Source organism: Engystomops pustulosus, chromosome 6 (genome assembly GCF_040894005.1).
Source record: "Engystomops pustulosus chromosome 6, aEngPut4.maternal, whole genome shotgun sequence".
Taxonomy (NCBI): Eukaryota; Metazoa; Chordata; class Amphibia; order Anura; family Leptodactylidae; genus Engystomops; species Engystomops pustulosus.
This window is the reverse complement of record NC_092416.1, coordinates 121,728,538-121,800,446: the sequence shown is the minus strand read 5'-3', so window position 1 is coordinate 121,800,446 and position 71,909 is coordinate 121,728,538. Positions and strand designations below refer to the sequence as shown.

The following is a 71,909-nucleotide window of genomic DNA, read 5'->3' as shown; positions in this document are numbered from 1 at the left end:
GCTGCCATGAAAAGAGAGGCACTTCTACTTTACCCATGGCTACCTTCAGTTTGTTGCCATGTCTAATAGACATTTAAATCCTACAATATATGAAATGGGTAAAATGTGAAAATAAAAACATTCTTAACACTGCAAGCTTTATAAGATTTGGAGATCGGAATATTATGGTGCTATTGTTTTTTAAGCTGTTCCTTCTCTTTGTATGTTGCAGCAGAACCGTCTGGCAGTGCTTCCAGTTCTCGAGAATCACACGTTAGAGAAACCAGGTCGTTTGTTCAGGTCAGTATTAGGCTACATGCACACTGCCGTGTGCCCGCCGCACAGCACGGCGGGCACACAGCAGTGCGGGGAGTGGAGGAGGTGGTGAGCGCCGCTCACCCCCGCCCCTCTCCATAGGAACATATGGGCCACGGTGTTGTAATACGGGAAAAGATAGGACATGTCCTATCTTTTCCTGGGCTACGGAGCCGCACGTGTGCTGCCCCGTACCACTCCCGTACCATGCTGTGAGCTCATAGAAGTGTATGGGGGACTTATATCGGTGTGGAGATTGTGTAAGTGGGATAATCACAATTGTTGATGGTTCGCTAGAATTGAACTTATTCTGGGCCTCTATGCCCGTTGTCTGACATAAGAAGCTCTGATAAATGTCTCCCTTTGATTAGATGAATAAGCAGAAGAGAAGAAGTGGAGTACTCCTGCCTCGAGTTGTTCTTACACCTCTAAAAGTGAATGGGGCTCATCTTCCGTCTACTTCAGGTGAGGATTTGTCAAAAGTTGCTGAAGGTTGAAAGAATATCTCATTGTGACCTTCTGTTGGACTGGCAAGGCAGTAAGTTGCAGTAAACGGTACTTTATGATCTGTTCCTTACAGTGGTACCTTGTCAATTAATGAGAAGCCTGCAATTCATTCAAGGGAATCTCTTAGCACTATACAACACTGCAGAATGTTTTGGGTAACAGACCCGAAGGACTGTGTAATCCTAACCTTAAAACTATCTGCATCTTTGTATGGTCAATACTGCTTGTAGACCCCCTTCAACTTTGCGTGGCGACTTTTTTTTTTTTTTATTTTGTGCTCTACACCTTCAAAAATCTGACTTTTTAATTTGTATGTTTACAGAGCTGTTTGTGAGTGTATTTTCTGTATAACACATAGTACTTCTCGATGACAATATCTATCATTCCATGCCGTGTACTGGGATAATACTTCCCTGTGAGCCCTCTTATTGCATGCTTAACAGCTTTGTGCTGTTACAAGTGAGATTACGTTTTTTTTCATATGTATTAACATGCAAACTATGTACATGCTTGTGCAGCGCTGCGTAATCTGTGTGCGCTATATATATAAAGAATTATTATTATGTATATAAACCCATCTTATTCTAAAAAGCTTTATGCTATGTTTAAAAACTAAAACCTTTTGGAATTTCTAAATTTGAATCTGTCAGATAATGTTGGTGAATAATGTAATGATGCTGTGCATCATCTTTGCACACAAGCTGACTCTATTGTTTTGCCTCCAGGATTGTCAGTCCGTCGTGCCGAAAGTGAATCTTCCAGTAGTGCAGCTTTGAGGGGCAGCCTGGCATTTCACAGACGAACTGCTTTAAGCAGCAATTCTTCTCATCATCTTAGAAGCTTAAAGAATATCTCTACTCCAGGTTTGTTCTATGTATTGTGCTATTACTTATTCTCTATTTCTTCGCTACTTTCCAATAGACTTTGCAGTTTCTTACAACTTTCCAGATTTCTGATTTTGGCTGATAAATGTTTTAGGCAAGCTACACATCTACCTTATTCATGTGATAATGTGAGAAGTGATTAAGCATTAACCCTTTCCTTATTGGGCTCTTTGCCATTTTTTTATGACTCCACAAGTCATAATTTATTTTTTCAATTATTTTTCCATTTACAGAGAGGTATGAGGGCTTATTATCTGCAGGACAAATTGTACTATTAGCACCAATTTATATTTTGTTCAGTGTACAGGGGAACTGAAAAAAAAATCCAATAGTGGTAGAATTGCGCTCTGTTTTTACAATTTTTTTTCTTTGTGGTCAAAATGGCACCTCTTTTATTCCTTGGGTCGGTACAATCACAGCCATACCAGATTTGAACAGTTTTATCTTATTTTAATCCTAAATAGGGAATTTAAACTTTTTTGTCCCCCCAAAATTCTTAGCTTTTCCAGATACTGATGCCAACAATTTTTCCATAATTTAGTGTAGAGCTGTGTAAGGTGTAATTTTTCTTGCAGGACAAGTTATTTGGATCTTTTATTTTGATTGGGTGGATATTTTCAGACATGTTTATGATTTTACTTTTAATTTTTGAAATTTTATTATTTTTCCAAACTCCTTACTATCATTGGCATCACTGGGGGTGCCGACCGGCTTATAAAGATAATGACACACACAAGCAGACCTGATTGAGTGAATAGACATGGAAGATTGTTTTTCGTTAAACAATATCAATTATTTAACTAAAAGTGGATAAACCCTTCAGTTATATCCATATTGGGGTAGAGGACAAACTACTTTGTATATTACTATAAGACAGAAGGCGTGAAAATTTGTGATTAATTTTAGTCCAATATACCAAAGCTGTAAGTATTGGTTTTTATAGGGCAAGTGAAGAAAAAAGAGGAGGAGATTGACTTTGAAACTCCCGGCTCCATCCTGGTTAATACTAATCTTCGTGCCCTGATAAACGTACGGACGTTCAATGCTCTCCCACAACACCTCCAGCAGCAGCTTCTTCTACTCCTCCCAGATGTGGACAGACAGGTATGTAATGGAACTCTAGTAATGGTGAAAATACATTTAAGTTCGCCTGCCCTGTAGTCGGTCAAGATATTTTTAATAATTTTGCTATTTTTTTTATCAATCTCTCTCTTTTTGGTATTAATAATTGAGGCTCATTTTATAACCAGTGGCTGAGTAAATATTTTGCATCTGTTGGTTTGTTACAAAGTGCGCTGTTGGGACAGGAGAGAGATTTGTGCTGATTATTTGTTTAGGTACACTAGTAGGAAAACTGCACTGCCAGATTGTATCTTAATCTTTCTACGTTTAAAATTTATTAAAAAAGCTGTAAAAAGAAAACCGGCGGACAGACTTAAACCGCATTAGATTTATTAGTGTCTCTAATGCTGAACAATTAAGTGGTATTTTTTAAAGGGTTTTCCAGGAATCTTGTTATTGTGTCATGTTCTATGTTGCTGTAACTCTTTAAGGGCACCGATTTTCTGCAGTGGGTCATGTGACCACTGACATTTCCACCCCTGCCACCATTGGTGGAGAACCTAAGAATACTGCAATGCCAGAGCAGGATTAGAACACTAATTTGATTACAAACTTGTTTCAGGATTCTAGTCCAACTTTTCACCACTTATTTATTGGCGTGGTTTCATGGTTGGTAAGGTTTAAAATTGAAGCTGTTGGTCCAGCAGAAGGCAAAAAACCCTTGAAAATACCTTCCCGATACCAAATATAGAATAATTATTATAATTATGTAAAATAAATCCGAGTCTCCAAATGACAATGTTCAGAATCCCTGTCTATAGGAGAGCAGTCCTTTTGTATAGTCATTGATGACACAGGTTACATTTTTGTGTACAAGTTATGAAAGTGTCTAAAAAAAAATGTCCAGCACGCAGGGAAAGCTTTGAGATGCTTGTCAGGCCAGTCAATGGTCATTGGTTGTGTGGGCATCTTGGAGCTTTGCATGTGTCAGAAGAAACCATGTAATGGAACTTGGCAAGGAAGCAGGCAGCTTGTGGACCAAAGCATTAATGGATTGTGGAGAGGTGAGTAATCATTTTTGTAAAAAGTTCCTAGCGAGGACATATAGTTCTTCATTACCAGAAAAACAAATATTACATTACCTGTTTGTAGGTTAATCCCGATGGACAGTTGCGAATGAGCGGGAGCGCTCTAAATAATGAGTTTTTCGCTCATGCATGCCAGAGATGGCGGGAGAGGCTGTCAGAAGGTAGGCATCTATCACATCAATCCTGCTACTTTGTGTATACTGGGAGCCTCCTACATTATTCTTCTTCATTCTGTAGGTGAATTCACACCTGAGGCTCAGCTGCGAATGAGGCAGGAGTTGGGGAAGGAGAAGAAAGTAGAGGACTGGAAAGAAAAGTTCTTTGAAGATTTTTATGGACAGAAGTAAGGCACACTTTTGGTTTTTTTTGTTTGGGGGGGGGGGGGTTTGAGGAGGGTTGTTATCTGCTACAGTTTGAGCTATACTACTCCGAATGTGCTGCATTGTCCTGGCATGAAGCCATCTCACTAGGGGTTTTTACTGTGATAAAGTTACACCAATATTTACATACTTCCACTCCATACTATCTAAGACTTGTGTTGATGGTAGATGACCATACTTGTGAATATGTTCGTTGCCACCCCACTTACTGCTTGTTACAAATAAAAGCTCACCCTGAATTTGTGATGAATCTATGTATGTCTTGGCCCATCTGTAATGAGCAGGAACATGTTGTTCTGTATGTAAATAACCTGTGTTCAAATGGGATGGATTGAAGCTACTGGGGTGAAAGAAGAAGGCAATCTACACAATATAGTAGACGTGCATCTAAAAATTAAGTTTGTGGGAGTTTAAGAATACTGTCTCAATGTAGAAATCTTTCTTGCTATGCTTTCTTTTAGGCTTGGATATTCTGAGGAGCCCGGATCTGATCTTGAGGATAAGAGTCATGAGACAACATGCCTGCAACAAGAAAAGCCCAAAACAATTCCAGAACTTGCATGGAAAAAGGAAACTGTACCTGAGCTTCGCATTAGAACTCGGAGGAGCCTCTACAGAAATGCTGAGAAGATGAATCCTAATCTTCCAGCTGCTGCTGAAGTCAAAGTTGCTACCTTATCTTCCTCTCCTAAAGAGCTAATAGATCCTTTGGCTGGTGAGAACAGATTGTTTTCAGGGGATGACCTCAATCTCCCATCCACCTCTGAAAGAGTGCCTGATCTTCATCCCGAAAACGCCTCTGAACAGAAAAGGAAAAGCACAGATGCGGAGACCTCCAGCTCCTCCCTCGAAAAGAAGCCACGTATGGAACAGCGTCAGTCCTTTCGTAACACAATTCAGAGTGTTCACCCCGAAAAACCACAGCCCACCAAAGAAGAACCAAAAGTCCCACCAATCCGGGTATGATACAGCACTTACTGTAATTTTATGGGATATGATTATGCATTTATTGCCTTATACACAAATTGGTGCAAACTAGTCATCCCAAATACTTATTTACTTATTTATAGATGTTCAACTTGCATCTTCTATGTAGTATTGTTGACTGTTGGTAGTACCTGGGTATTACTTGTGTCCAATTGCATATGTAAAACTTATTCCCTGCGTTGTTTTCGGGTATTGCACGCAATATATAAGTTGCATCTATACGAAGACTTTTTTTTTTTTTTCCCCTTTACTTTCCCAAAAAGGGAAGAGGAGTGCTTTCTGTGTACAGTTTATGTACAAACTAGGCTAACAAGTAGGTGGTGCAAACTCTTCAGATATTCACATGGCACCTACACAGTGGTTGAGGTGTGGGTTTTTGCTTTGGATTTCTTTTCGTAACTATATTCAATAAACCTGATGGTTAGACACTGAAACATATTGCTTAGTCATAACTGCTGCATCCTGTGCTGTACAACTTTTTTTATATTCATTTTTAATAAGAAGTAATAGTAATAATTCTAGATTTCTCTCTTTCACTCCCTCTCCCTTTTCTCAGATACAGCTTTCTCGGATCAAACCTCCCTGGGTGGGTAAAGGTTTGCCAGCTTACCAGATCTACCCCCGGATCATCCCAAACCCTGATCCCTCTGGGGGCTGGCCTTCTTCCTGCTCGCCTACTGACAGTCAGACCAGTGACCATCAGTCCCAAAACTCCAGTGGTGAAGGCAGAGGCAACCATGGTCAGCACTGTTACCAGCCAGATAAAAGAAAAAGCCGATCCAGAGGCTTCAAAAGAAGCAGAAAGAGAAGATACCGAGAAAAATCAGCAAATAGCTGCAGAACACAATTATTGTCGCCCATTACTGTAACGCCAGAGAAACCAGAAGTCCCGCAAATGAAAACCGGCTGGGTATCAAGTGCTTCAGTCGAGTGCAATGGTGAGAATGACACAAATGACTCTGTTACCAAAGAACCGCACCCTGATAAAGTAGTTGATGGGGAGGACAACTCCAAGGATGGTAATAAGGAAATTGCTTTGGCAGAAGAGGAAAATATGTGCGTGGACCAGTGTAGCGAGGAGAGGATGTTGGCATATTCTATGGATGCCAATGCAGGACAAACCATTGAGGCTTTGCCCTGTGTTCTTAGTGATGTTTCCAACACTTTTCAGAACAGGTTCAAGCAGGTCACGTCTTGCTCAACTGAAAAGCATTCCTCTGAACAAAAAACAGATGCAGCACTAGAAGAATTTGCGGAGCATCAAGTACTACCTACATCCTCTCTGATGCAGCCACACTCGTCGGAAGCAAATAAAACCTTGCTTGCAGGACAGTTGCCAGTGCATACCAATGAACCCTCAACTTACAGCACTTCAGTGGACTCTACTGGTGACCCATGCTGCAATGGTCTTCATAAAAATGTCTGTCTCTCAGTTGACAACTCACAGGAGCCATATAAGTCTGACCCGGTTTGTAGTGCTATACAGTCAGATTTTGGACAGGAGCCATTGGTGACCCAACAGTTCCCTACTGCTGAGAATGTTAGTGAGCGTACGCTCTTGCCTGATTTTACAGATAATGGTTCTAAGGGAAATGTGGCAGCCTCTTTACCTTCTGATGTTGAATCGTGCTCAACAAATCTATTTCAGGAAAATGAAGTCTCTAAAACTGATGCTAAGACAGGCAATTTTTTGGCCAGCACTAATGAAGAGGCAAGACGGGGGTTGCCCTTTGGTTTGTCAACTGCAAATTTGAAGGGAGGAAAGTATGGGACCTCTAATGCCACCACTGAACCATCATTAAACCCTCGGCCCTCTAAGATGTCCCAAGGTTGCCAGGATGGATATGGAGACCATAAACAGAGACTGAATAGCACCGCTGAATTTGCTGGTAAAGTTCCCATATTATTATATATGCCGTTCAGCCAGTTCCCAAAGGAGGTTGGGGTCTGTGTCCAGCTGCCTGCAGACCTGGAGATGTCTTCTTCACACAAAATGAAGGATGCCTTTCTGGAGATGCTGTCCCAGGATGTGGCTTCCTACCATTACGCTGCGGGAGTGCGTCTGTCACCTGAAAATTATTCACTTACAGGCAGCGCCTCGTTGTCTGTTGAAGTTTTTGCAGAACAAGGTGACGGAGGGGAAGAGCAAGTGTCACTGAGATGTTCATGCAGCTTCAAAGCCATGACCATGTGTGAGGGCTGTGGGGCATTTTGTCACATCGACTGCATCGGACCTTCCAAACTGTGTGTTTCGTGCCTTGTCATAAGATAATATACTGATGTTCAATGGATTGGTCTTCTAGTTTAGCAAAGAGCGCCCCCTTCTAAGCAATGGTGGGGACTACATCTAGTATGGCCAGAGATGCTGAGGGTGGAAAGTGAGTTGGTGACCCCTGATTTTAGTGTTGTATTTTTCCTAATATCCCGAGCTCTAAGGTGTTCATATTGTATTAAGCTTAATTTTGTTAGTCCTTAAAAAACATGCTGATGTATTACTCAGCTCTTATTGTGATTTATAACCCTAGTAAAGGGGTAGTTATGGCCACAGGAGGGCACTGTGAGGATACCAGTCCTCTTGGTGTGTTGAACCTGTTTGATAGGATTGTTTACACCCAGCCCCCTCTTAATAAGTAAATGATCAGTATAAGATTTCAGTTTAAAGGGGGGTTCTATGTAACTAAAGCTTATAACCTCATAAAGTTCCACTGTATTGGTTCTTTTCAGTGCTTTGGTTCCTTTTTGCTTGCTGTGAATAATTGGGAGCAAGCTCACCCACCTTGGTGGTAGTTGGCGTGAAACCACTTTTATAGACTCGGTTTAGGATTTGTTACACTTGGACCTTGACAGTGTATTTCATACTGATACATTTCACAGCAAACCAGACAAAAGGTCTACCCTCTTCTTTGAGAAGTATTTGAGTCCAAAGGAGTTTTCTGATCTCTGATTTAAAGAAGGATATTCCCATTTGCTGACCACAAATGGAGATCTTGGAAGTGATTTAAAAAAAAAATTAGTGTTTCTATAATGGGAGGCAAAAGTAATGTGTAAAGTTCTCCCAACAGATCAGTATCCTAATATCTCTATAGTTCTAGCGATTGTGTTAGGAGAGAACACTGCATCTCCTACAGTGCAGTACAGCCAAGCATATACAAGTACAAGTTTCTTTAACATTTCAAATCATAGTTGTTGTAAATTACTGGCAGTAAAATGATGTATCCCACTTTCTAGGGTTACAACGGATTTTCACTTTTTTTTTTTTAATAACCATGTCACGTGTGGACAGTTGCAGTAGTACTGCCCCTTAAACTGTGATTGCAGTGGCTGGGTGTTCACAGTATTGGTACCCATTGTGTTCTGTCGATTTGTACATTACTGCCCCATTTAGGCTCACATGTTCTTGGATAAGAGGTGAGCATGGTGGGTGGGGGGGCTCCACTGCCTTGTCTATGGTATGGGCTGCATGGCAGGGCTATGGTCAGTGTTTGGGGAGGGGGGCTGGTTGGGGGGGAGGTTTGGGTAAATGGGTTGTCCATCTTTTGTAATGCATGGGCAGTATATCTGGAAGCAGTAAGCATTGGTGTGACTTATGGATGGATTGTAAATACAGGAGAAGATTTGGCTTCTGCATTCCAGTGTTTTATCCCTGTACTTATTATGGTGTACACATTTCTTGCCTATAATATAAATGTATATTCTGTATAGATGGCTGTGTCTGTCTCATTTCATTTTCTATACATAACTCAAGGGTGTGGATGCAAGTGAGAGGCATTGTTAGGCTGAGTGTAATGTAAACTGTGAATATATCATGTATTTTACAGACTGCCACAAAAATATAGCCTATGTGCTTAGATCCTCAAAATCCTGGGAATGGATGAGGCTGGTAATACTTGCAAATTTGTACGAGTACAAGAATTGGATCTGGTCCCAAGTAATAGATGCTGATAGATCTAGGCACTGTGACTGTGGTAATCTTCTTATTTATTGTCCATGGCTTTCTACTTTCTAAAATCCACTTCTATAATTCTGTTAACGAGTCTGAAGGGCTCTAGGGGCACCACCACAGCCCCTCAGTGCTGCAAATTCATGGGCTGTTACAATGAGCAGACCATGTCTTGCCCTCTCCCTTATCCCTCCACCTGTGTAATCTAGCAGCAGCAGGGGAGACTCCTCTGCTCCTTGTAACAGCCTGTGATGCTACAGCACTGAGGGGACATAACAAATGTAAGATGATTATCATCAGGGCTGTGGAGTCGGTAAGCCAAACCTCCAACTCCTCAATTTCCTGAACTTTGACTCCTGACTCCAGCTCTGCCACAATGGTTCCAACCTCGTGACTCTGACTCTACATTCCTGTTGTCCTGGTCACTCTAGCAGTGCTTGAGATAAATTCCTTCCTCTGCCTTATTCCTCTAATCTATGCAAGAGGAGCTTTACTCCTGAGCTTGTACATAAAGTGCAGCACACATTCATCTAACTGAAAGGGGTATCTGGGTGCACAAGCCATGCTGACAGGTTACATGCAGTCTGTCAAGCCATGAGTTGTGGTTTAACCCTGCTGATAGTCCAATGAGTTCTCCCATAACTGATGCAGATCATTGCAGCTGCACTCACCGCTACCAGCCTCCTGCACCAAAGTTCGTGCTGTGTCCTGACTCCTGACATTGTGTTTGTGTGTGTCTAGGTCAGGATCCAGGAGTGGTAAGTATTTGTCAGCTGTACTGTACTGTACTGCTCCTAGGTCCTTGCGCAGTTCTGCTCTGTATCCTGATGCTGCTGCATACAATCAGCACGAGCCAAACAACCTTCTGCAGTAAGATTACATCAGGTAGAGGGGGGAATTAAGTGCTGAGGGGAAGACGGTGAAACTGCAGCACAGAGGGGCTCTGACAACACCACCCAGACACCTTTTGACTCATTAACATTTTAAAAAGCTGATTTCAGAAGAAAAGAGGGTATGGAAAAACCAATATAAGATTACCACAGTCTTGGTACCTGGATTATCATCCTTGATTTTGATAGTAGATTTTCTTTAACTCCCACTGTTGCTGGCTATAGTTAATAAAATCTTAGTGTTTTTTTTTCTTTGCAGATCATGGGTTACATGTACAAATATAAGACATTACAGAGAAAATGCTTTCAAACTCAATAAAATGCATAAAGTCAAACACAAAGACGGTGATGGGTGAAGGTCTGAAAGTGTTCAAGCCCACTAGTACAAATTAATACAGGTATAAATTCTGTCCTTCTGGAGTAGTTACATATAAAACCAGTGAATAAAGCCATATACCAGAGATGATGGTATCAAAGTGGAGGATAGATACTGAGGGTAGGGATTGCGATATATAACAGAAGAAAGCCTATTTACCTACATGTAAACCAGTCAGGTGTGTTCACACAATGCACTTCTAAGGCATTTCAAAGGCTTCAGCCTTGATCAGATGCTAAGGTTACATTGCGTTTCCACTGCATCTGCTAAAACGCAATGTAACTTCAGTATGTGATCAAGGCTGAAGCCTTTGATATACGTGAAAAATGCATTGTGTGAACATACCCCTAAAGTCAATGTTTTTGTAGATGTGGGACCCTCTAAGACCAATGAGGATAAAACGCGTGACACAACCTTTGAAACCCATCCCTGTATTTAACATTTCTGTCCCAGCATTGCAAATATACTGTGTATTAGGTTAAGTGGAGGACTTCCCAGGTGACGAGTATAGTAACTTTATATTCAACTAGCCTTAGAAGTGGATGCACATCTGTGTCTAGGGAGCTTTAAATCTATCCTGGGATATTCTTTCGATCTATAAATCCACATGTCCGTGTTCTCAGTCCATATGTACACAACCTGTGCTGCCTTCTGGTCCGATATAATCCTGTTATTGACCAAGCTCATAGCTAATGAGAGCTGGTGGCAGTTGTACAAACTGCTGGTCTCTTTAGCTTTCAGGGTTGTGGGTGAGTGTTGTACTATGCAAGAGGCCATGTGGGAAACTATATAACGGAACCTGCATACCTCTATAGTGTGCAGAATCCCTCCCACCAGCAAATAATTATATATTAGGGGAAAATAGGTATTCAATACACTGCCAATTGTGGATTAAAATCATGCAGGACTTGCAAAATCTATCTCAATCGGCTCATGTCAGCACATGTCCAAGCCTGTTTGAAACTTGCTAATGACCATCTGGATGATCCAGAGAAGACATGGTAGAAGGTCGTGGGGTCAGATGAGAACACGATATAACTTTTTGGTATCAACTCCACTTGCTGTATTTGGAGGGAGAAGGATGAATTCAAGTATAGTAGATACTGTACACCAGTGATGGCAAACCTTTTAGCGGCTGAGTGCCCAAACTGCAGCCCAAACACCCCCTCCTGCAGCCCAAACAGATCGTGAGGTGCCAACCAAAGATTAAAGCAATAATTTATTGCTCCCTGTTCAACAACTTTCAATCATATTGGCCTCCTGAGGACAGAAACACAGTAGAAAGATGAAAATGTTCATAATTTTAGCTTCTTTCCAGTGTCCCTCTGTAGACAAAGAATCGTGGGGCCAGCAGGAGGTCCTCCAAAGATAATTCAGCCCTGTCTACTCATTCTTCCTCTTCCTACAGTAACGAAGTAAGTATCAAAATATTACTAAAAACAGCATCTTTTAAGTTGCTTGGAACTGCAGGAAGTTTCTTTGAGTCCTGTCTGATGTGCTTGGACAATGGTCCGGTTGCCCACAGAAAGGGCTCTGAGTGCTGCCTCTGGCACCCGTGCCATAGGTTCGCCACCACTGCTGTACACAATGTCCAACGTCTGATATGGTAAAACTTGTATGAGTTCTAAAGAACTATTTTTTATCCCCTCTATGAAGCTGTGGTGCCACCACATCCTGGTAACCATGTTTAGGCTCTGCCATCAACATATTTGGTTTTTACCATTCTTTTGATTGCCTTTGGCTTATAAATATAAAAGGGTTAAATGTGGCTCGGAAGAAAACCCTGGCTTACAGTGCTGACATGTAAGGACTTGTGGTCCTTTGCTATTTCCTCACTGGGTACTGAATCAGCACTCTAAACCTCCACATTGCTGAGCAAAAGCCCTCTGGTGTTCAGCCACAGACCCCAGCTGTCCAGAATATGGAAAGGTACCTGCTCCATTGTGGGCAGAAATCCACCTCCGCTCAGTGCTCAATAACTCGGGGCCTGTATATCAAAATGTCGCTGCCAGCAGCATCAGCCTCTACTGACCCGTCCTAACCATATCATGAGCCGGCGGCTGACATGTCTGACTCTCCTGCTGGACTAGAGCCAACTAGCACTGATGTCTCCAATATTGATTCCACCTGCCTCGCAGCTGACGTGGCAAACAATTGTGGCGCAAGCCCTTACCTCCTCACTATCAGCCATGTTACAGGCAACACTACAACAGCTAAAAGAAGATGTAGTTCAGCATGACTTTTGGCTTACAGAAGTGGAGAACCACATCTCAATTGTTGAAGCCTAAGAATAGGAAGTGCAGTCTTACCTGCAGAAACTAGTAATTTGGCTATTACTTGGCTTACGTTGCCCGGGAAAAGGACTGCCTACAGCGTGATATATACTGACCTAGTAATGTGGTCCTATGCAAACGTGCTGCCTTGTCAAGTGACTTCCGGGTCTGACTGCACAGAGTTAATTTATTTAGCTCACTCAATCTCACCTTTCATTTAGGTTACAAATTGAGCATAGATCTCACCCTGAGACAGTCCTCACCCAATCAATATCCACTCTTACCTATCAAGCTGTATCTCACCATCCTGTCATAAACTGCTAACAGCTTCAGAGAAGCTAATTGCCCCATAGTTAACTAAGCTGAGAGTATTTAATTTAATATTTCATCACATACGGGATGTCTGATTTAAAAGGCATATCTGTCAGTTCTTTGAGACACCCTGATGACACTCTTTAGGCACTGTAGACCCCAGAGATTTTGTTTGCTGTCAGGTTCTCATAGTGCAGATGATCGAAGTTCTCCTGCTTTTCCTGTAATTATTCAACACTTCCCTCAAGCTGTGATCTATGGAGGGAATCGCCATCAAGAATGGATCTCAAATAGGCCCAGGTCTCAATGTTCATGGCTCATCATCGGTGGAGGATAAAGCAGGAGTCTTCAGACTACAGACAGCTGGTTGACTGCTGAGCATGGCTGTGATTGGCCCGGTGGGACTTGTGACCCTACTGCAGGGTTACATATACCAATTCCATTACAGATAGGGAAAGAGTAGAGCTGTATGTAAAAATGTCACATTTGCCCTTTTGAGGGCACATAGAAATACTTGCCCTTTCAGGGCAGTCTGCAGAACTGCTACTCAAAGGATGCTATAGTGCAGGACCAGTCTAAGTAGTATTTGAATCATACAGTTCTACCTTACAGTAACAGTCTTGGTCATATAGTGTTACATAACTGGAGCAGTCTTGATAGTATTTGCATTCATAGCATCATACAGTACTATGTTACAGTACCAGTACCTATCTGCATGGAACTTTTAACTGCATCCATGTTTTCCTACATTGTAGTGTCAGTTTTAATTGCATCCTTTTATTTCTTATCTGCAGTGTTTGTTCACTAGATCCCTTCATTCCTAAAGTACAGTTCTAGTTACAATACTAATTACATCGATATCCTCATATGGTCAGGACAGAGCTAGTATAAAGATCTGCATATATATATACTGATATGGTGCTTTGATATAGGGCCAGTGACTGTACCAATTTCATCTGTATCCTCATGTGGTACTATAGTGCCTGCATCTCTACAGTACCTCCATCTCTATACTCATACCGTACAATAGAGCAGTGACAGTAGCTACATTTTTTTTATAGTGAAATATCCTTTCATTACATCCAAATCAAAATGTGCAAACCCTAAAATTTTCACTTTCTTTAAGGCATTTTAACTGTAAAGTCATAAAACCTGCAACCTTGGTTCCTACATCTTCCTGGATTGATTGTCCTTCATGGTTCCCCTGCTGCATTGTTGACTTCCTCCTCCTTGGCCTTATGCTGCCACTGAGCCCTGAGGGTGCGGTCACACGTTGCAGTTAAAACTGCATGGCAATCAGCTTTGAGGTGGTTTGAGGTGCAGTTTTGTCAATTGAACAGGTGAAAGACATGGACTGAGTGAATTTGATTTTTGAAGGGGAAAACTGCTCCAATGTCATTCACTTGTTCTGTTCATGTCTTTCACCTGTTCAATTGACAAAGCTGCACCTAAAACCACCTCAAAGCTGATTGCCATGCAGTTTTAACTGCAACGTGTGACCGCACCCTTACTGTGAGATGGAAACTCCCCCACTAGTGCATTCTCTAATTTTTTTTATCACGCGCTTCAGTGGCGGAATCAAAGATATTATTTTATTTTTGTAGTGTGGATCCAGCAGGATGGCAACCCAGTAACAGCACTGGTGACTACGGGAAAGACTAGGCCCTTCCTCTCACTGCCCTAACAGACACAATGGGGAAAAAACAGGCCCTTCCTCCCATTGCCATAAATGATGAAATAGGAAAAAACAAGCCCTTTCTCTCACTGCCATAAAAGACACCATGGGAAAAACAAGGCCCTTTCTTTGACTGCCATAAAAGATTTCATGGATATTGTTCTTCACTAAACACGGCAATTGCCCTGCGAAAAATGGGTGAACACACACAGCACCTCCAAGGCATAGAGGTGTAGCATCAGGTGGCTTATTACCTAAGTGCTAGGGGATTATTATGTGTGTCTGTATGCTAATGAGCCCTATGGCGACACTCAGGGTTTACCTTTTGGATTTTTGACCTTCCAGCTGCAGGTGATGTGAAAGGAAACATGAGTCAGGTGAAAGGTGGGATACTTTATTATGCAGTGTTTCTTATTAGTCAGCCTTATACATATAGTAAAAAGGAAGGATTCCACTTGGTGGCGAGTCAGTGCACTTAGCCTGGATAATAATAGGGGTGGGGATGGGGTGACTGTGTCATAGACAGCGCGGTGGTCTCTGTCCCTCATGGTGGGAACACATCACATCGTATGACAAATAAAAACATTCTACAAATCAGTAAAACCACACAAACTGTCAGGAACAATAAATAGCATTGTCTCATATATTATATATCATAGGTTTATTGAAATTTCTCATCTGCTTAAAAGAGCCAAGTAGGTGGGGGAAGGGCTGTTCAGAAGTGCAAAAGGAAAGATGGTTGTGCAAGGGGCCGAGCCTTCGGTGATTGATGGCCAACATGCAGGGCGTTGTGATGCAAATAAATAGTGAGTGTGTCTTTACCTGAGATCTAGGGAATGAAGCCTTACTGCATGCGTAGGTGCGTGGCTTTAGTAAGCAGAGGAGGAGCGCCCCATCATGGTGGTATAGCTCATCTATACCAGCTCTTCTGTACATGTAAACAGGACACTTGCTGAGTCCAGAAATAATATAAAAGCAACTCAAACACATACAAACACGTTGGCGTCAGGGAGAGATTACAGTTCTATAAGCACCACATAAAAGTCACAAAATAATTCACAAATACTTGTTCTGAAATAAGGGAGAAAAACGCATCTATACAGAAAATAAGACTCGTCCTACACTTTGGAATATGAAGTTAATCGGTGAGAAGCTTGGTGCTACATGGATGGTTTATGGAAAGCACAAAACCCACAGTGACCACAAAGTGCCCCCTCCCCTGCTAAGGATGGTCCTCAGACATTTCAAGAAAGTGCATGGAAAACATGAATGAGGAGGCGACTGCTGGAATGATTCAAAAGGCAGATAAAAAACATAATACAAAGAAATTAAAATGTAAGACATGGAGTGGAGAAGCTGAAATGACATGGACCTGGATGGAGATGAAGGGTTGGTCGGAGGGGCATGAGGTCAGCAGGAATCGGAAGTGCAGGTTCAGCTTTCAGATGCTTTTCTGCCTGAGTTTTGTGGATGAAAATAAAATACAGATACCAGATTTGCTATGTTCTGTGCAAGACTTTGGAAACCCATAGCAAAGCAGGAGAGGTCAGATGGTTAATCACAAGGTGCGCTCCTGGGAGGCCAAGTTACCTGAAAGGAAAGTCAATCATAGCAGCAGGAAGCTAGAAGTAGTGTAGTAATGGAACAGCTTCCCCAAGGAGATACAGTGTCATCTACCATGTGGTATGGTCCAAAGAAAAATAAGAGTAGCGGAATATTACGGCCCAGTGTAATCTGTGAGAGGAATGTTATTGTCCAATACAAAAATGTTAAGCATGGAAATGTATGCTCCATCGGGAGTAGAGAATGGGTATAGTGCATAGGAAAATCATGTGGGGAACGAAAGGTATGTTCCAAAGAGAAAATTAGAGTGCAGAGTGGTATAGTCCAAAGGCAAACCATGTACAGTAAGTGCATAATGTGGTAGTCCATATGAGTCTTTCCAGTAAAACAGCCCAAAGCATTACTTGTAATAATGCCACAGGAATAACCAAGAAATGGATTGTTTGTTTTTATAGGATACATGAAAATTTGAGATAAGTGGCGCAAATGCTAGGGACACAGGGTGGCATCTGGGCAGTGAACATCCACTCCAACATGATGGGCTTAGTGCAATGTTATGTATCTAAACACTACCATAGATAATGTGTATGGGTGCAAGATAGTATAGTCTAATATGACGCTACCTGTGTGCAGAATCGGTATGGTTAGGTAGGTCACAAAACCCAAGAGGCAATTGTTAGATGGAGTGTTTTTCTTTCTTTTGAGGTATGGTGCAATGTTGCATTGACCCACAACATAGAAAATGCTTTTGCCCCAGCCCCAGGCAGAAGTTGGAATAACCGTTCAGTGCTAAAGTTCTTTAAAACAGACCCGTCACCTGCACAGAAAAAAAGCAGCCATATTGGTTAAGCCAGTGTCGAGGACAAGGTAGCCTAGCAATTCCCTAGCACCTGGTGATGTCACTATGGCATGATGCACATGGTGCCCCATTCCTCAATCAGGACACCCATTTCAAGGGAAACAAAATGGCGCAGTACTGGTTCAGCCTATCACATGGCTCACCAATCGTGAAACAACAACTATTCCATATAAACAACAACAAAAAAAAAACATTTTCCAGAAAAAAATAAATTAATGAGAAAAAAAAAAGGAAATTCTGTTCTCAATAAATAGGAGAATGCAGCCCTCTGTGCTGGACATACAGGAGGGTGCCAGTAAAAGGAAATCTCTTGTGCAGAGACATGACTCCCCCTCCCCAGTATTTCCCAACAAAACAAAGTATATGGCTCCTGCTCCGGGAACAGGTTCAGTGTCTGCGACCATCTGAGGGGAAAAAGACATCAGTGTCTTATCTCAGTCTATACAGTAAGAGGTTGTGGTTGCAGATAGGCCCCTGGTGCCCCTTAGTTCTGCTGCAATATCAAGTTCTCCAATTCATCTGCGGATCGCAACAGGAATGCTGCAGACTCCCGGTACCCAGCAATCAGCTGTCGCACAGCTCCAATCTCAGTGGGGCTAAGCTGGGCACATGGCATTGCTCGATTGGTGGTGTTGGTGTGGCCGCTACTTGCCAGACCTTTCATGCTGAGGTCTGTAGGACCTAGTAAAAGAAAGAAGCGGCTGTTAGCCATGAGACCATTTACAATCAATTTTACGCTGTAAAAATCTGCAGCATATTTGTATGGTTTTCTGCCTGTTATCCTTCACTATTAAAGTCAGTACAAGAAAGCCGGGACTGCCCGAGCACTCTTAAGGATGATCAAGACGCAAGCTACATCCCTCTGCATCTTGAGAATCAGGAAACAAAGTCACATGACCCCAGTTGGCTCTTCTGGATGGTGAAGGGGGGTTCTCAGAGGGGGTGCCATTTGTCAACATTTTCTTGCCCCTCTTTAGATGTTTTTCATTTTCATCCCTCTGATTCTGCCAATTGAGAATAAATGTAAAATAAATCCCGTCTAAAGCATCTGTATCACACCCTTACTCACCGTTGCTGTGGTTTCCAGTTTGCAGTGAAGTCGTTGCAGGCAGGCTGCTTCCAATCGTGCCGTATCCACGGTAGGCGTAGTGGAGGCTGCCATTCATGTAGACAGGATCCTGGTTAAAGGTGCCTGTTGGCAGTGAGTACGAGGACTGGGCGAGTCCAGAGGGCTTATCTTGTGAGGTATTCTCTTCCTGCCCCCAAAAAAAGAATGACTAGTGATAAAAGTGCTCCAGGGAGGGGTTGTAATAGAGGTATAAAAGGGAAGCAGGAAATTCACAATATGCTGAATAGAATTGTATAGAGTGATCAGATCCCCTAAGGTAGAAGTCCCCCTTTGGAAGGTCATTTATTTTTTTCCTTTTCTAAGTTCAAAACCCCTCCAAACACATAAATTCAATTACCCCTTTCCAGAGAGGGCAAATTTAAATAAACAAATACCGTATACAGGCAGTCCCCGGGTTACATACAAGATAGGGTCCGGAGGTTTGTTCTTAAGTTGAATTTGTTTGTAAGTCGAAAATGTATAATTAATAATTGTAGATCCAGATAAAAAAAAAATTGGCCCAAGTGACAATTGGAGTTTAAACATTTTTTTTTGCTGTAATGGGACCAAGGATTATTAATAAAGCTTCATTACAGACACCTTACAGCTGATCATTGCAGTCTGGGACTATAGCAAAGCATTCAGAGACTTCACCCAAGGTCAGAGGGGTCTGTCTGTAACTATGGGTTGTCGGGTGTCCTTAAGTAGGGGACCGCCTGTATATTTAAATATAAAAACAATTATCAGTAAAACGCCCAATTGTACAAGTTGGTAAAAATTAGAAGAAAAAAACCATTGAAAGGTTGTGTTGTTCTTAAAGGGAAAAAAACACAACCCCTTTCCCATAAAAAAGAATTTTTTTTACATATTTCAGTGATGCATCTATCCATGGTATTTGAGCCCCCATGAGGGAGTTGAGAGATGCTACCTCTGTGAAATCCTAAAGGAAAGGTGAATGCAAGTGTTGAGAGGGATGATGGCTGCGTTTGACTCTGTAGAGAATTCCCGAAAGAGGGGTGATGAGTAAGATGATTACCCATGAGGAAGCCACATTGCGGCTGAACGTGCAGGGCGTTTAGCTCCTACCCCATCAGGACCTGGTGATATCCATTTCTTTCACTCTCTCTATGGACACAATTTAAGTCACTTGGTGCTGCTTCTATTACATGAGGCACTGACCATACACTTTATGCTTATTTTTTTGCACTGAGATCAGGCCACTGCATATGTATTTACTAGTTTACAGCTGGCATCTGCAATTAAGTGATATTTGTCTATGTCAGGGAGACTGAAGGGGGCAGGCAGCACCTGCATGGTATATTATTTTGGTTATCATGCATATAGATGTACACATGTGCTTTTAAATGTTTTTTAAGAATATGTGTGTATTTTGCTTATCTAATAAAAATTCTTATTTTTAGTATACATATCAGAGTTGACTAGCCTTCTATATACATACCCCCCCTTTTTTCCAAGTAAGATGATTTCTCTTCAGCGAGTCACGCATAGCCAGCTTCTCTTTTAAACCCAGCATTCACCTCTCCCTCAGGAATTCTCCTCAGTGAGCCAGCATCTCTCACCTCCCTCATTCCTGAGGCACAGCGGGTTAGTGGTGTCAGCTGCAGTTAGGAGTCCTGGTAGCTTGACTGTATACTGGAGCTCCCCTGCCTCCATATCTGGATCTTTAGTAACATAGGGCATCAATAGAGTCTTTCTAGGAGAATGGTGGCTCTAATCCCATGGAGAGGGACATCAGTGAAACATGTATGAAGACATCTAAAAAGTATTGTGTGTGGTTTGTGGGGAGAGGGGAGTATCTGGACAGGTTCTCTTTAACCTTGTATGAATAAAAACTTCAGCTGGTTATCACACCTTACACACACATATATATATATATATATATATATATATATATATATATTTTTTTTTTTTTTTTTTTTATTATACTGAGCCAAAAAATAAAGCAGAGGAGGAGCAAACTATGAAAACCAGTAAGAAAATGGTGCGTTTTGAACAATTCAACACATTTGAATTTCTCCAAAATTCTAGTACATAGTTGAATATATTAAATGATGAAACTAGGAAGCATAATTTGTCCTGTTACAAACCCTTATTTAGCTAAATGAAAACATAAAACTTAAAAAGAATGTTGGTGTAAAAGGATTAAATTACATGGATTCATGTAGGGCACTTTTAGAGGTTAAATGGGGAGTGTCACCTCAAATGCCCATATCTTGGGCTCTGTAGTACTTAGAAACATGCTTTTAGTGGTAAATTAAAAATAAGAATCTCAACTTTTTCACATCAGGCTTGTGGTTCTGTTAGCTACAGCACAAGATATACGGTTGGGATGCCCAAGAAATGGGTGGTCACCATTCATGATGATCAATTATTAAAGTGTTTCATTAGCAGCACCTGGCTTCTACTTATCCTCTTAGTTTCTATGTATACTTCATTTTTCATAGGGTGAGCCACACATGGCGTTTTTGGTCCTTTTTTAAGCACGCGCTTTCAGCCGTTTTTAAAACGCATCCGTTTTGACCGTTTTCCCAATTATCACGCTATGTGTGGCATCGCCCATTAGGTAAAAAGTTGAGAAAAGCGTCCACACCTCATCCTAGGAAAAGCACACCTGCAGCAAATTTCTGAGTGCACCAGTAGCTGCTGACTTCACAGGTTAGTGGAAAATTTAGGTTTTGAATTTACTTTGATTTTAAGATATCTCAGCTTTGTGTTGGCGTCATTTTAGAAGTGTCCTTTTGTTTTATTATGACGCTAGAAAGATCACAAATTGGACAGCATTCTCTCAAATTTTCAAGAAAATTTTAGAATAAATTATTTTAGATTATTTCATTTCTATAGGGGTTTTGGAAGTTCTGTTAATAACCCCCCCCCCCCAACATATCACCCCGTTCTATTAACTTCACCCCTCAAACTATTCAAGACAGCAGGTAGGAAGCTTGTTAACCCTTTATGTATTTTACAGAAATTCAAACAAAATGAAGGGTTGATTTGGAATTCACTAATATTTATCATTAATACATTAATTTAGCCGCAACATTTACCCAGATAAACTGAATACAGGCAGTCCCCGGGTTACATACAGGATAGGTTCCATAGGTTTGTTCTTAAGTTGAATTTGTATGTAAGTCGTTAAGTAGGGGACCGTCTGTATAAGTAGAAAATGCATCTAGGAATATTGTACCCTATATTATAGGGCAGGATAGGTTTCAGGTGCCATGTAGTTTTCACACGTGGCATTTTGGTTGCGTTGTGAAACACAATCCAAAGGCTCTACCTGCAATTGCATGTTGAGGTAAGATTGCGTTCAGTTAATGTGTTGGAAACACAGGGGGGGATTTAACAATGTGTCTCAGGTTCCGCCACTTTCTAGCTGGAAAACACTAGTCTTTTGCTGCACCAGATTTATCACTTTCATGATGAATTCTGGTGCAGTATAAGACTGTGGGTTCCTACTTTAGACGTACTTTTAGTTGGTCTAAACTATGCGTCAGAATTTTGGGCCACGGACGATTTCCTGCAAGCCACGCCTTTTTCTTGTGAGGCCATGCACATTTTATTGGTGGCCCCGCCCCGTATTCAGACAAGTCGGAAAGCTTCCGAAAAATGGTTTTAAAGCCTTGATAACTGTGGTGCAAGGCATTTTAGACAGTGTTTTAGGCGCAAAACCACCAGAATTGTGGCGCAAGTGCGTTAAAACATCAACCCATTGGGGGGAGATTTACTAGTTCTGGCACAAGCACCACTGTCGGCATCGGAGATCAGTCTCCGGAAACCAGAGCACGATGTTTTAAAGTGGCGCACGGCTGTAAGTAAATAATGGGTAGACAGTAATAATCAGTTGTGCGCCATACAAATGCCGACATCAATGAGATGTGCGCCAAAATCTGACATGGACTGTAAATTAATTTTAATTTTGCTCTATGACCAATTTTTTCCTGGTCTATTGTGCTCCAAAAATTGTGCCTAAAAATGCTGACAAAATACACATAAATGTGACGGATAATGTGGAAAATTTAGGCCCCACTTTTCCCAAAAAAAGACGGAAATGTCGGGATAGTAGGAAACATTTGTTCTTTCTGGTGCAAACACATTATAAATGATCCACAACAATTCTGCGCCCAAAAAAACGAAAGATCCCAGCATTTGTTAGGCGCAGATACGATAATACATGTCCCCCACAATGTTACCAAAATATGTGATCACTAACGGAGCCTTTGGATTGCGTTTCCAAACGCAACCAAAATGCCACGTGTGAACGTGGCCTCAGGACCACAAACCTTTATCCCAGAGAATTTGTAAACTTTTTAAGTTTAGGGGGGAATTTTAACCCCTTGCCACTAATGGGCTTTTTCCATTTTACTTTCTGTTTCTCCCTACTTTCAAATATCTTTTTAAATTTTTCTGTGTACACAACTGTATGAGGGCTTGTTTTCTGTGTAACAAATTTTACTTTCTAGTGGCGGTATCTTATATTACATGCCGTATACTGGGAAGTGGAAATACGATTCATAATGCAGTAAAATTGACAAGAAACTGCATTCGCGCCATTTTACTTGTGGGCTCTGTTTTTACTTCTTTCACTGTATATTCCAAATGGCATCTCTAATATATTCTACCAAAGTTATATAGGTTTTATTAAGTGCTAATAGATTTTACAAAAAATTAGTAACTTTTGCACTCAAAAAATTACTTTAACCATATTCTGACTCCAATAACTTTTTCATACTTAGGATTACGGAGTTGGCTAAGGTGTAATTTTTCCGGGATGAGCTGATGCATAGGCTGACAGACAGCTACCCGGTCCAGTCAGGGGTTGGACCAAGCAGGCAGATGCCAATGGCTGACCTGGGGAGCATGCGGGGTGTTGGCTGGAGAGGGAGCTCCTTCCCTGTACAGGCACGTAATCCATTAAATATCATGATACATGACACAGGGAGGCTATAGGCCAATCAGAAAAAACTTCCCTTACTCATTGCTAGATTCCAAATTCAAGACGCCATCATTTAAAAGACAATTAGCCTATAGCATTGCACCTGACGACACAGTCACGTCACATCGTGCACATAAAATTACTCTTTTAATGAAGCTGTCGGAATGCAAGTTTCATTTTTCATACACTGCTTCTGCATTTTGGTCTAGATTTTGGTAAATAAATAATGATTTTGTCATTTTTGCCTGGAATTTAGCTCATTTAAGGACCTCTCAACAACCAGATTTTTTCTGAATATTGAACATATGATATTCTTTCTTTTTCTCTTGAATGCACAAAGTATGCACTGGGGACATTTTTACTTGTATGCCAGTTTTTTGTTGTACAACTCCTGAATGAATGTCAGTAATTGAGATTATTTTCCCCTTTATGCCTTCTTCATGCCAAGTGGGCATGGAGGGAGCAGTTGGCAGCAGAGGTGGCCAGTGCAGGACGTTCCTGAGCATTCGCTAAAGCCTGCAAACATTTTTTGCAGGTTCTTAAGCAAAACTACGCCAGACTTTATGCCGAGTGGTGCAGTGGCACACCAAATACATCAGAAGGCCTAATCCTCGTGATGTATCCACCAGGGCAGGGGAGGCATGGCTGACGAACAAGTGCTGGCATATGAAACATTCCCCCCACTGTGTGTATCCATGGATATGTACGTATGATGCTATCCTTCATAGGAAGTAGGGCCAGGGTGTGAACACTCCCGCACTACTGTTCATAACAATACAAAGGTTACCTGAGCTGTCTGGTAAATCTCCAGTCTCATCCTTTTGGCGGCTTGCCGTGATTCACTCTCGCAGGCAGCAGCCAGGATATTTTCTGCCATAGCTGAGGTCAGGTGAGGAGGTGTTGGACGAGCCTAAAGTAAAATTAGAGGAGCACACATTATACCACTGATATCTAATATGATATAATATTGTCCAGTGAATGATATCCAGGCTCTGCAGTTCTGTCCAGTCTTCAATAATAACATTCATAATAAATTCATATTTAATTTGTATGTATGTTTTATATCCCTATCTTTTTCAGGATTACTGCTTTCAATTGATTAAAGGGAACATGTTTTTATACATATATCATTGGAAAGTACTGCCTTTGTGAGGAAGAATAAAACAAACACTATATTAAGTTTGTGGTTAAAAACTGTGCTCTACTATCCAAATATCCAAGTACAGACATTAAAGAGGATCCTGAAGTGTAGATTCTCTGTGCTTGTGTAGGGTAATTGGCTTCACTAGCTACCAATGCTCTATCCCTGTTACCTTCCCAGGCTACACTTAGTCCTCACTCTGCACTTATAACTCTGCTGGGAAATACATCAGTGTCCCTACTAAAATTTACACCTGACGTGTTTCTGCATCTTCTTATATGGTGGACAGATACTACACGTCTGTTGTGTGCGGATCCACACACCCTCTATCCAGCAATGATATGCAGCCGTAGGGTATGCCCAAACATGGCAGGGATTTAATGGCTGTGCCGCTGCTCCCTTTACCATCAGCTGAGTGCTTGTGTATTTCTCTGAAGTGGAGGGGTCAGACTGCCATGACCTAGTATACATCCAGGGGCTTAAACTTGCAAAGACCTAATACTTGCCACAGCTCGGGGTTTTAATAAATCTTTATCCAGTTTTTGCTTTAAATTTAGAAACTAATAATTTTGATCACTTTTTGGAACATTTTTGTGAATGAATTTTATGAAAAATTTACATTTTTGGCAAGTTTTTCGGATTTTTTTTTTCATAGCGTTCACCAAGCGGGTCCAATAATGTTACTGAGTTATTGTACGGATTGTTACGGACGCTCCGATACCAAATATGTGGGTTTTTTCATGATTTTGTGTTTTTTGTACTTTATTAGGTATTTAAAGGGAATGTTGGTATGAAGCGGACTTTCACTTTATTTAATTCTTTTTATTAAAAATGTTTTTATAAAGTGTTTTTATCTTTTTTTTTACTTTAACAGGTTGGCTTGAACAAGTGATGCTCTGATCGCTTGTTCATGCTCTTATTCCTATAACACAGTGTAATGCAGACCAGACTTGCCGCCCGTAACGTAGTAGTACGTCCAATGTTGGAAAGGGGTTAATATAGTCAATAAACAAAACTTACATTTATTTACAGTCCCATGTCACAACCTTTATCAGCAGTGAAAACTCATGGATAAAAGGGGAATCAGCAAGGACATGACAGAGTTATACAGCCATCTCAGTCTGCTCTATAAAGAGAGTTGTATGCTTGGTCTCCAACCACTTAGACCCAGTTGAGATCTCTGTTGGTTCTTCAGTTATTTGCATCAGTTTTTGTAAGCCAAAACCATGTGTGCTGAAAATCTTTCTGCGACTCTACAGAGGAAAGGTACCATGGAAAGTCTTGCACCTGTTCTGTGTGTTCGAACTCTCCTGGTTTTGGCTCACAATAACTGATGCAAATAACTGCTGACCTAACAGAGATGTGAATTGGGCTTTAAAGTGGCCCTAGACTTCAGCCATTAATAAAGAAAACCACATGGATTTAGTTGGTTTTAACCCAAACATACTTACACACTGGTGTATGCCCCCTGAAAAATCCTAGACTATTATAGGCATTATATTAATTATATTCGCGGTCTGAACTGTATATTTTTTAATCGTAAAAATGTTTTGCCCCAGTGACAACTGTATTTTCAAATATCTTTACAGTAATGTGAACAAGGATTCTTAATTTAGCTTCATTACAGACACCTTACAGCTGATCATTGCAGTCTGGGACTACAGTGAAGCATCCAGTGAGCTTCACCAGAGGTCACAGTGGGAAGAGTTGTTTGTCTGTAGCTAGGGGTCATCTGTAAATCTGGGTGTCCTTAAGTAGGGGACCGCCTGTATACCTCAGAATAATAATATACTAATATAATGTACAGGCCCATACTAACATGTTATATGGCCACACAATATCACATGCATTCAAGCTGGTAACTCACATAGACCCTGCAAGAATCCTGGTCGGTTCTCACCATCTCCATGCCGCTTTTCTTCATACGCCGGCAGGATTTCAGGTAGGTACGGATGCGCTTCCTTGCGCGCTCTTGGAATTCTGGGAACTGGCGGCTGCATGACTCAATAATGGCTTGTATCTTCTCCTTCGGCTGCTTGGAAATGGGAACCATGCGATCAAGGTTTTCATCCACAAAGAGACGGACAAACATCTGAAAAGGTATGAGCATGTCATATACAATATGGTGGGCAGATTTCCACATCCCCTACATTGGGAATACCTCCCACATCATATATATGTGCAGTTGCTGAGCACACATTTTCCAGTTCCCCCAGAGGCCACCTAAATACCCTGTAGCTCACATTAAAAGCCTTCAGACGTTCAGGGTCCAGCCCTTCTGTGTCTGTGATACGATCATTATCCTCATGGTCATCCTCATCGTCATCGTCCACTGCCACGGTCCGACTTACAGTCAGGTCCTCTGCCCCACCACTGACTTCTGTGACTTCAGTCTTGATGGAGTCATAACTTCCTGAGCTGTATGGAGGGGACTGGAAGCAAATGATATATACATTAATAGAAAATATCCTCCTCCACTAATATACCTGCAAGAGTTGTCACCCAAATTTCCTTTGAAGAGTAACTGTGAAGGTATTTTGTTTTCCGCAAATCAATAGCTCTTGGGATGTCAAACAACTTTGCCTATTATCTTTGTTGCCTATATATAGTAGTTTCCTTGATATAGCCCTCAGATTATCTCAGTGCTGCAGAAGCTGCTTCCTCAGATTCAGGACAGTTTCATGGGAAGGGAGGAGCTGCTGCTCTACGTGATGGAAGCTGCCAGGCTGGTCACCATATACATTCTGTATGTGCACTGTGCAGTGTTCAGTGGATTTACTTGTAGGAAACTTAACGGATTTAATGCTAAATTACTTTGAGAGAGAACACAAGGCATCATGGGATCTGTGGGCAAGCTAACAGGCCTCTGCTTGAGGGCACAGACAGACATTAGTCTCTGCCCACGTCACCTCTACTGAGAAAGATGTTTGTCAAAAACTTTCAGAACAGAAAAATGCCTTAACCTTGGATAGAAAAGGACAAGCAGCACAAAGCAGGCATCCTTCTTTTTGTTTTCAAAGGGGGAATCACATATAATAATTTGGTAAAATCACTATAACTTTACAGTTACACTTTATTCTGACAAGTTCTATGATAAAGATTACAGAAGGGAGTTTTTACCTTAAAGGGGTACCGTATATACTACAGTATAAGCCAACCAGAATATAAGCAGAGATACCTAATATTACCACAAAAAAAATAAGAAATCGACTCAAGTATAAGCTTAGAGTGGGAAAAGCATTGGTCACAGCCTCCGCCCAGTATATAGCTAGCCAGCCTGCCCGCCCATCCCCCAGTATATAGCCAGCCCTTGCCCCCAGTATACAGCCAGCCCTTGCCCCAGTATATCGCCAGCCAGCCCAAGCCCCGGTATATAGCCTTCCAACCCATGCTCCAGTATATAGCCATTCAGCCCCTGTCCCAGTATACAGCCTGTCAGCCCATGCCCCGGTATATAGCCTGCCAGCCCCCTGCCTTCTAGTATATAGCCATTCAGCCCATATTACATAGCCTGCCAGCCCATAGTATATAGCCAGTCAGCAAATAGTATATAGACAGTCTGCAAATAGTATATAGACAGTCAGCAAATAGTATCTAGCCAGCCAGCCCCCTGTACATAGCCAGCCAGCGCCCACCCAGGCCAGAAAAAAATAAACTCACTACTTACCTTTAGAACACCATGCAGGATTTCTTCCAGCGGCAGGTCTGTGCACTCTGGCAGTGCACAGACTATGACGTCAGTCGCCTGCTGACGCCACTGCCTGTGCTCCGTCAACATGCACGTACCTGCTGCTGTTAGAAAGATACCTGTGGGGGCGTCGGAAAGGTGAGTATTGTTTTTTTTTATAGACTTGAGTATAAATTTTTTGTGATGATAAACTTGGCTTAAACTTGAGTATATACAGTATTCTAGGAATAAGCATAGTTCATATTCAAATGAGTCATTAAAATATAAGATAATATGTAATTAGTTGTTATTTAAAATTTTGCTTCTCTTAGCAAAAAAATGCTGTGGACATAGACTATGATGGAGAGTTAAATACTACTGGCCATTTAGCAGGCCAATGATTTTCTCCCTGTGGAGGAGACTCAGGAAAGAAGATGGCTGCTGGTCACATGTCCACATTACATGTCCTGTACCTACCTGTCCTGAGAGCTGCACAGTCTGCAGCACAGACAAGTCACATGTTGTTTATTAAAATGCATGAAAACCAAAACCCAACCCCTGAGACTACACAGAGGATTCTGTCAGTGTGCAGGGTAAGTTATAAAACACAATTATGTTGTAATGCAAATACTTAGAGAAGGCAGAAAGACATCTTTGTAATGCAGGTGTGATGGGCTTCTGCAACCTGTCTTTAGTGAAAATGAGATCCTTAGTGATAGGTTACCTTTAAATCATCACTGGGAACAGGGCATAAGAGAGAGGAGATGTTTTAAAAAACTGAGGGATCATTGGAGTTGTAGTATCAGGTAGTGACCATCTGGAAATAACTCCACCTACTTTAGAAAGCCGATACAATTTTATCAATCATAAGAGCAAACTATTACCACAGTCACGGTGCCTGGATCTATGAGTATGTTGCCCCTGGTTTATCATGATGGATTTTGATGGTAGAAGGAAAGTTGTTAAGGGTCCCGGGAAAGCTAGGTGATAACCCTTATGAAATCGCCATACTAAGCAGTTTGGACAGATCGGTAAACTTTTATGCTTCATGTCCATCCTGTGATCACCTCACCTCAGATGTGGCTTTGAGGTTGTACTTTCCGTGGTTACGTAAAGCCTCTGTGGTACAAGCTTCAGTAGGATATTGGGGGACCCCTAGTGTGGGTCGTATCTTGTCACTGAGGTTAATAGGCTGCTCATCGGATGAAGCGCTGAGTTCCACAGCGGAGCCAGTGCTGTTTCCATTCATGTCTGGGAGGGAACGGCTTAGGGCAGTGCTGGCGGGAGTAGTGGATGGATTCAGCGCAGGAAAGACATTCCCATTACAGCTCTCAGAGGAGGAGTCATCTGAAAGAGAGAAAATTGACAACTCTGTACCCATGTTATGCCTTCATGCTACAATGCATTCATGTTTTATAAGCTCCACCTTTCAATTGTGTTAATATGTAAATATGTTATCTAATCTTTCCTAAACCAGGACCTAGTGTAAAACTGTCAGCATACAAAGCTACAGACAGTGTAAGGTACTGGGCCTGCATAGCTGTGTAACCATACATTTCATACATGTCATAAGTAGCAGCAGGACTGTGAAAAAAATATTTTGATTGTAGTTGGATTCAGAGTGCACTGCGGTGTGAGATCTTTTCACTGAACACAACAGAACCCTGAGGGTGAGGAGAAGTTTGAATAAAAGAACAAGACAATTTGACCAACACAAAGCTATATACACAGAACTCAGGACAATACCTTTTAGGGTCCAACTTTTTGGTAAACTCCCTTTAATGAAATTACTTTATTGATGGAATTTCATAAAAAGCTATTTTTCAGCAATGATGCCAAATTAACCCCTTGTGAAGCCAGTAGAATCAAGTCAGCTTTAGTGTACATAAGTAAAAAATCTGAGGCACCCGCAGCTCTCTGAGTTTTGTTGTCCACCACAAACATAGATGATGCTTTTATTACACGTCCCTGTCACTCCCTGGACTATTTCCAGGTGCTGAGCAAAAGAATATATGGTGTCATGGCACCATTATCTATTGACAGCCGATCACTTGATGTGTTGTCTCACATGGCAGAGCTTCCAGATGGCATCTCCCAGCAGGATAATGCACGGGTTGACCACGGATGTCTCCACCAGATACATAGATGCAATACTTCCTTGGTCTGCTCAATATCCAGATTTGACATCAATGCAACATTTAAGAGAGCAGCTGGGATACCAGTTTCGGCAACATACAATCTATAGACCAAGGCAAATGTGCTACAGGATACCATGATAAACCTACATTCCTCCATGATCAACTGTATGTTATGCTGCATCCATGTGCCCAGCGCACCAGTATAAAATCTGATGATGGGTATGAGGATTTTATCCCAGTACCCAACAGCAGTCAGGTGGCTTTTGGCCATCGCGTGGATGTTTGTGATCCCAGATCATTAGTGTTAACCTGCTTTTATCTGTGAAGAAAATGGGGTGACAAAGGCGAATCAAAGGAGCGGAGTTGATTCACTTCTACCACCTTGTCCGGCCATGTCCCCGTATTTCCTTCATGGTCTTGAGCCTGTGCTGGGAAACATATCAAACTTTCCTGAAACAACAGCAGTCATTCATAGCGGAAGTGGATTTAGAGAATTTGATGTACAAAAAGCTCTGTTATAGTGTCCATATCTGTGCCACTGGCTTATTTTCCAGAAGAATGAATGTACCATTCTTCATAAATGTGAAGCGTATTTGCCCATCCTGTACATTTCTATTCATGCGCTGTCTCTCTCTGCATAATACAATTGCTTCTTACTAGTGTCTGCCTCAAATGGTCACTGCCATTGGCCCAACTGTCATCACATAAAATATGGCAACTTAGCAACAGCTACAGTTAGTACGGAAGCTGAGTGAGACCAACCCATCAATAAAAGGGAAACTAAATAAGCTGCAAATGCTCAACTCTATCACAGCATCTATAACCTGGGAAAATAGGATAGCTGCCTTTCCTGACAACTAAGAGCTTACAAGAATCATACACAGTTACATTTCTACAGATCTGTAGCTCTCAGCTTCACTCCCTTGTTGTTTTCTCAGAAGTTATATGGCTGCCATCAGAGGTCACTCACTGAAGATAATGTGCTGGATATACATTAAGAGAAGAGGAACATATATAATAAATACCATATCTAATATGACATATGGTAACTATACACACACAAAAGAAAAGGATGAATAGAAATAGTGTGTGGAGCTGTGTGTACATCAAGTAATAAGAAAACCCTGACAACTGCACAAAGGAAGAGACAAGGAATGAAGAGCAGAGATCGGATTATTCGTGCCGGCCTCTCAGATCTTTGGTTTTGCTCCAAGGAGATTTAGCTAATTCTGGAATAGACGAAGGAACAGAGGATTATTTCCTGGACATGTGGAAGGGCCAAGGAAGGAAATGACGGGGGATGGGAAATCCTGGACATTGCAGCCCTCTTCTCCATTACAACAAGAGGACAGCACTGAGGACTACATTTGGGGCGATAGCAGAATGACATGCTAACACTTGGGTGGACAGGACAAAGGTATACTGACAAAGGGAAAGGGGGGGGGCAATGACAAGCGGACACACAGAGCCACCAGTAATAACACTGACAGCACCAGTTTGCTTTTCTGTATGTTTTTGGGACAAGCTCTATATTCCCTGCTGTCACATTAGTCACACAGTGTACAGCACAAAGCATAACACCTTCCCTCTGTGTACATTCTAGCATATGGGTTTACAACAACCAGTGTCTGGTGCTTCTTCCCTCCCCCACAGGCTTCTTCTAAAGACCCTCAATTTATCTTACAAGGATTAGGCAGTATTATCCCTCCAAGTCACCCAGCCCCCTCACTGCCAGATGACCTAAAACTAACAGGTCCACCCCATGTCGGGGTCCAAACACTGGAACGGGTCTAAATTCACAAAAGATCAGGAAAGAGAATACAGTGCACATCACTACTCCCATTCTCCGCTCACTGCAGATTCGCTGGAATCATCATCCTCTCCCTGCACATATGCCTGTGCTCTATTCTGTAAATATTCAAGAATGACTCTCCATAATTCATTAGAACACAAACAGCACTCCCTTCCACCTTGTCTCTGCACACAAGCAGAACTCCCTTCCACCCTGTCTCTGCACACAAGCAGCACTCCCTTCCACCCTGTCTCTGCACACAAGCAGCACTCCCTTCCACCCTGTCTCTGCACACAAGCAGCACTCCCTTCCACCCTGTCTCTGCACACAAGCAGCACTCCCTTCCACACTGTCTCTGCACACAAGCCGCGCTCCCTTCCACCCTGTCTCTGCACACAAGCAGCACTCCCTTCCACACTGTCTCTGCACACAAGCCGCGCTCCCTTCCACCCTGTCTCTGCACACAAGCAGCACTCCCTTCCACCCTGTCTCTGCACACAAGCAGCACTCCCTTCCACCCTGTCTCTGCACACAAGCCGCGCTCCCTTCCACCCTGTCTCTGCACACAAGCAGCACTCCCTTCCAGCCTGTCCCTCCACACAAGCAGCACTCCCTTCCACCCTGTCTCTGCACACAAGCAGAACTCCCTTCCACCCTGTCTCTGCACACAAGCCACGCTCCCTTCCTCCCTGTCTCTGCACACAAGCAGTACTCCCTTCCACCCTGTCCCTCCACACAAGCAGCACTCCCTTCCACCCTGTCTCTGCACACAAGCAGCACTCCCTTCCACCCTGTCTCTGCACACAAGCAGCACTCCCTTCCACCCTGTCTCTGCACACAAGCAGCACTCCCTTCCACCCTGTCTCTGCACACAAGCCGCACTCCCTTCCACCCTGTCTCTGCACACAAGCCGCGCTCCCTTCCACCCTGTCTTTGGACACAAGCAGTGCTCCCTTCCACCCTGTCTCTGCACACAAGCGTTGCTCCCTTCCACCCTGTCTCTGCACACGAGCAAAACTCCCTTCCACCTCGTCTCTAGCACTCCCTTCCACCCTGTCTCTGCATACAAGCGGTGCTCCATACCACCCTGTCTCTGCACGCGCAGCGTCCCTTCCACCCCATCTCTGCACACAAGTAGTGCTCCCGTCCACCTTGTCTCTGCACACAAGCAGAACTCCCTTCCACCCTGTCTCTGCACACAAGCAGCACTCCCTTCCACCCCGTCTCTGAACACAAGTAGTTCTCCCATCCACCCTGTCTCTGCACACAAGCAGCACTCCCTTCCACCCTGTCTCTGCACACAAGCAGCACTCCCTTCCACCCTGTCTCTGCACACAAGCAGCACTCCCTTCCACCCTGTCTCTGCACACAAGCAGAACTCCCTTCCACCCTGCCTCTGCACACAAGCAGCACTCCCTTCCACCCTGTCTCTGCACACAAGCCGCGCTCCTTTCCACCCTATCTCTGGACACAAGCAGCACTCCCTTCCACCCTTTCTCTGCACACTCTGCACACAAGCAGAACTCCCTTCCACCCAGCCTCTGCACACAAGCAGCACTCCCTTCCACCTTGTCTCTGCACACAAGCAGAACTCCCTTCCACCCTGTCTCTGCACACAAGCCGCGCTCCCTCCCACCCTGTCTCTGCACACAAGCAGCACTCCCTTCCACCCTGTCTCTGCACACAAGCAGCACTCCCTTCCACCCTGTCTCTGCACACAAGCCGCGCTCCCTTCCACCCCGTCTCTGCACACAAGTAGTGCTCCCGTCCACCCTGTCTCTGCACACAAGCAGAACCCCCTTCCACCCTGTCTCTGCACACAAGCAGCACTCCCTTCCACCCTGTCACTGCACACAAGCAGAACTCCCTTCCATCCTGTCACTGCACACAAACAGAACTCCCTTCCACCCTGTCTCTGCACACAAGCACACTCCCTTCCACCCTGTCTCTGCACACAAGCCGCGCTCCCTTCCACCCTGTCTCTGGACACAAGCAGAACTCCCTTCCACCCTTTCTCTGCACACTCTGCACACAAGCAGAACTCCCTTCCACCCTGCCTCTGCACACAAGCAGCACTCCCTTCCATCCTGTCCCTCTACACAAGCAGCACTCCCTTCCACCTTGTCTCTGCACACAAGCAGAACTCCCTTCCACCCTGTCTCTGCACACAAGCCGCGCTCCCTTCCACCCTGTCTCTGCACACAAGCAGCACTCCCTTCCACCCTGTCTCTGCACACAAGCAGCACTCCCTTCCACCCTGTCTCTGCACACAAGCAGCACTCCCTTCCACCCTGTCTCTGCACACAAGCCGCGCTCCCTTCCACCCTGTCTCTGCACACAAGCAGCACTCCCTTCCACCCTGTTTCTGCACACAAGCAGCACTCCTTTCCACCCTGTCTCTGCACACAAGCCGCGCTCCCTTCCACCCTGTCTTTGGACACAAGCAGTGCTCCCTTCCACCCTGTCTCTGCACACAAGCGGTGCTCCTTTCCACCCTGTCTCTGCACACAAGCAAAACTCCCTTCCACCTCGTCTCTAGCACTCCCTTCCACCCTGTCTCTGCACACAAGCGGTGCTCCATACCACTCTGTATCTGCACGCGCAGCGTCCCTTCCACCCCGTCTCTGAACACAAGTAGTTCTCCCATCCACCCTGTCTCTGCACACAAGCAGAACTCCCTTCCACCCTGTCTCTGCACACAAGCAGCACTCCCTTTCACCCTGTCTCTGCACACAAGGAGAACTCCCTTCCACCCTGTCTCTGCACACAAGCAGAACTCCCTTCCACCCTGTCTCTGCACACAAGCAGAACTCCCTTCCACCCTGTCTCTGCACACAAGCAGAACTCCCTTCCACCCTGTCTCTGCACACAAGCAGAACTCCCTTCCACCCTGTCTCTGCACACAAGCAGCACTCCCTTCCACCCTGTCTCTGCACACAAGCCGCGCTCCCTTCCACCCTGTCTCTGGACACAAGCAGAACTCCCTTCCACCCTTTCTCTGCACACTCTGCACACAAGCAGCTCTCCCTTCCACCCTGCCTCTGCACACAAGCAGCACTCCCTTCCATCCTGTCTCAGCACACAAGCAGCACTCCCTTCAACCCTGTCCCTCCACACAAGCAGCACTCCCTTCCACCCTGTCTCTGCACACAAGCAGAACTCCCTTCCACCCTGTCTCTGCACACAAGCAGAACTCCCTTCCACCCTGTCTCTGCACACAAGCAGAACTCCCTTCCACCCTGTCTCTGCACACTCTGCACACAAGCAGAACTCCCTTCCACCCTGTCTCTGTATGCAAGCAGAACTCCCTTCCACCCTGTCTCTGCACACAAGCAGAACTCCCTTCCACCCTGCCTCTGCACACAAGCAGAACTCCCTTCCACCCTGCCTCTGCACACAAGCAGCACTCCCTTCCATCCTGTCCCTCTACACAAGCAGCACTCCCTTCCACCTTGTCTCTGCACACAAGCAGAACTCCCTTCCACCCTGTCTCTGCACACAAGCCGCGCTCCCTTCCACCCTGTCTCTGCACACAAGCAGCACTCCCTTCCACCCTGTCTCTGCACACAAGCAGCACTCCCTTCCACCCTGTCTCTGCACACAAGCAGCACTCCCTTCCACCCTGTCTCTGCACACAAGCCGCGCTCCCTTCCACCCTGTCTCTGCACACAAGCAGCACTCCCTTCCACCCTGTTTCTGCACACAAGCAGCACTCCTTTCCACCCTGTCTCTGCACACAAGCCGCGCTCCCTTCCACCCTGTCTTTGGACACAAGCAGTGCTCCCTTCCACCCTGTCTCTGCACACAAGCGGTGCTCCTTTCCACCCTGTCTCTGCACACAAGCAAAACTCCCTTCCACCTCGTCTCTAGCACTCCCTTCCACCCTGTCTCTGCACACAAGCGGTGCTCCATACCACCCTGTATCTGCACGCGCAGCGTCCCTTCCACCCCGTCTCTGAACACAAGTAGTTCTCCCATCCACCCTGTCTCTGCACACAAGCAGAACTCCCTTCCACCCTGTCTCTGCACACAAGCAGCACTCCCTTTCACCCTGTCTCTGCACACAAGGAGAACTCCCTTCCACCCTGTCTCTGCACACAAGCAGAACTCCCTTCCACCCTGTCTCTGCACACAAGCAGAACTCCCTTCCACCCTGTCTCTGCACACAAGCAGAACTCCCTTCCACCCTGTCTCTGCACACAAGCAGAACTCCCTTCCACCCTGTCTCTGCACACAAGCAGCACTCCCTTCCACCCTGTCTCTGCACACAAGCCGCGCTCCCTTCCACCCTGTCTCTGGACACCAGCAGAACTCCCTTCCACCCTTTCTCTGCACACTCTGCACACAAGCAGCTCTCCCTTCCACCCTGCCTCTGCACACAAGCAGCACTCCCTTCCATCCTGTCTCAGCACACAAGCAGCACTCCCTTCAACCCTGTCCCTCCACACAAGCAGCACTCCCTTCCACCCTGTCTCTGCACACAAGCAGAACTCCCTTCCACCCTGTCTCTGCACACAAGCAGAACTCCCTTCCACCCTGTTTCTGCACACAAGCAGAACTCCCTTCCACCCTGTCTCTGCACACTCTGCACACAAGCAGAACTCCCTTCCACCCTGTCTCTGTATGCAAGCAGAACTCCCTTCCACCCTGTCTCTGCACACAAGCAGAACTCCCTTCCACCCTGTCTCTGTATGCAAGCAGAACTCCCTTCCACCCTGTCTCTGCACACTACTCACATCCTCCGCTCACTGCAGATACGCTGGAATCATCATCCTCTCCCTGCACATATGCCTGTGCTCTATTCTGTAAATATTCAAGAATGGCTCTCCATAATTCATTTGCACACAAGCAGTGCTCCCTTCCACCCTGTCTCTGCACACGAGCAAAACTCCCTTCCACCTCGTCTCTAGCACTCCCTTCCACCCTGTCTCTGCACACAAGCGGTGCTCCATACCACCCTGTCTCTGCACACAAGCAGCACTCCCTTCCACCTCGTCTATGCACAGAAGAAGCACTCCCTTCCACCACGTCTCTGCACACAAGTGGTGCTCCCTTCCGTCCTGTCTCTGCACACAAGCGGTGCTCCATTCCAAACTTTCTTTGCACACAAGTGGCGCTCCCTTTCACCCTGTCTCTGCACACAAGCGGTGCTCCATTCCAAACTTTCTTTGCACACAAGTGGCGATCCCTTTCGCCCTGTCCCTGCACACAAGTGGTGATCCCTGTCGCCCTGTCTCTGCACACAAGTGGCGATCCCTTCCACCCCGTCTAAGCACACAAGCAGCGCTCCCTTCTACGCTCTCTACACACATTCAGTGCTCCCTTCCACCCTCTCTCTACACACAAGCAGCGCTCTCTTCCCCCCTCTTTTTGCGCACAAGCAGCGCTCCCTTCTTCTCTTTACACACAAGCAGCACTCCCTTCTTCTCTTTGCACACAAGCAGAGCTCCCTTCATCTCTCTGCACATAAACAGCGCTCCCTTCATCTCTCTGCACACAAGCAGCACTCCCTTCATCTCTGCACACAACAGTGCTCCCTTCATCTCTCTGCACATGAGCAGAACTCCCTTAATCTTTCTGCATTCAAGCAGCGTTCCCTTCACCACTCTGTACACAAGCAGCGCAACCTTCTCCTCTCTGTACACAAGCAGCTCAACCTTCACCTCGTCTCTGCACACAAGCGGTGCTCCCTTCCATCCTGTCTCTGCACACAAGCAATGCTCCATTTCAAACTTTCTTTGCACACAAGAGGCGCTCCCTTCCACCCTGTCTCTGCACACAAGTGGCGCTCCCTTCCACCTCGTCTCTGCACACAAGTGGCGCTCCCTTCCACCCTGTCTCTGCACACAAGTGGTGATACCTTTCGCCCTGTCTTTGCACACAAGTGGCAATCCCTTCCACCCCCTGTCTGCACACAAGCAGCGCTCCCTTCTACTCTCTCTACACATATTTAGTGCTCCCTTCCACCCTCTCTCTACACACAAGCAGCGCTCTCTTCCACCCTCTTTCTGCGCACAAGCAGTGCTCCCTTCTTCTCTTTGCACACAACCAGAGTTCCCTTCATCTACTTGCACACAAACAGCACTCCCTTCATCTCTCTGCACACAAGCAGCACTCCCTTCATCTCTGCACATGAGCAGCACTACCTAAATATTTCTGCATTCAAGCAGCGCTCCCTTCACCACTCTGTACACAAGCAGCGCAACCTTCAACTCTCTGTACACAAGCAGCGTAACCTTGCCCTGTTTCTGCACACAAGTGGCGCTCCCTTCCACCCTGTCTCTGCACACAAGTGGCGCTCCCTTTTGCCCTGTCTCTGCACACAAGTGGCGATCCCTTTCGCCCTGTCTCTGCACACAAGTGGCGATCCCTTTCGCCCTGTCTTTGCACACAAGCAGCGCTCCTTTCCACCCCCTGTCTGCACACAAGCAGCGCTCCCTTCTACTCTCTCTACACACATTCAGTGCTCCCTTCCACCCTCTCTCTACACACAAGCAGCGCTCTCTTCCACCCTCTTTCTGCGCACAAGCAGTGCTCCCTTCTTCTCTTTGCACACAACCAGAGTTCCCTTCATCTACTTGCACATAAACAGCACTCCCTTCATCTCTGCACATGAGAAGCACTACCTAAATATTTCTGCATTCAAGCAGCGCTCCCTTCACCACTCTGTACACAAGCAGCGCAACCTTCAACTCTCTGTACACAAGCAGCGTAACCTTCACCTCTCTGTACACAAGCAGCGCAACCTTCACATCTCTAAACACAAGCAGTGCAATCTTCACCTCTCTGCATTCAAGCAGTGCTCCCTTCACCACTCCGTACACAAGCAGTGCAACTTTCACCTCTCTGTACACAAGCAGTGCTCCCTTCACCTCTCTGTACACAAGCAGCGCAACCTTCACATCTCTGTACACAAGCAGCGCAACCTTCACCTCTCTGCACAAAAGCAGCGCTACCTTCATTTCTCTGCACACAAGCAGCGCTACCTTCATTTCTCTGCACACAAGCAGCGCTACCTTCATCTCTCTGCACACAAGCAGCGCAACCTTTAGCTCTCTGCACACAAGCAGCGCTACCTTCATCTCTCTGCACACAAGCAGCATTACCTTCAGCTCTCTGCACACAAGCAGCGCTACCTTCACCACTCTGTACACAAGCAGTATTACCTTCAGCTCTCTGCACACAAGCAGCGCTACCTTCATCTCTCTGCACACAAGCAGCGCAACCTTTAGCTCTCTGCACACAAGCAGCGCTACCTTCATCTCTCTGCACACAAGCAGCGCTACCTTCATCTCTCTGTACACAAGCAGCGCTACCTTCATCTCTCTGTACACAAGCAGCATTACCTTCAGCTCTCTGCATACAAGCAGCGCTACCTTCACCTCTGTGCACACAAGCAGCGCTACCTTCACCTCTCTGTACACAGGTGTGACCCTCACAGATCACGAAAACAAGGGTTCCCACATACCTCTGTCGGACCCCTGATTGCAAAGTCAGACTAACAGAGCATGACCGTTCTGCACCATTAATCTCTATGGAGCTGACAGAGATCACCGAGCACTGGCCCCAAGTGAATTAGCCAACAGGGAAGTAACCTTTTTTCCCTAGGGGAGTATCCGAAAATACAGCCCCTGTGGCTATTTGCTGAGAAAATTTTAATGTGCCTACCACACAAGCAGCACACCTGCCACAGGGACACTGTCATCAGATTTTACCCCAATTAAACTAATATCCCCATCAAGTATTATGTAGGATACAAAATGTATTTTCTAGAATATCCTCTTTTATATGTAATCTCCCCCATATACCTATAAATATCTCCTTCAAAGGAAATAGTCATATTTGCTAGATAGGAGTCAAGTTTAGAGGCTGCTGGGGAAGTATCGTTTCAGTTGTCCATACCTTCAGTTCTATAACACCTAGAACATGCTTTTAGTGTCATATTAAAGATAAGGATACTTGTTTTATAATCACATTCAAATAATATAGAACCAAAGATGGGGGTCATATAAAGTGATTCTCCCTCTCTAGTCTCTAAGCTTGATCTCAGACATAATGGGGCAAATTTACTTACCCGGTCCTGTCGCGATCCCCGATCCGGACGGTCCGACGAAAATGAAGTCCGACACGATTCACGTAGCTTGTGCGTCCGATATCCTGCATGTGTCGCTTCCCCCACTGAGGTCCGCCGGAGTTCACCTTCTTCTTCCCGGTGCTTGTAAGTGCGTGTCTTGCGACACAAATTGCGTTATTGAATCCCGTCTGACGGCCACGCCCCCCGATTTGTGTCGCATGAAAACCGGCACTGATGCGCCAAAATCCTATCACGTGTTCCAAAAACCCTTTCTAAATGCGGTGCACATTGGAAACCGTCGGTTATTCCGACGATAGTGCGGACCGCAAACCCTTAGTAAATGATCCCCAATATGAATATTATAGGCGCTTTTACGTTTGACTTTAGAGGAGTTTTTTTTAATCAGATGAGATTCATGTAAAAGAGGGAATTCTAGAAAGGACGTTTAATACCCTACCAAGGGGGCTAGTATTTTAGTGGAGTAAAATCACTTTTACGCTCTTAGCACTCAAGCAGCGCTCCCTTCCTCTCCGAGGACACAAGGAGCCATGTTGCCTTTGCTATCTATACTGCAGCCTGTCTCAAACCTGCCCAAACTCCATGGAAACGGTCTTTGACCTAAACTGGAATATATCTATTTACCTTTTACAATCCAGCTCATCCAGATGTGACACACCCCTCCGTAACCCTGACCTCCTTCCTCCTTCTACTGCAGAGAATCTGTAACCCTTACTTCACCAAAATAATCCACTTAATGCAACTTTCTAGCAAGGGTTTGCAAAAAGTGGGCTACACTTTGTTCCCACCATCCTTAGAATTGCCCCATTCCATCGATGGTAGTAATGTGTGTACATGTATGTGCAGGACCTACCATCCTCTGGGCCTGGCACATTCCGAGGGCTCCGCATCTTCTCCTCCTCACTTGGGCTCCCCGCCTTTTCTGCCCATGTGGTATCATTCATATCCGCTCTTCTTCAGTCACCGAGATCTCATCCTGAAAGGAAAGAAAGTTCATCAGACATGATCAGTCTGCTGATAGTAACCCACTGTGTACCACCACCCACAGCCTACAGTCCTATAGTGCAGGAGGCACACGCTGGGGATGCGGGGAGCTGTCTGCTTTCAGTGATATCTCTCAGACTTTGTACACCTCTGCAAAGTGCAATAAAATTAAAATCCGGAAGTTTAGTGCTTGTTAGAGACATCCCAAAGCCCTCTGCCCTGAGAGAGCTGCTTGTCATTCCAATAAAGAAAATTATATGCCCTATACAGTAGAGGTATATAACTTCTGCACAGTGAAGACAAGGCATAAATTATCTTTCTCCAAATCCCATGCTTGGCTTACTACTTGGGCACAGGCCCTTCACACTACCTGACTTGTATGTCAAAAGCACTGAGGCTTTGGGAATGTCATGACGTTTTGCTACTGGAGACCCTTCTCCTTCCACTAAGAAGCCATCTCCAGTCACACATTTTATTCATCTTTTTTCTCAGTTTCTTCGCTATCTGTATATGGGAAAGCTCTGATAAACAATAACCCATATATACAACAATGCATAACAGTGGCTAGCTGGGACTGGATTAACCTGGAACCTGAAGGCATCATGGGCCACATTCACTACTAGTGGCTCAGGTTGTGACAACCCATGAAATTAACAATTACACCTCCTACTTCTGGATCCTGCTTTTGGCATCATTTTCTTAAAAAAAAGTCTATTTTGTTAAATTCGGGCTTGGCCACACTCTCTTGTCAATTTATTAGGGGGTAAATGACCTAACTCCTACTGTTTCATATGACCATGTTATTACTCTGTAATGTCTTAATTTATTTGTATATCTCCCCTATGATCTGTACAGCGCTGCAGACTATGATGGTGCTATATTAATAAAGATTTATTAATTTATTATTATGAATTATTATGACCTAAAACTAGACACAGTTACATCTTTTGGTTTGTCCAACAGTACATAATTGAATAGAGGCAATATATGTAATATAGTAGAGGGATGTTCACAAAAGATGTGAGCAGTGTAATTCATATTTGGAGGTACATGAGAAGGGTATAGTTCTACCAGTGGAGTAAATATGGTGTCAATATATTTAGCTGTAGCTGAAGGTACACATATATATAGATCAGTATACACAGGGAGAATCTGGCAGTCCCGTATAGCATATATATGTAGTAGACTACCTATACAGATAAAACAAAAGGAGTGTATATATACAGTAGCGAGTGGAATGAATGGGGTTGTGTACACATGGGGGATGTATATCCAGGAGGAGCACAGCAGTAGATACAGGTGGTGACTATTAATGCTGGTACAATAGGAGGTCATAGAAATCATAGGAAGAGGATATATATGGAATAATTATATACTAGGTTATATATTAGGAGGTGGGAATGTATAGGTGAGGGTGTGATGGATCTATACTGGCTATATATATATATATATAACTGCAGTGTATGGAGAACACATGGGTTCTGTAAATATTGTATAGCGTAGCATCTATAAGGTGACTGAGCTGTCAGTATATAGATGACATGCAGGCTCTGTGCTGCCAGTATACACAGTGCTGAAATCCGGGATGGGGCCGGCAGCTATTGTACACAGGCCTGTGAGATAAGTGCTCCCCTCCCTGCCGCCGCCTCACCTCCGTGTACCTCGGCTGTACCCTGTTCTCCCCCATTTCTGCCTGCACCATTCTACCCCTAGTCCCCGGGTCGCACCTCAGGCCGGATCCGGGTGTTCGGGCACCGTGTGACAGCTGCAGCTGGGCAGGGACTGTGTGACGTCACGACCAGTCCTGTCCCCTCCCGGCCACCGTACAGTAGGGCGGGGCCACGGCCTCACCATGTGTGTAGCAGAAGCACATACACAATGGTTGTGACTAAATTCCATAACTCAGAGGGAGCTGGTCCTCCCCAGTCATGGGATTTATCCGGCTCTACATGAGCTGTCTATTCGCCCCCTAGTGGTGAGGTCCTTAATAGTTATAGTATTCAGCCATCTCATAGTAGTGAATTGGCTACTTCCCATAACTATGAGGGACCTTGTCCTCCCTGTCATGGAGATTAGCCGGATTTTTTTTACTGTTGTATTTAATGTATGATGCACTTTGCTTCTGGCCGCCTGTGCCACTGCTGCTACAGGCTAAGGAATGGACCGAGCACATGTCCCAGCCTGCACACTGTATGTACACGAGGCCTTAGGCCAGTGGCGTAACTAGGAGAGGCAGGGCCCACTAGCAGGCTACTGCATGGGGCCCCCCTTCCCACTTAATAAATATACATACTAGTATACTCGCACATATAAATATACTCATTTGCATATACACACACATACAGTGCCATATGCAACATACTCACATACAGTGTATACAGACACCATATACACATCACAGCTACTGCATATATACATCACAGTATATGTTATATACATATTATGCTGGTCATGTGCAGTACAATATAGATATAATGGTGCACATCCTCCATTCTTTATTGTGTCGGGTCTGATGACGGGGCCCCCTGACACTGCGGGCCCCATAGCGACTGCTATGGCTGCTACCACTGTAGTTACGCCCCTGCCTTAGGCTTCTTTCACCACATATAACGTATTCTCATACGGCAGCGGGCTGGAGAGGAAGCGTGGCACCCGGCTGTAAACATGGGGAAAGAAAGGGCATGCTCTAGCTTTTCCCCGTGTATGGGACGGTGCCACATAACGCCAACTTTCTGCCAGATATATGACCCTACAAGCATAAAAAAGGGCTTGAGAGTACTTGTGATGGGAATTCCGGCTCTTCTAAGTGAGCTGGCTCATTAGGCTCTTCTCACTAAGAAAAGGCGGCTCTTCTTGATCCTGAACGGTTCCCTATTAAATATATAATAGGACAGGCCAATCAGTCACACCACAGCACTTTTAACCCAATTTTATCGGCGTGGTGAGCCGTTTAGGGCGGGGTTTACACGAATGAGCCAGCTTGTTCGGAAAGACCCATCACTAGAGAGTACATGTAAACGTCACTGCAGTGCAGAGGTAGAGAGCTGAGTGCTGCTCTTCTCTCCATAGATCAGTGCAGGGCGCGCTGTAACACAGTGAAATATAGAACGTGTCCTATTTCTCGCTGTAGTATAAATTAGAAAAAAAACAACAAGAAAGGTTGGTGCTTTGTGTATTATGAAGTGTACTATGCAAGGCCTATTAACACCTGTCACCAGTAGCATTCTGACTTCTGGTGACAGGTTCCCTTTAACTGCTCACCTAGTAACCACTTGCTACAATGCACAGCAAGTCCACTCTGGGGAAGGGTGTCCAAAGGGCTGGAGGAATTCTTTCATAAGGTTGGAGGCTTTAAAGTAGCAGCTCCCAACACTCAAACAGCCGGCTACCCATGCAAGGGGTCATGAGAGTGGGTGGGGTAATTTCTGACCCACATGATCAAAGTCATGTGAATGGTTATTCTGAGCAATGTTTCAAAGTCCGCTCCAGATTCTCTGACGTAGGGAGAGAAAAAGTAAGAGAGAGGTGCGACCACCTGGGTGAGAGCACATGGTCAAAGTGAGAGACTCCATCTTGAAGTCAGTCAGAGAGAGACAGAGTGAGCAGCACATGCCAGTGCAGATATCAATCCCAGGAACTTCTAGTGCCTCAGGCCTACTGCCTAGCACAGTCAACATCCCCCACCGGGGCATAGCCTTTTTTCGTGGGCCTGGAGGCAGCCGGGGCCCAGAATACTGGAGTGGCTGGCTAGAGCGGCTTAGGGCACGGTGTGGTTATGGTGCTTGGTATGGGGACCGGAGGGCTGACCTACAACATGGCAGGTCTCCAGCAGGTTGCGCAAGAAATAAGGATGGAGATGCTGGTTAATGGATGAGGAAGCTTGTGGTGGTAAGCAGCCGTATCCAGGGATCCAGAGGCAACGTTGTGCAAATCAACTTACAGTTCTTTATTGAACAGCAGAAAAAGGCCCAAAAACGGCAGATTCGGATTGCTGGAGTGGTCATGGAGAGTGGTCCGCAGGAATGGTGCACATAGCCTTATAGTAGATGCAGGCTGGGATAGTTGAGGTGGAGCGGTGTCCAAGTTGTTCAAGCTGCAGCTCTGGGGATCAGGTGATCAATCTCCCTAACAGCTCCTGACCTGGAGAGGCCGCTATTCGCATCTTCCCACCTGCCTAAGCATTGGCAGGGGTGTTGCATACCCCCTTGGTAATTGAAAGAGCCGCCCACGGTTCGGCTATGGACCGGATGGGAGTGTAGGCTAAAGCCGGCCAGCAACATGTAGCTTACAGGTGGTCCATGCACACTACAGCATGTAGGGGTGCGAGTAATAAAGTGTACTTTAGGGTAAGTGCTGGCTATATGCAGTGTAGGGGAGACAAACCTCCCACGGTCCTGGCTACAGGCACCGGGGGTTGGTGTCGGACTAAGTACATAAGTGAGGACCATACAGTTGGTAGCTAACTGTTTTCTTAGGAAAGGTGTGGTGTCATGTCCTGTAATCCACTCCTTGCACCAAGGCCTGAAATTTGTCTGAAGACACGTCAGCTAGGTGGCATAATCATAAACATATATGGTACATACAGTACACAGTATACCTGCCGTCTGACAGTCTTACCCTAGTGTACAACATCTAGGTGTCACTGCTTAGACACCCCCGGTCCCCTAAGGACGCGCCGTTTACAGAGGTTACACATGTACAGAGCTCTGATTTTAGGCAGAGGGCTGCGGGTAAGATTTGACAAATACAAAAGACGGTCCAACACAATTTTTTCCTCAAAGCTGCAAAGCCTAACAAAAAGGTTAAATGCAAACTGATGAATAGTAATTGTTACTATAGTTGTGCAAATAATCACATTGGCTTAAACAGCCGAATGGGTACAGTACTTGGAACGTTACATAACGTTACAGTAAATAGGATGGCTATTTGTAATAGCAAAATGAAATGTCCATTTCCTGTAAAAGAAAGGAATGGAATTCATAGCAGCAATATAGCAATAGAAAGTTATTTTGACCTGAAAGAGAAGGCAAAAAATAAGCACGCAAAAATTTCTCTTTCCTGTAGGGGAAGGCATATTGTGCACAAAAATAAACTGTATATATGACTATAAGTCTCTCATGGGGCTCTAGTTCAGAGAGTCCATTCACTGGGCACAGTTCTTGGTGAAGGAAAAGTAGGAAAAAAGGGTCTCCTCTTGAGGTGAGGGACACAATCATTTGAAGAAGAGGTAGCTCTGCGTCACCAGAGAGGGGTGCTTTCACAGAACAACTGGAGAAAAGTTCAAGGAGAGTCTCTTGACTTTTAAACCAGGGATGGCAGTTCAAGAGAGTCGCTGGCTCAGCCCAACTTGGTGTAAAAGAAAAATGAAAAAGGTCATATTTACATCCTGATAAGGGCTTCAGCCCATCAGGGAGTTACTCATTGTCTGAGGCTGCAACAGGGGTTAGGACCTCAGGATCCGAGAATTGTACCTGCTTAGGGTTACGACCCTTGTGCTGGGAAAGCTGGTACTCCTGGAGGTAAACAGGAGCCTTTCCTCTTGTCTCCTGTTGAGATTTCCGGAGAGCCTGTTGAGAGAAAATCACTGTCTCTTCTGTATTGTCCTCAAAGTCAGGCACTGGAGCTGAAAATGCAGGTGCCTCGGGTGCGATGTAAGCAACAGGCTCAGGAACCGGATGATCCTCCAGGGACAGCAGTATTGGGGACTGCTTCAGGGATGGTGGATCTTACTGGTGTGGAGACAAGCACACAAAACTGAGGTACAATCACAAGGTCAAAAAAACTGGGAGTTGGTGAACACAGTGGGTCTCTTGGACTGGGTGCTCAGAACAGATTTCTTGACACAGGGGTGAAGGAAGAAAGACATCTCTTCAGTCGGTTCCTGTGTACCCAGAGTATTGGACGGTCTCCTCTTGAAACCTGTAAACTTCAGGGGAGAGACTGCCCCTAACCAGGTACGGCTCACTCTCTCATCTCTGCACAGGCATGGTGGTCAAAGTCTCTCTTTTGTTTATCTCGGGCCTCCTCTGCCCGTGGATCCACAATTTCTCTGGCATCCGCCAAGCGCCTCTAGTGTTCCTGGACCCAATCAGTCTGGGGGAGCAGAGATTGGGATTCATGAGATAGCAGGGAGTGTATCTGGTGGAGCAATGAGTGGTGTTGTTGTAGAGAAATAGCAACTCAGGTAGGAGCTTTGGCCAGTCAGCCCTTCTTGCAGGGGTCAGAGTGCTCAGTATGTTGATGAGGGGCTGGTTCATTTGCTAACAGAGTATGTTTCCCTGCAGGTGATATGCCGTGGTCCTCAATTTCTTACAGCCATAGAGGGTACACAGCTCTTGGAACACTTGAGATTGAAATGCCGACCCTTGGTCTGTTAGGATTTTATCCAGACAGCCATAAGGGAGGATGAAGCTCTTCCTCTGGGCCGCCGAAGTGGTTCTGGTGGACAGATCTCTGAATGGCACTGCAACTACAAATTTGGTATAATGGTCGATGATAGTCATTGCATACAAGTGACCAGATCTGCTGGGCTCCAACTTCACGTGGTCTAGGGCCACAATCTCCAGAGGGCGATGACTCATGATGGGTTGTAAAGGGGCCCTTTGTTTATGTCGCTTTCCCCGAGCGATGGCACAGACTGGACACTCCCGACACAAGGCCTTGATGTTGTGTTTCATGTTCACCCAGTAGAATCGCTACCGGAGGGTAGCTTCAGTCTTCTGAGTGCCAAAGTGTCCGGACTGGTCGTGGTACATATCCAGCACTATCTTGGCATCCCTCCTGGGGATCACATTTTGGTAAAGTCGGTCATAGGTGATTGGGTCCAGAGTTCTCTTCTTTAGCAGGCCCTGATGCATACTTAGAGTCTTTCTTTGGCGCCACTGTTGGGACAATTCTCCGTCAGCCCTGCAACAAGAATGGAGACTCAACCAGAGGTCCTTCTCTGCGGGTGGCGCAGACCCTTCTTGTTGCAGAGCAGGTGCCGCTTCAGAGGGCATGGAGTAACCTCTCTGGGGGTCTTGAGGGGGCATAGAACACAGGCATCTCAACGTCTTCCCACTGGGAAACTGTGGAGGGTCCAGCCAACTGGTCAGGGAGACGGGACAGAACATCAGCATTGTCATTGGTTTTGCCGGCCTGGTACTTGATGTTAAAATTGAAATTGGCTTGCCTGGAGGCCCACCGCTGCGCCAGTGCTCCAAGGCGGGCGGGTGTTCAGATGCGCCAAGGGGTTGTTGTCTTTGAAGACAGTGAAGAAGGAAGCAGCCAGATAGTCTTTGAACTTTTCCAAGACTTGCCCAGACTAACGCAAGGAACGCCAACTTGAAGAAGCGGTAATTCTTGGGAGGAAATGGCGGGCGTAGGCTATGACCCTTTCAGGTCCATTCTGGAGCTGGGAGAGTACAGCCCCTAGGACCTGTTTGCTGGCATCGGTGTACAGAATAAAGGGCAGATTATAATCTGGATATCCTAGCACTGGAGGATCAGTCAGCCTTTGCTTCAGCATCTTCAGCTTCTTATTCTGCTGTCCAGTCAATGGGCGCTCGAGACCGTTGACCGTCTTTAGGAAGTCCACTTAGGAGTTCTTGCAGGGGTGCCGCCAGCTGGACAAACTTTGGGATAAACTGCCGGTGGTAGCTGGCAAATCCAAGGAAGCTGTTGACATCCCGGATGGTAGACGGGGTAAGCCAGTAACAGCTGTAACAGATGGTACTTGGGCGCCTTAACCATCAGCCCATGCTGGTCAGGATTTGGAAGACTTCAGCCAGATGTTGGAGATGAGCCTCATAGTTCTTGGAATAGATGATGATGTAGTTTAAGTGAAGTAGGACGGTCTCGAAGTTTTGATGTCCCAATCTCTCCATGAACCACTGGAACGCGCCCGGGGCATTACATAGGCCGAAGGACATGTTGTTGAACTCGTATAGGACCATTGGGGTGGTGAAGGCCATCTTCTCCCTATCTTCAGGCACCACTTGCCAGTAGCCACTGGTCAGATCAAGGGTGGAGAAGAAAGCAGCCAACACTAAGGCTGCAAGGGATTCCTCAATTCGGAGGCAGCAGATAGGCGTCCTTGTGGGTGATATTGTTGATCTTCCTATAACTCAGGGTCTACACAAGGAACAGCGGGGCAGCCCTCCTGGATAACATTGTCTTCATCTCTTGTACCAACTTCTTCACCTCTTGGTAACAGGCTGGAGGAATTGGCCGATACAGGCTGGAGGAATTGGCCGATACCTTGATAGGAGGATGAGAGCCAGTGGGGATGGTGTGCTGGATCAGGGTAGTCTGCCCAAAGTCCAACAGGTGTTTGCTGAAGGCCTGGTAGTGCTGCATGACGACTTCCAGGATAAATCGCACTTGGTCCGCAGGAGTGATATCGTTGTCTTCAATATCGAGCACAAGCCACCGGGGTTGCTCGACAGGCTCACCTTCAGTACTTTGGTTAACCTCCAACTGTTGGAAGGCAGACAGGGAGGTTTCCACAAGATATTGAGAGTGGACGCCGAAGAGAGTGGCCACGGCTTGGTATCTTCTCAGATCCACTGGGGAGTCTCCCACATCTAACAGCCTGTTGGGTACCAATGTCCTCTAGGAAAGTGATTCAAGAGACCCCCACCGGAGCCTAGCCTCTTCTTGGGGCCTGGAGGCAGCCGGGGACCAGAATACCGGAGTGGCTAGCTAGTCGGCCTTGGCCGCGCTGTGGTCACGGTGCTTGGTATGTGGACCGGAGGGCTGACCTACATCCTGGCAGGTCTCCAGCAGGTGGTGTGTGCAAGAAATATGGAGGGAAAGGCTGATGCAATGCTTTCTCCCTGGGGCAACCCCTGAGGTATCTGTAGGATGAATTCCTTTAGTAATGGATGGGTAAGCCGCCTGTAGCCAGGAATTAGACAGAGGCAACGTTGTGCAAATCAACTTACAGTTCTTCAACGTTCAGCAACAGGCAACGGTCAAACAGTAGCAATAGATTTAGCAGAGCTGGGAGATAGCTGTTCCACAAGAAGGCTACTCGCAGCCTGGTAGTAACTGCAGGCTGGGCTCGTAGGGATGGAGCCAGATGGGGACCTCAGTTCTGGGGCTTAAGTCTCCTGACTTGCCCTAAGGTATCAGGCTCCTTGGTCAGATGGTAGCACTCTCCAATCAGCCTCCAGCTTGCTTTACAAGAACATCATTGGACAATAACATTTGGTATTGTAAACTCTTGCCTTACCAGGCAGTGGCTACAACTGCAATTACAAAGTTCTCCAGAACTTAGAGACCTCCTAGAGAGGTGATCAGTCTCCCTTACATCTCCTGACACGGAGAGGGTGCTATTCGCCTTCCCTATGCGTTGGCAGGCGTGTTGCATATACGTTCCCATAGACTTCTATTCAGCATCTGGAGTCAGTATTGGAGACTGTTCATTATAGAAAAGACTAGACCGGAGCTGTCACTATTCTAGTATGTACAGGACCAGTCCAGCTAGACTGGAGCGGTCACTATTCTAGTCTGTACAGGACCAGTCCAGCTAGACTGAAGCTGTCACTATTCTAGTTTGTTCAGGAAAAAGACGGCTAGACTAGGCCGCTTGTTTTTCATGAATATGAAATATGAATAAAACCCCACCCAAGCAAGGAAGTAACTAGGAGGGGCTGGGCCCCATAGCAGATTTCTGCACGGGGACCCCCTTAAAAAAATATATACACATTAAGGCTACATTCACCTATAGCCTGGCAGGCACATGTCTTGCGTGCTGGAGAGAAGGAGAGATGATCGCGACTCACCCCTCCCCTCTCCATAGAGAATAGAGCCGCACGGCCATTCTTACGGCCAAAGATAGAGCTCTCTTTTGCGGCCACGGCTCGAAACAGTGCTTACTCGTTGTGTTCACCGTAACGAGCCCAGGCGCTATAGACGTCTATTAGGAAAGTATATCCGGCAGCAAATTTGCGGCCAGATATACGTCCCCCATACGTTCTTGTGAATGTACCCTTATACAGACATGTTTATATAATTATACACATTTATACACTGATAGGTGGCGGGTGGGCAAGACAGGGACACAGAGGGTGGGGCCTGGGGGCACGATCCAGCAGTGCGTCCCCGGAGCACTTACCACGGGGCCTTGGCAAAGCACTGCAGGGACACCGGGACCGTGCATCCCGGGCCTCTATTCTCACGGGCTCCGGTAGTTACGCCACTGCACCCAAGTAATCTAGTCTCTTCTCATTAGAATAGGTTGCAATAAGGGTGTCATGATAATGTCCTGCCTGTGGAATTTGGTCAATAGTCAATGCTGTCTATTCTCCAGGGATCAGGCTAGGATGTGCTGCTGTGAGGTCACTTGTTATATTAATATTATTCCTCTCACATAAATCTAGGTCCAGAGCACTAACTGTGCAACTGCAACAGAGAGTGCTAGAGACAGAGCAGGATTTTATTAATCTCCCTTCACCGGACAAGGCAGAGAGTTGGAAGGAAGCCCAGAAAGCGTTAAAAGAACACACAGAACAGGTGGCAGACAGCAAGAGATTATTTCTACAACAGAAATACTTTGTCCAGGGAGAGGCAGTAGGCCATCTACTGGCCAATATTATCAAAACACAAGATGGGGTAACTCATGTTAAAGAAATTTATTCTCCAGAAAATACCTTGGTGAACTCTGATAATGATATCCTACGGGTTTTCTATGAATTTTATAAAAATCTTTATACCAGTAAGTCAACAAGTAGGGAAGAAGACATAATACGGTATCTAGAAGTTATAGACTTACCCACACTTACTCAGGAACAGAAAGACCAATTAGACGCCCCATTGTTGCTGGAGGAACTAGAAGCGGCATTGAAGGCCTTTCCAAATGATAAAGCGCCTGGTATGGATGGCCTTCCTGGAGAGTTTTTTAAAAAACATGGGGAGGTGTTGCTACCTAGATTGTTACAGGTTATCGAGAGCTCAGAGGAAACAGGTATCCTTCCAACTTCTATGAGTGAAGCAATGATAATTTTACTTCCTAAGCCTGGCAAGGACCTTAAACAACCAGACTCCTACAGGCCAATATCACTATTACCGGTGGACGTGAAGATTCTAGCCAAGGTTATAGCGAACCGCCTGTCCGGCATTATCACCTCCCTGATCCATGTGGATCAATCTGGGTTTATGCCTGATAGATCCACCGCACTGAACATTCGGAGATTGTATTTAAATATCCAGTCAGATGTGGCGGTAAGGGAGGAGTGCTCCATTCTTTCACTCGACGCTGCCAAAGCTTTTGATAGCGTCGAGTGGAATTTTCTGTGGGCTACTTTGGCTCGAATGGGATTCGGACATAAATTTATAAGGTGGATTAAGTTACTATATTCAGGCCCAAAGGCTAGGATTAAAGTAAATGGTTGTGTTTCAGAGGAATTTGCATTGGAAAGAGGTACGAGGCAGGGGTGTCCCCTCTCCCCTTATCTGTTTGCTATAGCCATAGAACCCCTAGCTGCCATTATTAGAAAATCTACGGAGATTAGCGGCTTCCCAGGGCAAGGGGGGGAAGAAAGAGTGTCGTTATATGCGGATGACATGTTGATGTATATGGCAAATACGAGCGATTCCTTCCCCAAGGTGATGTCATCTATACAGGAGTTCGGTCTCTACTCCGGGTTTACAATTAATTGGGATAAGTCGGTGTTAATGCCGCTGTCAAGTAACCACACTATTACCGTCCCAGTCGGAGTGCCACTGCAAGTAGAGAATAAATTTAAATATCTTGGGGTAGTAGTAACCCCAGACCCAAAGGACTATCTTAAAGACAACTTGGAACCATTACTATCTAAATTTGCAGATAAGATTAAAACATGGTGTAAGCTTCCACTGTCTCCAATAGGAAGAGGCAATCTCATTAAAATGGTGCTCATGCCCCAATTACTGTACATCATACATAACTCACCGATTTGGATCCCACAGAGATTCTTTCATAGAATCCGTGGGCTGTTCAGGAGATTAATCTGGAAGGGCAAGCAAGCTAGAATTAGTTTGGACACTCTACAGAGGGGCAAAATGGATGGAGGCTTAGCAATACCGAACCCGTGGCTGTACTTTATAGCAGCACAATTACAGCATTTTAAAGGCTGGGGAATGGAGATAGAAGGAGAATCAGCGCATTCCACATGTCGATTGATTAGTCTATGGACGAAGCATACGATACCGCTGCATGCTCTGGAAAGTGGATTCGGTGGAGGGGAAATAGGCAGTAAACCAACTATGTCACTAATGTCCAAAGTGTGGACTAAAGCCAAGGGTATAATAGGTATCCCCAAGTATACATCTGACACTCCACTCTGGAGAAACCCTGCCTTGTCGGAAATATTTAGATTGGAGGGTTTTTCCCCATGGGAAGCAAAAGGGGTTAAGACGCTGAACCATGTTTATTCAGAAGGAAACTTTAGGACATTTGAGGACATACAAGCTGAATTCCAATTACCGCATGCGTGGTTCTATCAGTATTTGCAAATTCGACATGCTTTTGAGGTACAATCCAGGATAGAACAAATAGAGGTGGGCTCCAATGGGGCACTGAATAGAGTATTGAGGTCGGGTTCTACTAAGGGCCTGATCTCATATTCTTATACAGTACTATTAAACGATTCTATAAAAGATATTCCACTAAAATGTCGAGAACATTGGGATAGAGAGGTGGGCCCTATTGAAGAGGAGCAATGGACGGAGGCTTTGGAATTGGTGCCAACCCTTTCGCCCAGTGAAGCGCGTAGGATGTCTCACTTATTTCTTCTACATCGAGCGTATAGGTCACCCCAACTACTATGCCGGATAGGAGTTAGGCCTAACTCAGAATGCCCGAGATGTGGAACTGAAGAGGCAGATATACTCCACATGATGTGGGGATGCAGAGAACTGGAGTCTTTTTGGAAATCTATATTAGAATTGACGCGTAAAGTCTTCTCTGTAACTATTGAAGAAAGCCCACTAGCATGTTTATTGGGAGTACTGAGGATAGACAACCTGACAGAACCTAATAATATTGCAATACAAAGGTCTTTATATCAAGCTAGAAAGGTTATAGCTGCCCATTGGATTAGGCCTAGGCCACCGGACAAGAAAGAGTTTATAGACCGCTTGAATGCAGTAATACTACTGGAATATAGCACGTATGTAAAGAGGAACGGGGTATCCAAATTCGAAAAGATTTGGGGCAAGTGGCTAGATACACCTGGTTTACCATCAAACTCCCTAATAAGGCTAAGAACTAGCTTAGAATATCAACTATCAATGGTAAGATAGAAAAGATAAGTTTGGGTCTTCTTTAATATGTGAATATATATATGAGACCGGAAAGGTCTTGAAGAGCTGGCTCGCAGGGGTGGGTGGGGGGAGTTGGGAAGGGTGGAGGGAGTATGTTATCAGTAATAAGCATTTATGATAAAGGAGACATTCTGTAAGTGTAAATGAATACTAGTGTAATTACTCTGCAATGCGTTAAGGTGTACAATGTGAAGATATATTAGTGTACAAAATCAGAGCTTATTGTAAAGATATGTACATACTCCCCTCCAAGTTGCACTTGTTGGGTGTGTGGTTTTTGTTTTTTCTTTAAAAAATGTTTAATAAAAATATCTGATTTAAAAAAAAAAAAATATATTATTCCTCATTAGGAAATATTTTAATATGTCTGGAAAACTGAAGTGGGAACAGTTGGAGAAATTTTTTAGAATTTTTTTTTTCTTATTTTAAATACTTTATATTCTCAAATATAAGCCAACCCGAATATAAGGCACGGCTCCTAATTTTACCACAAAAAACCTATTGACTCGAGTATAAGCATAGGGTGGGAAATGCATTGGTCACAGCCCCCCAAGTATATAGCCAGCTAGGCCCCTACTTCCCAGTATGTAGCCAGCCAGCCCCAAGTATATAGCAGACGGCTTGTTTTCTGTGTAACAAATTGCACTTCATAGTGATGGTTTTTATTCTTCCATATTGTGTACTGGGAAGCGGGAAAAAAAATTCCAAATCCAGTGAAAATGGTGAAAAAACGCATTTGCGCCGTCTCCTTGTGAACTTGGATTTTATGGCTTTCAGTGTGCGCGCTAAATGACATGTCTACTTTATTCTTTGGGTCGGTGGGATAACGGGGATACAAAATTTGTATAGATTTTATAATGTTTTCATACATTTACAAAAATGTAAACCTCCTGTACAATTTTTTTTTTTAGATTTTGTCATCTTCTGGCGCTAATAACATTTTCATACTTTGTTGTAGGAGCTGTGGGTGGTGTCATCTTTTGCTACTTTTGATGTTGTTTTCAATGCTACCATTTTTAGGAATGTATGACCTTCTGATCACTTTTTATGGAATTTTTTTTATTATATTTTGATAGATCGGGCATTTTCGGATGCGGCAATACCCAATGTGTTTAGGATTTTTACTGTTTATTTATATCAGTTCTAGGGAAAGCAATCGATGGATTGCTATATATTTAGTAGCACAGTGTTATCCAGGTATCATTATACTGTAAGTGACGGTGGTATTTTTACTGGCCCAGTGTGGAAATGTGCTGCACAGAGCGGAAGATATCTGGTGATAAATTCAACAGTAATGGCCAGGAGAAGTCATGATAAAGTTCTCTTCCTGATGGAGTAAAACATCATCTATGAGGTTCTATTTGCATTTATTTTATGTGTCACTGACACAGTGTCCAGTGTTCAGTTCCTGTAAGGCTGGGGATGTTATCAAATGTTGGTAAAGTTTTCAGTATTTAAGCACTTTTTAAAGATTTGTCTATATATCTGATGGGGCATTTAAGCAGGGAATCAGGGATAGGCTGCCCTGCAAGAGGGGGGCTGTACTTTAATTTTTTGCCTCACCAAAAAGGCTAGAATCGTTACTGTGTACTACGCTAGTTTTAAATTTTAATACCTTCTAAAAATATGTAACAAATGAAAAAGATGCAGCCATAAAGATGAAGCCTGTAAGAAAATGGCTTTTTTGAATTTTACCACATTTGGAATGAAGTCTGCCAGATATTTCTCTATTACATTTGTTCCCCTGGGTAAGCAGTGTCAGGTGTTTATGGTACCTCTTTAATAAAATACAGATTTGTTGATTTAAGCATTCTAAAAGAAAATATATTTCAGATATTTTTTTTCTTTTAGACAGTTTAATAAATCTGAAAGAGCCTATTTTGTGACACCACAGGTGACACTGTAAGAAAAATGATATATTGTAGATATACTGCCATAGCATGCCACCTAGAAATAGAAGTCTCATTCTTACTTCCTGCTTGCTATTGCTAGTGGTGCGGTCATATGGTGCGTTTACATTTTTACAGCTGCTTACACTTGCAGAAATGACGAAAAATGGATTCAAACCAGCCAAACATATGTTAAAATGCACCGTTTGATCGCTCCCCCAGTCTGAAACTCAGAGAACCCAGCTGACCAATGGGAGTTATAATTTAAAAAATAACTCACATATGCTTAGTGGAAAAACTGAGGCATTCAAGAACATGTCCACAAAATAATGTTTTATTAGTAGCCATCTACACTCACCGGCCACTTTATTAGGTACACCTGTCCAACTGCTCGTTAACACTTAATTTCTAATCAGCCAATCACATGGCGGCAACTCAGTGCATTTAGGCATGTAGACATGGTCAAGACAATCTCCTGCAGTTCAAACCGAGCATCAGTATGGGGAAGAAAGGTGATTTGAGTGCCTTTGAACGTGGCATGGTTGTTGGTGCCAGAAGGGCTGGTCTGAGTATTTCAGAAACTGCCAATCTACTGGGATTTTCACGCACAACCATCTCTAGGGTTTACAGAGAATGGTCCGAAAAAGAAAAAACATCCAGTGAGCGGCAGTTCTGTGGGCGGAAATGCCTTGTTGATGCCAGAGGTCAGAAGAGAATGGGCAGGCTGGTTCGAGCTGATAGAAAGGCAACAGTGACTCAAATCGCCACCCGTTACAACCAAGGTAGGCAGAAAAGCATCTCTGAACGCACAGTACGTCGAACTTTGAGGCAGATGGGCTACAGCAGCAGAATACCACACCGGGTGCCACTCCTTTCAGCTAAGAACAGGAAACTGAGGCTACAATTTGCACAAGCTCATCAAAATTGGACAGTAGAAGATGGAAAATGTTGCCTGGTCTGCTGCGACATTCAGATGGTAGGGTCAGAATTTAGCTTCAACAACATGAAAGCATGGATCCATCCTGCCTTGTATCAACGGTTCAGGCTGGTGGTGGTGGTGTCATGGTGTGGGGAATATTTTCTTGGCACTCTTTGGGCCCCTTGGTACCAATTGAGCATCGCCACAGCCTACCTGAGTATTGATGCTGACCATGTCCATAATGTACCCAACATCTGATGGCTACTTTCAGCAGGATAATGCGCCATGTCATAAAGCTGGAATCATCTCAGACTGGTTTCTTGAACATGACAATGAGTTCACTGTACTCAAATGGCCTCCACAGTCACCAGATCTCAATCCAATAGAGCATCTTTGGGATGTGGTGGAACGGGAGATTTGCATCATGGATGTGCAGCAGACAAATCTGCGGCAACTGTGTGATGCCATCATGTCAATATGGACCAAAATCTCTGAGGAATGCTTCCAGCACCTTGTTGAATCTATGCCACGAAGAATTGAGGCAGTTCTGAAGGCAAAAGGGGGTCCAACCCGTTACTAGCATGGTGTACCTAATAAAGAGGCCGGTGAGTGTATATAGCTCTTCATTGGGCCTGTGCAAATGTGAGTATGGCATTTAAATCGAGATATTGGAGCAAGTTCATATAAAATGGTAGAGTAGCATGTCACTGAAGTCAGACATATACATGTAGAAACAGTGTTTATACGCACAGGGTACTACAAATCAGACTTGGAGCTGGGAATGGAATAAATAGGTTATTAATTGACTTGACAGAAAGACTTTATTTAAATTACTTTTTATTTAAATGCATTGGAACAGTAAAAAAATGTTGTACAAAGTGGACAGATGCTTTAGACAAGGTACTGCTAATGAAGAGCGTTTTCTAGATGGTTTGCCCAGATGTTTTATTGCGAGTGCAGTGGAGCAATGAATAAACAATCTACATACACCATCTGCGATGTCCATACATGTTGAGCCTGTAGGTTCACTGCGTCATGTAAAACATTCCAGGCTACTCTTGGCCCGTTCCATCTCATGCAGAAAACTGTAGAACTGCGGCAGTGTCAACTCTACATAGAAACATACAGAATCACTAAAGGGACCATTTAATCACAATCTGTACAATAAAATATGGGAGTACACCAAGATACTCTCTTTGGTATATGAATCCTGTTGTCACAATCTACCCCTTCAAGCCGTAGACAGAGGATACCTTTTTCCGTATATCTCTATACATCAGTGATTTGGATAAGGTTATTACGCTACAACACATCAGTACTTACTTTTCAGTTGTATAAACATGTATAAAGTGACTTGCAATTCGCATTTTCTATATACGTTAGAGTTATCAGAAGTACTTGAGAGCAAAACTGCTCTAGTTGCTCATGCAATCAATCAGAATTCAGCTTTCATTTTCCCAGCAGTTTATAAAACATGAGAAACTAGAACAGTTTTGCTAAATGAGGCCCATTGTGTCAGAATTTCAAGTATCAGTGCATGCCTTAATCTCATATACTCACCTACATAGACCGGCTCACACTGGTTACCTTTTTTAATAACCATCTTTAGCTGAAAAAAAGAATAAAACAACTACCGTACTTTGAATTGAAGACTTTTTTTTAAAGCTTCTTAAACATTTATAAAAGCTTTTGTATTTCTAAATATACGACTAGATACATTTATAGGAGGTTGCCCTTCTTTCTATCACACATCCAGGTTACAGAGAATTCCTAGAATAGTTGTCTGCAGCTAGTGATGGCTGCAGGTAGCTATTGCATCTCTATATGATGGAAAGTAGGGAAATCACATCTGTGTATTCAAAGAGGAACATTTTAAATGAAAGGAGTTCCCTTCCTACATGTAAAGTTTCTTGATGGAGAGTTGTTAGGTTACTTCATGCACTGGATCCTCAAGAATTTTCCAATTGCTAAACTGTCATTGTACCACTGGGATCGGAAATATAATCCTATTTAAATCCATAAATAAACTGAGCTTTACCTGCAGGAATATGGTTCCAGCTCTCTCCTGTTCACTGCTTGCTGCTGTAACTATAATAGAAAATGGCAGTCACAATGCTTGTATGGTGCAGTAGGAGGACTCATCTCAAATACTCACCTCCAAACTTCCACTCCATGTCCACTAGCTGGTTAATGCTGAGTGTCCGTCCGACTGCTAACCGGGTGAGAACTGCCGCATTGCTCTTCCACTGCAAGGAAAGCAACAACACAGACCCTTACTTTTAAAAGGAGTCACAATCAATTGTTTAAGGGGTTATTCTGGTTTTCAAGATGTGATTTATTTTATTAGGAAATCACTTTTTAAAAAAACAATATTTAAGATTTTAATCACACATCTTTATTATATAGGATCTTAGGGAGTTTGCAAGCATAGGTACCACTCCTCTCCACCTACTCAATGTATGTGCACTAGCGTACAATTCACACACTAACTCTGCAGGTTACAGTGTTGAGACCCTCCTGTCCTGTAGTTATAAGCTAGTATAAGTGCTGTTAATGAAAAAAATCCCTTAAAATATCATATTCAAAGTATGTAATATAGAATGCCTACAGATACTAAATCTATAGCAATGAGCTGAGTGGTGGTGGTCACTGCTTAGACCAGTGATGGCGAACCTATGACACGCGTGTCAGTGCTGCCACGCGTAGCCATTTTCAGTGACACGCGGCCGCCGAAAGGTTAAGTTTCATCCTCAGGTGCAGTAGCCGGGAGGCTGAGAGATTGTCATGAACTGAGCTCACAGCACTTCCTCCTCCTCTTCCTCCCTCGGGCGGGCCCCTCCCCCTGTGTGAGTTGTGCCTCGTGTCTCCAGTCAGCACAGGTATCATCCCGGGGCTCAGTACCAGGAGAGGTGACCCGGACATCAACTCCACAAACTCCTCTGCAGCTCCTGATAGTTGTGGTGGGGGGAGGGTGGCAGCACAGACGGGGGCTACATCGCTGCTGCCTTCTGTGATGTCCCAGCAGCTGCCACCTCTACATTGAGCATCTCCACAGTAGGGATGAGGGAGGACAACCACTCTCATCATACATACAAGACATCATACAGTGAGTAATGTCAGTGTACTGTATGATGAAAGACAGTCATCTGAGCTTGTGTGTCAGTTTTGTGACGTACAAGCCCTGAAATAATTGCAACGCTTTGCAAATCGCCAGACATTGCCGTTATTTTGCTCCTCATGAAGAAGATGCAGACAGCGGTACCTGCGACTCACTATAACCTGTGAACTTTCATGACTGAAAGTTTGCAGGTTACTAAGCATTTCCACACATGTCTGATGTGACGTGTTTACACATAGTAATAAATAGATGATGTGGAAAATCCCCATATACTGCCAAACTGTAGTATGGCAGTACATGGTAGGATCAATCAGACAACCTAGGGTTAAAGTACCCTAGAAGTTAAATAATTATACATATTTGTTATTTAAACTATAAATATCACAAAATTATGGGGTTTTTTTTCAAGGTGACACACCACCCGAGTTATGCTTGGTTTTTTGGCGAATTTTGACACACTAAGCTGAAAAGGTTGCCCATCACTGGCTTAGACTCTCCACAAATCCAGTTTTCTGCACAGTAATCCTGTGTGTGCTGCAGAACAGCTAATAGCCTTCTGCCCTCCTCAGGGAAGTACAGAGCTTGTGCCGCAGGAAATGTAAGAAGGGTGGGAAGGAGACCAATAGCATAAAAAATAAGCAACACCAAGGGAACAGACAAAAAATACTTTTTCATTGGTTAACACGGATCCTAAAATGAATAAAAATAAATTGTCATTAGCTTTTCATCAAACGTTGTATAAATGGATTGTACAAGTCAATACAAGATACTTTGTTAGATTTCTTAGAGCAAAGTGCTTCCTTGTTAAAATCCCTCTTTCTATCGAGACAGATGCTTGACGAGGTGTCAAATCTCAAATCTCAGAAAGCCAAAGATGAGCCTCAAATTTAACAAAACACCTGGAAAACTCCCTTAATAAAGTTAAATACTGGAGGACTCAACATCGACATTATTAAAGTGACTGTGGTTATTTCTTTGGTTCTATCTGCATGGAGCATACGATACAAGGAAAAAAAAATTCTATATTTATTGCGGCTTATATTTAGTATATACTTGAGTTTAAGCCGAGGTACTTCATTTTAACACAAAAAAATTGGAAAAACTTCTTGACTCGAGTATAAGCTTAGGGTGGGAAATGCATTGGTCACAGCCAGTATATAGCAAGTTAGTCCTCTTCCCCTTAGTACAAAGTCATCCACCCCACTGTCCCCCGACACACAGCCCGGCAGCCCACTGTCTCCCGGCACACAGCCTGGCAGCCCACTGTCTCCCGGCACACAGCCCGGCAGCCCACTGTCCCCCGGCACACAGCCCGGCAGCCCACTGTCCCCCGGCACACAGCCCGGCAGCCCCCTGCCCAGCCTTTAAAAAAAAACTCTATTCACCTTTCCGACCCGCCCCCACAACGGCTTGCTGACATCATAGTGTGTGCCAATGGCGGCTCACCCACTAGGCAAGTACAGATTTTTTTTTTTTTTTTTTGGAGACTATAACCCAAGTTAGGTTTTTTCTGTCCGTTGTTTGGCTTATCCTGAGTATATATGGTAATTTGTATTTGTATTTTCACATGACCATCCATCTGCAGTCATTTTATGATCAGGCATGTTTGGTTTTAATTTACATATCATAACAGTGGAGCAGTACTTTTAATAGATTTATATTGGTAATTTACCTAATATCTTGTCTAATACACTTAATCTACATTCACACACGTGTACCCGCCGTACCGTAGCACGGCGGGCACACGACAGCGCACAGCAGAGGAGGAGGGGATGTCCTATCTTTACCGCATGTGTGCTGCACCGTACCGCTCCGTGCGCCTATTGCTGGCCTATGGGGGACGTTTATACGGAGGCCATATACAAGTCCCCCAATGGCCGGGTGAAGGTAAAGTGGCCAACCCCAGACTGTTTGACAGCTTTCTCATATTCGTACAGAGAAGGCCATCAATTGGCCTCTCAGGAGTTCCTGTTCCTTTCTTTAGACAACTTGTGCAAATTATATAAACCTAAATAAATATAGAATTCTTTTTTATATATGCCTTCAGCATAGACCTGGGGGAAGAATACAATTCCTCACCTTGTCTGCAAAAAGCATGGCCTTCTCCTCATCCAACCCTGCAGAAAAACAAATAAATAGATTGTTTAAACCCCTTTTTGCACCTCAGTGACAGACAAGAAGTAATAGTACAATATCCTTGCAACAATATACTCACTGATACATGGCAGCCGTGGCTTACTTACCAATCTAGAGTATAAGTACATTTACTCAGTATACCTACTAGGGCAGTGGTGGCGAACCTATGGCACGCGTACCAGAGAGGGCAAGCAGAGCCCTCTCTGTGGGCACGCGCACCATCTCCACTGCTCTCTCTGTAGAACTGGCCATGCAGGAAAAGCTGCCGATCGCCGAGAGCTCCAGCGATCTCTCTTACTGTGGGCTGCATCAGACCTGCCCTAGAGACACAGCAGCAGGTCAGTGCCCGCCCCTCCACTCCATCCCCCTTCAGCCCGGGAACACAAGGAGAGTGAGAAAGAACTGCCGGAGCACGCAGCAGCCTGTGCCCAGTGAGTACAGAGAAGTGCAGCAGGAGGGCAGGAGCTGCTCTGTGGCACTAAACAACTATAGGTGCTTATTGTCTAGTGTCCAAAAGTGCCCTGTATGACACATGTCTGTGGCCACATATATTCTGCCCCTGGTCCAGATCTCTTGTCACTGTGCCATGCTGCCAGTGACCCTGGGGTGCACTGCACTGCCCTCACTGACAGCATGGCACAGGTGCCCAGAGTTCTGGACCAAGGGAAGTGTGTATATGTATGTTTGTGTGGCCACAGACATGTGTCATACGTGGTGATTTGATGGTAAATTCACCTGCCTGGTTCCATGTAGATTTGCTGATCAGTGCACCCACCCACCCACCCTCCACCACACAACACACACTTTACCCTACACATCCCCTGCCGAATTCAAAAATCCTTCATATTGCCCCTGGATGGGGGTAGTGTTCCTCACTGGATGGGGGTAGTGTTCCTCACTGGATAGGGGTAGTATTCTCCGCTGTATTTGCTCCTGCTTTGTGATATAATTAGTGATGTTGGACTTTCTTTAGTGGTCTGTTTATTATCAGTATGTTGGTTTTTATCTTGTTGTACTGGTAATGGTCATCATGTAGCAGTATTATATGTCCCTTATAGAGTGGTGTGGTGTGATTTTAGGCTAAATAGCCATGTTGGCACTTGCGATGATTACATGGAGTTTGGGCACTCGGTCTCTAAAAGGTTCACCATCACTGTCCTAGGGCATTCCTTCATCCCCCATTTTGCCTTACCATGTTTCCCATCCCCTTTCTGTTTTTGTTCGATGTGAGCTTGAGATATTGCCAATTTTTCATTGGCTCACTTGTGTATCGTGTTGTATGTACTCAATTAAACTAATTGTACCTCGTGAAGTTGCTGGTTGTTATGTAGTGCCTTTCAGGTAAAAATTTTACAAAAACCCAATAAAAACATTGTGGTACAATATCCTCACCTAGGACAACCAGGTCAGAATGCAGGTCCTCCGATTTCAGATTTCTCCTCAGAGCACCTTAAAAAGCAAAGAAAACAGGAGTCAGAAACTGAAATGTTGATAAAGGTGCCACCAGCCTGGAACCGGTGGTCTCTCACACATATACTACACAAGTGTAAATAGTTAGACATTTCATTTTTTAAAAACATTTGACTATGCCTCCACCTATTAAGGATATTAAAGGGGTTGACCACTTTACCTCATTTTTTTTTGTAATGTGTGCAGGAAATTAGGCAACTTACCAATATACATTTATTGGCAGGGCAATTATTTCCCGGCTCCCCCGCGAGTGTTCAGTAAGAAGCAGAGCCACCCCCTGAAAACACTCGGCATCCGGCACTTAAAAAAAAAAACAACAAAAAAAAAACCTCCCAGTCACTTCTTGCCCACTCCTCTTTTTGCTGTCTGCAAGCAAGCAAATCTTGCTTAGAGCACAGGGTTGCTTGACAGTACACAGTACACAATGCTGAGGCCACACACAGCTATGTACATGGAAAAATAAAAAAAAGTTCAGGATTTTTGAAGGTGGGAAGTGAAAAATGCAAACACAAAAACAAAAAAAGAGCCAAGTTGTTTAGGGGTATATGATCATAGCGCTACACAGCAGCCACCATTATCAAACAGAATTAAAAAAAAAAAAAAATACAAATCAGTGAAATACTGATGCATTTTGTGATTGATTGAACTTGATGGACAAGTGTCTTTTTTCAACCATATAAACTATGATTTGTTTTTAATGAAAAAACAAATTTCCTGTCAATAAAGAATTTATGTGCCTTTGTTATACATTTTCTACTGTGTAGGCAGCTCCCATTCAAACCAGTGTCTCTTTACTTTCAAACTAGAATGTGTTTTGATGGACTCTCCAGGACTGTTGTAACAACAGTGGTCTTTGGAATGGCTACTTCCCACGTGTTGGAACTTATCATTTACTCTATGGAACAACTACCCGGTGATACAGTTAGAAGATTTAACCACCCAAGGAATTTGGCAGTCTAAAAGACCACTATACAAACTGACGAAGGGTCCAGGGGAAAAAATGGTTGACCTATGATGAGCATGAATAAGCTTAGATTTCACAAATGCGTCTCTAGTTTTGCTGTGCTCCACAACATTGTAATTTGTCAACTGGCTACAATGCACTGTTTTTCTGTTGTGTGATGGTTCCTCCCAAACTGCCCGTAGGCACGTGAGGCAAACTGCACTAAAGTGCAGTGTGGCCAGATTATTATAGACCAGCGCACAGACTTCAATAATCTTGGGCACCCTGCTCACAGTGATTATGTTTAGGCTACATGCACATGAGCCCGGCCACACTTACGGGAAAGGATAAAGCATGCTCACATGTGCACCACCGTACAGCAGTTTGGGTGCCATAGGCATCCACGGGGACCCATATCCAGCCACCCATAACGTTTTTGTGCAAGGGGCCTTAAAATGAGTGCACTGGATTTTTTTTATGGTGCACTTAGTTTAATGGGCAAGCTCCACAATTATGTCAGGACTTTCAACATAAATGTGGCGACGGGTGCAAATCATTTTGTGTCGCTGCGCAAAACGATTTCATGAATACATGTGCAAACTGTTTGACATGTATTTATGTGCAAAATGCACCTGAAAACTGGCACTGACAGTTGGGTCTACGCATTTCCTTGCATAGTCAGATTCTGGCGTTGGCCTACGCAGTGCTCACTACTCTCATTTAGGCCACATGCTCCCCTTACAACTACTAATATGACCCTTTGTAGTCTGATCCTGTAGTCATCTTTTATTGCACTTTTGTCCCTAGTTTAAAAAAATAAAATGAAAAAGTAAAAAACTGAGAAAAGCACAACATAACGCTGCAGTATCAAACTATTTAGAAGCCATATACCGTATATACCGTATATACTCGTGACACAAGTCTATTATTAAAAAAAAATTACCGAGTTAAAAAAAATAAACTTCAATACTCACCCTCCGACATCTTACCGATGTTCCCGATGTCAGCGCGCCCCGACTTCTTTCTTCTCTGCTGCTGTATACTGCTAGGGGCTGCTAAATACTACATGGGGGCTGGCAGGCTGTATTCTTCTGGGGGTTGGCAGGCTGTATACTACTGGGGGTTGGCAGGCTGTATACTACTGGGGGCTGGCAGGCTGTATACTATTGCATTTCTCACCCTCGGCTTATACTCGAGTCAGTAGTTTTTCCCAGTTTTTGTTGGTAAAATTAGGGGTCTCGGCTTATACCCGAGTATACACGGTAGGTCTTCATAAAAGCTGTAGCCAATAGATTTTTTTCATTTCGCTTCATTATTAGGGTTCAATGCAACAAAAAAATTAAAAAGTGGCAAAAATAAGGTCGAGTGATCACCACATAAAAGGGGTATTTACTGTCCTACTGATATGGAGTTGGACTCCACAGCCCATTGTTTTTTTCTGTGTCATTTCATCCTTACCATTCAGAACAAGCAAGATGCTCCTAACAATGCTTTTTAAAGGGCCCAGGCTGATGCCATTGTCTTTTGCAAATCCTTCAAGCTGAGAAGTAAACTGATCCACCTGTAGGAAAAGAAAAGCAAATTCACCAGTCAATAAATGAAAAAAAGTGGGTCAAGGGCAGTGGCGAAACTACAGTGGTAGCAGCCATAGCAGCTGCTATGGGACCCACAGTGTGAGGGGGGGGGGGGGGCGGCATCTGAGGAATTAGGTGTGCATTGGGTGTAGGCTTTTTATGTGGGTGGTGTGTATATAATTTATGTGTTTATAAGCTCTATGTATTATGCTGTATGTCTATATACTGAATATATAAGTATATTAATGTATATTTATAGGAGTGTGTAATACAGTGATTTTCAACCTTTTTTGAGCTGCGGCACACTTTTTATACTTAGAAAATCCTGGGGCACACCACCAACCACAATAGCACAAAATGACACTAAAACAGTCATAAAAGGCCTCCCTTTACTACCCCGTTTCCCCTAAAATAAGACCTAGTACAATTTTGCTCCAGCTTAGAAGTATAAGGCCTCCCCTGAAAATAAGACCTAGCAGCCGCCATTGCAGCAGCTCCCCCCACACCATACATTGGCATTGGTAAATCTTTTAGATGCTGCAGAAGGTTGTGACATGGGGAAGAATTCATGGTATTAAATGGCTGATGTGCTGCAAATATGATACCAGCAGCTACCAGGATAAGAAGGGTCAGTTATGCTTTTACTAAACATGAGAGATAGGGGCCAATGATTCTAATAGAAATGGAGTCACAAGAAATACGAGTTTGGAGAGTTATAAGGATGTTAGAGAGGTAGATTTTTTGTTCAATGATAAATGTAAATTCCCTGAGAATAATACCTAGTGCCTCTTTAGGAGCAAAAATTAATATAAGACACTGTCTTATTTTCGGGGAAACAGGGTAATAAAAAACCTCTAGCGGCCCCCCCGTTTACTAATTAAAAAACCTCTAGCGGCCCCCCCGTTTACTAATTAAAAGGCCCTAGAGGCCCCCCCGTTTACTAATTAAAAGGCCCTAGAGGCCCCCCCGTTTACTAATTAAAAGGCCCTAGAGGCCCCCCCGTTTACTAATTAAAAGGCCCTAGAGGCCCCCCCGTTTACTAATTAAAAGGCCCTAGAGGCCCCCCCGTTTACTAATTAAAAGGCCCTAGAGGCCCCCCCGTTTACTAATTAAAAGGCCCTAGAGGCCCCCCGTTTACTAATTAAAAGGCCCTAGAGGCCCCCCCGTTTACTAATTAAAAGGCCCTAGAGGCCCCCCTTTACTAATAAAAAGCCCTAGCCTCCGTTTAATAAAAAAAAGACCCTAGCTGCCTTCCCTGTACAAATAATAACCTTATATACTTACCCTTGATGTCTTCTTCCGCGTACCTTCACTCCTAATGGCGATCCGCCCACCTTCTGTAGCTCCTGCACCGCGCGCCTCTGGTCACGTGACTTACACGACCTGACGTCAGGACGCGTCAGTCACGTGACATGGGCCGCGCGGTGCAGGAGCTACAGAAGGTGGGCGGATCGCCGACGCAGGGCTTGTAGGTAAGTATGGGGGCAGAAACACGGGAGCGCGGCGCCAGCACTACACAAGGGCACCATAGTTCGGGGAACTTTCCCCGCGGCACACAGGTTGAAAATCACTAGTGTAATATATATATATTTGTAAGGTTGCCCCAATTCAGAAATCTGCTATGGGACCCATACTCTCCTAGTTACGCCCCTGGTCAAGGGTCAGAACCGAAATGTACCTCTTTCTGTTCTTTTAAGAAGAAAAATATCACAGTGCAAAGTCGAGAAACTTGCTGTAGAGAGAGAAGAAACAAATATATATTAATATCAGATTGGTCAATATCTGCACAGAGCTGTCCTGATGATTTACATTCTAGGAATATCTAAAGACATACACATTTAAGGCTGGGTTCACATAATGTTATTTGCCATAAGTCGGTGGGATTCGTAGGCTACGTTGTCCGGGGATTGACTGCTGCCGATGTATGGGGGTGTTTCCCAATGATGTCACTGTCCTTACATTGATCAGCTAACAGCAGTGATCATGAATTGGGGGTAGGCGCAACCAAACCTATCTTGCCCCGATCACTGTGTCTGAACCTTGTTGGTAACTTCGCGCCCCACCGTTCTTTTACGGCACATGTCAGGAAGGGGTTTAAAGACTAAACAATTTTATTATTTTTTTTAATGCAATTTGGACAAATAAGGGCTTATTTTTTGCAAGATTAGATGCACCTTAAAAAAAAAAAAAACCTTCATTTTAGTGTGATTTTAGATTATTGATGTGATTTTTTAACTCTTTTACGCATGGAGAAAAATAAAATCATCGATTCTTGATTTAGATTTGTAGCAATTTTTGGGGGGTGTTTTCAATGCTAACATTTGTAGGACTGTACGATCTTTTGATCACTTTATATATAATTTTTAATATTTTTCAAAATGGCAAAAAAGTGCCATTTTAGACTTTGGGCACTAATTTCCGTTACAGGGTTAAACGCAGTGAAAAAACATTATTATATTTTGATAGATCAGGCATTTTCAGACATGGCAATACCTAATGTGTTTATGATTTATACTGTTTATTTATATCAGTTCTAGGGAAGGAGGGGAGGTGATTTGAATTTTTAGGTTTTTTTATTATAATTATTTTTAACTTTTTGTTTTTACTTTCACTATTTATCAGACCCCCTAGGATACTTTAACCCTAGGTTGTTTTTTGATCGATCCTACCATATACTGTCATACTACAAATTCATACTGTCATACTCGCAAATTGTTATGAATGTGTTAAAACAAGACAGCCTCGGGTCTTCGGAAGACCCGAGGCTGTCATGGCGACCGTTTGTCGCTCCCTGATGACTTCATGTCACTCCCCAATTAAGTCGCCTTTTTGAAGCCGCCGGCAGCTTTGCCAGCGGCGATCGATGGGATAACACCCACGATTGGTGCTAGCAACGATCAAAGGTGGTACCGGAAAGTCTTTGTTGCAAAAGGCAGCCGTACTATTACAGCGTGTGAGGAAGGGGTTAAGAGATTGGGGGCATACATATTATAACACAGAGACCTGATGACATAGGCTGGAGCTCCTCCAGCTCATTTACATATTTTTATTAAGTCATTTTTACAAAAAAAACGCCCCTTCCAGCCAAGACAAAAGAGGCACCATCCCCTAGGAACCAGTTTTAGAGTCTTCAGTATTTTAAGCCTGCTATGTGGTCTCCAGTACATTTATAATCTGCTCTGGGGTCTGCACAATTAATGTCTGCTCTGAATGCAGTATTTAGTTTCTGGGATGTTTTTTTCTCCTATGCTGTGGCATTTATAATATCTGTGGTGGCATTTTATCCTGTTCTGTGGTTGTTGGTGCATCTAGGGTGCTGGTTACTGATGCAGCCTCTTAAAGTTGAGCAGTAGGATATGGAGGCCCTCGGACCAATAAATGTTGCTCATTCCAGGTCTAAATCCTTAGATCAGGAATAGAACAGACATTTAAAGGGGTACTCCAATGAAGAAATGTACTCAGGATAACAAAATAACAAGTTCTCTAATTCACTGTTATTAACAAAAAAATACAGCATTTCACAGATATAAGTCCAACCGGTCTCTATCAGTTGCCCCTAGACATGACCCTGTAACTTCTGACTTAGGGTCAGCGGCCACATTGGATTTCTGTCTCTCTGCTCCCTGCACGCTAGCACCGCTCCCTTGCAGTCCAGGACGGAGCTCACAGACATTCACTCACTTCCTGCCAGCAAACACATCGTGAGGAGAGAGAAGCTGCAAGCTACAGGCAGATAAGTTCTTTATTTGGGAAGGAGACCAGAGATGTAGCAGAGCTGACAGTGTGTTTATGGCATCTCATGGATCTCATCATCTCTGATCTGTCTCATCTCTCTCTTTCTTTGTGTCCGATACTAGTACAATGAGTGATAGGAGATAAAACAGCAATAAAACTGAGTAAAATTGTAAAGTAATGGGTTAAATTTATTTTTATTGTGTAAACATCACTAGGGGATTGAGATTTGAGAATTTTCTTTCGTGTGAAAACCCCTTTAAAGGAAATTTCAGAATGTTTATAATATTTTATTTATTTGTTGAGTCGTAGCTAGTCCATTATATCATGCCTCCAATTCCACAGCCCTGCTAAGAGCCTAAATGAGCAAGTAAGTTAATGGAGTATTCCCAAGAAGACAAGATTCCCAAATATACTCAGGATAACAAAATAACACAATCTAATTCAATGTTTTTAACACAAATACAACATTTCCCACATCAGTCCTGGTCTACACAATTTTGGTTGTCCCTGGATATGACCGTAAATCTTCTGATTATGATCGGACAATTTCCTCTAGCTTATCTTGGATTGCAGGAGAAGGGGTAGGAGGCAGACAGCACACTACTGACACAGACACTTCCTGGTTCAGCCATGAGTCTACACAGCGTGAAGAACAGCAGCAGCTGCTCTTCAAACAAGATAAGGTCTGGATCCCAGGGGAGGGGGTGGCATAGCAGTGCTGACTCAGTTTTATTGATTAGATGAGGCAGCACAGCTGAATATTTAATTGGGTCTTATATCCATCTCATTACTCTCTTTCTCAAAACCGGGGGTCGCCTAAAGCCATCGGAGACACAATTTTATTGTGTTTTTACTGCGGGTTGCATGGTTTGGGGTCACCACAACATGAGGAACTGTATTGCGGGGTCACAGCATTAGAAAGGTTGAGAACCACTGTGTTAGATACTAGTAGCCAGTTCAATAGCTGAATATAAGTATCTAAACCATGGACACTGATAATCTAAGCATGTCAGGGTTACAATGGAACCCCATACTAGTGATTTGTGGAAGTCCCATCACTGAGACCTATCCTGTGGATAGGGCCTAACTTGCTTCGTGGAAAAACTCCTTTAAAGGGAAGCTGTCACCACATTTTCACATATAAAGCCAGTTACAGGTTCCTATAGAGTCCTATTAATTAATAACCAACACCCTTGTTTTAGCTAAAAATTGTTTTGTTTACATCCAGATAAATCACCTTTTATCTTATATTCCCTGGAATCAGAGGGGACATGTCCTGCTTGGCCGGCACCTTCCATCTACTCCTCCTCCTGCCTCCTTACTATTTAGTAGTTCAGGTCATGTAACCAGGGTGACATTATCAGGTCCTTTAGACTCTTAATAATAACCCATGCATGGGGTCTTCATGGACTTTTACTCCTCTCCATCCTCCATGGAGGCTGCTGTGATTTTGTGTGATCACATACATGGTATACAGTTTGCTATTGTTAGAAGGCTAAAGGACCTGCAACGACGGCACTCTGGTCACATATCATGTAATACAAGGTACTGTGTAAGAAAATTGACACATTATTTCCTATAAGTAAATAGCGGTTTATATGTCTGCAGACTACATTAGCAGACGGTCCCTAAGTACAAGGAGGCAGAGCAGTGATTTGAAGAGACCCAGAACTCTCATTTAGAATAATGGGGCGTGGTACACTGGCAGCCTGAGAGATGTCAAAGCCAGCAGACATGAGTCCGGAAAGCTAATTTTCATATCAGAAATTATGGTACAGGCCCTCACTGACAGCTGATTATATGTGATAACGAAAGGACTTGTAACCCTTTATCAGCAGGAATGGTTAATCAGGGTTGTAAAATTCTGGTGAC

General features: G+C 44.2%; 3 protein-coding genes across 10 annotated transcripts in view; 1 reads left to right on the top strand and 2 right to left on the bottom strand.

Moving 5' to 3' along the window:
* Positions 1-8,903, top strand: part of ASXL1 (ASXL transcriptional regulator 1) — a 15,929-nt gene extending 7,026 nt beyond the window's left edge. Inside the window, exons 5-12 of one of the 2 annotated variants that reach the window (XM_072110728.1) lie at positions 215-279; positions 666-759; positions 1,527-1,664; positions 2,629-2,789; positions 3,900-3,996; positions 4,073-4,178; positions 4,677-5,175; positions 5,759-8,903. In XM_072110728.1, the coding sequence (XP_071966829.1) occupies positions 215-279; positions 666-759; positions 1,527-1,664; positions 2,629-2,789; positions 3,900-3,996; positions 4,073-4,178; positions 4,677-5,175; positions 5,759-7,474 (2,876 nt within the window). In that variant the 3' untranslated portion in view covers positions 7,475-8,903. Of the gene's footprint in view, positions 1-211; positions 280-665; positions 760-1,526; positions 1,665-2,628; positions 2,790-3,899; positions 3,997-4,072; positions 4,179-4,676; positions 5,176-5,758 lie in introns of both variants that reach the window. The other variant, XM_072110727.1, reaches the window with a different exon arrangement.
* Positions 8,904-15,048: 6,145 nt separating this feature from the next.
* Positions 15,049-42,823, bottom strand: NOL4L (nucleolar protein 4 like). Of its 6 annotated transcripts, none has more exons than XM_072110720.1 (8): positions 42,694-42,823; positions 40,836-40,958; positions 29,033-29,307; positions 26,537-26,725; positions 26,161-26,385; positions 23,940-24,062; positions 18,160-18,346; positions 15,049-17,771 (listed from the first exon to the last, which is right to left on the bottom strand). In XM_072110720.1, the coding sequence occupies exons 2-8, from the start codon at positions 40,924-40,926 to the stop codon at positions 17,575-17,577; spliced, it is 1,287 nt and encodes a 428-aa protein (XP_071966821.1). In that variant the 5' UTR covers positions 40,927-40,958; positions 42,694-42,823; the 3' UTR covers positions 15,049-17,574. The 6 variants fall into 6 exon arrangements, with proteins under 6 accessions (XP_071966821.1, XP_071966823.1, XP_071966822.1 ...); XM_072110722.1 differs by having other exon boundaries at positions 26,194-26,385; XM_072110721.1 differs by having other exon boundaries at positions 42,618-42,752.
* Positions 42,824-57,881: 15,058 nt separating this feature from the next.
* Positions 57,882-71,909, bottom strand: part of COMMD7 (COMM domain containing 7) — a 14,836-nt gene continuing 808 nt past the window's right edge. The window contains exons 2-9 of one of the 2 annotated variants that reach the window (XM_072110718.1): positions 67,981-68,034; positions 66,187-66,289; positions 63,708-63,764; positions 62,259-62,296; positions 59,217-59,307; positions 59,100-59,149; positions 58,622-58,670; positions 57,882-58,171 (exon numbers count right to left, since the gene is read on the bottom strand). In XM_072110718.1, the coding sequence (XP_071966819.1) occupies positions 58,095-58,171; positions 58,622-58,670; positions 59,100-59,149; positions 59,217-59,307; positions 62,259-62,296; positions 63,708-63,764; positions 66,187-66,289; positions 67,981-68,034 (519 nt within the window). In that variant the 3' untranslated portion in view covers positions 57,882-58,094. The remainder of the gene's footprint in view (positions 58,172-58,621; positions 58,671-59,099; positions 59,150-59,216; positions 59,308-62,258; positions 62,297-63,707; positions 63,765-66,186; positions 66,290-67,980; positions 68,035-71,909) is intronic. The other variant, XM_072110719.1, reaches the window with a different exon arrangement.

What these genes read in the sequence shown, in the direction of transcription:
- NOL4L (XM_072110720.1), bottom strand. Translation starts at nt 40,926, where the DNA reads ATGAATGATACCACATGGGCAGAAAAGGCGGGGAGCCCAAGTGAGGAG. An exon ending in AACGTCTGAAGGCTTTTAAT is followed by an intron (nt 26,386 to 26,536) that starts GTGAGCTACAGG and finishes ATACCTTTTCAG; the next exon opens with ATGTTTGTCCGTCTCTTTGT. An exon ending in AGGATTCTTGCAGGGTCTAT is followed by an intron (nt 24,063 to 26,160) that starts GTGAGTTACCAG and finishes ATTTTACTTTAG; the next exon opens with GCTCGTCCAACACCTCCTCA.